At 42.5% G+C, this 67,135-nt stretch overlaps 3 protein-coding genes and 1 long non-coding RNA gene across 4 annotated transcripts; all 4 read right to left on the reverse strand.

Moving 5' to 3' along the window:
* Nucleotides 1-26,839: 26,839 nt before the first annotated feature.
* On the reverse strand, nucleotides 26,840-28,170 carry LOC127777861 (cysteine-rich receptor-like protein kinase 10). The gene is made up of 3 exons (XM_052304515.1): nucleotides 27,938-28,170; nucleotides 27,610-27,766; nucleotides 26,840-27,139 (listed from the first exon to the last, which is right to left on the reverse strand). The coding sequence occupies exons 1-3, from the start codon at nucleotides 28,024-28,026 to the stop codon at nucleotides 26,840-26,842; spliced, it is 546 nt and encodes a 181-aa protein (XP_052160475.1). The 5' UTR covers nucleotides 28,027-28,170.
* A 385-nt stretch (nucleotides 28,171-28,555) lies between these two features.
* On the reverse strand, nucleotides 28,556-30,029 carry LOC127760399 (uncharacterized). The gene is made up of 3 exons (XR_008015076.1): nucleotides 29,947-30,029; nucleotides 29,669-29,832; nucleotides 28,556-28,742 (listed from the first exon to the last, which is right to left on the reverse strand). It is a non-coding gene; the product is annotated as an uncharacterized LOC127760399 (long non-coding RNA).
* A 4,536-nt stretch (nucleotides 30,030-34,565) lies between these two features.
* On the reverse strand, nucleotides 34,566-35,223 carry LOC127777963 (cysteine-rich receptor-like protein kinase 10). The gene is made up of 2 exons (XM_052304620.1): nucleotides 35,132-35,223; nucleotides 34,566-34,923 (listed from the first exon to the last, which is right to left on the reverse strand). Exons 1-2 carry the CDS (start codon nucleotides 35,221-35,223, stop codon nucleotides 34,566-34,568), a joined length of 450 nt encoding a protein of 149 aa, XP_052160580.1.
* Nucleotides 35,224-36,864: 1,641 nt separating this feature from the next.
* LOC127760398 (cysteine-rich receptor-like protein kinase 10) lies at nucleotides 36,865-37,607 on the reverse strand. Its single transcript, XM_052284653.1, has one exon. The coding sequence runs from the start codon at nucleotides 37,585-37,587 to the stop codon at nucleotides 36,991-36,993; it is 597 nt and encodes a 198-aa protein (XP_052140613.1). The 5' UTR covers nucleotides 37,588-37,607; the 3' UTR covers nucleotides 36,865-36,990.
* Nucleotides 37,608-67,135: the final 29,528 nt, after the last annotated feature.

The raw sequence follows: 67,135 nt of genomic DNA on the forward strand, positions 1-67,135 counted from the left end.
CACAATATAAGAAGTTTTAGAGTTATATATGGTTATTAAGAAAACTAGAAAGGTAGCCCGCGCATTGGTGCGGACATGTAGAAGATGGTTTAAAAGAACATTGATTGGATATTTATTATAGATCTTAATTTAACTAAATATATATATTTGTGAAGTAATATATTTTACCTTTATATTGTAGAAAATCATATTTTAAATACCGTTGATTTTTATGAATGTATGCTTTTTCTGTCTTTTTTTATGTACATGTATATGTTTTTTTTCCAGCGAAGATTAGGAAAGTTTTGTTTTCAATCATGTACAACGTTTGTATATACGGAAAGAAAGCAGTGGCATTTGTAATGTACCAACTCATATGTGTACCTGAGGAAGTTATTATTTTTTAATAATAGATATAATCTAATGGTGTAAAATAACGGGTCGACCAATTTAAGTGAAAATCAACGGTGAGATTAAATAGTGCCATGTGGCGACTTTAGAGCGTTTGTAGGAGTGCCACGTGGCGGCATAAGAGCGTTTGTAGGAAGTTTAATGGACTTTTATTATATAATAGATAGATATGTAGAAGTGAATGGTGGAGGGTTGTGATTAAATGAGCAGTGGAGGTAGGTGGGAAAAATGAATGGTGGATGATTGTGATAGGTTGGGAAGAAAATGTTGGTGGAGAAGTTGTAACATTTTAAGATAAATTTTGATGGCTAAAAGTTATTATATTTTGGGACGGCGGGAGTAGCTAGCGAGGCAACGAAAGTTTGCTGGTCTATCGCGGCAGCTTTAGAAAAGGGCCTATCGTAGCAGCTTTCCAAACGATGTCAATGTCGGTTATCGTATTCGCCAGTATCGCTGTCGGTTCAGCTGAAACGGCCATGATACTCATTTACACGAAAAAGAATAATAAACGCACTCGCCACCATCACCTGCCATGTTTGTCATCTCCCTTCAGCTGCGCCTCCTACATTCCTCTCATCGATCTACTTCCACCTCCACCCTTAAGGATGATTGTGGTGGCATCGCTGGTGGTGTGGGTGGCGGACTGGCGGTAAGCGCCGCCAGGTAGATCAGTGAATTAATGAGAGGAAAGAGGGGTTAGAGAGGATCGAGGGAGAGTCCGGGATGCCATTCAGTGGGGATGGGTGGGGGCATTTAGTTTTTTTTTTTCAAAATTTGCTACAGGACATATAAAAAATTTGTGTAATTAGCTGTGGGATATGGTAATAAAATGTGTAATTTGCATCCTCCATTGCATGCAGGACGTCCCTGCTGCTGCCCTCCACCGCCTACATGCTCTCCCTACTGCTAGCCCACGCCTCCTCTGTACGCCCTCCACCATTGCCTTCCACACTCCTTCTCAGCTAGCTCCAACTCCATCCTCACCATCTTCCTCACGTGCTCCACGTACGCCTGGTGTGCCGACGCTTACTGCATCTGCATCAATAGTAATAGTAGCAGCACGGCGAGCGTCACTGGCCACTCCTCTATGTTCACGTACGCTTGACACGCTCTCCTCTGTAGGATCGAATCACAAGAACTAAGCCAACCAGAGAGGGGGTGAATGGTTGGTATACCAAAAAACCGAAAACTTTTAGCGGAAATAAAAGTTACCCTCGAAATCGACGGAGATCGGTCTGACTGAGATTGATCTGTCGGTCTGACCGAGATTGATCTGTCGGTCTGACCGAGTGGATGCTGCCGGTCTGACCGGTGTTGAATCTCCGGTCTGACCGCCGAAGTCGCCTGCCGCGCCTGTCGCCTCCACCGGTCTGACCGCCGTGCTCCCGCTGGTCTGACCGCCGCTTGCCGCCGGTCTGACCGCCGGTAGATCACCGGTTAAACCGCCGAAACCCGGTAAACATAAATCGAAGAACTCTTAAAGTAGATGACGACTTTATTGATTCTCTCTGTGTTTACAAAGTGCATCAACAGCACTCACAAAAATTTCGACTAGACTCGAAACCCTAACTCAAAACTCAACTCAATTGCTCTCTAAAGCGATACCGGGAAGCCTCACGCTCCCCCTCTATTTATACATGAGGTAGGCAGCCTAAAGCCACGAACCAAACTCATACTAGGAGTCCTAAACACCTTAGGAAATCCTCTAGTACAAGAAAGAAACTTTACATAACCAATCGTACCAAATTTGGACTCCTTCCAAATTCGACTCCGCATCCCATACGCACACAATAACTCCATCGTATGCCATATGGAATCTCCATCAACCACGTGCATCAACTCTAGCCTAAGTATCCCACATGATCTCTGACCACCACGGACGTCGTCTTATCCCCAAGCCGACTCCCGGTCCATCACCGCAAATACTCTCCCGAGACATCGAGTCACCTACACATGGAACAAACAAAGAAACCATATTCCGCGACCAAGCTATCTCCAACTTGACTCATTAGCAGCAAATAATAGTATTACATACGTATAATATCCATCTAGAAGCCATAATTATGAAATAATCACGGATATCCAAATAAACAACCCGAAACCGAAATCGACACAGCGTCGGCCGATCAGACTGCGGGCTGGCCGGTCTGACCGCGCGCATACCGCCGGTCTGACCGGCTACCAGAGCCCGATCTGACCGGTCACATAAAATAACGAATCCTGCGATCACCTGTGAATCCAATCATCTCCAAAACTACTTCGTGAATAAATTCCAAATATCAAAACCAATAATCTCCAATGCCCAATTGTACATCACAAAACAATAATCAAAAAACACCTTTGATTTTACATCCTCCTCCCCACCAGACCCGTACCATGCGGCCGACATCGCCTGGGCGCCCATCCGTGCCGCTGCTGTGCCGTTTGGCAAGAAGGGCAAGCTGGAGTTCTGCCCCGATGACGACCTCCACTCGCTCCACCACCGCATGCCCGACAGCCGCTTGCCCGCTTCCTCGTCGCGTCCTCCAGGTTCTATGCCGTCAAGGTTCTCCTCTTGCTTGAGTATCTGCACATGATGGCTAGGTCCAAGTCCAGCAGCAGGGATAACCTGTAGCGGTGGAGGCCGCGAACTGACCGAAAGAAGGGGGAAGAAGATAAGGGCAAAACTATCATTTTACATGGTTTTCTCTCATCAATTCAATGGATATTATCTCTATCTCTACCTCTACTATTATAAAAATTGTTGTAAATGTTTCCGCGGGGATTTCAATACGTCATCCATGTTTGAGTTGGTTTCTAATTTTATCTTTATCTATTTTCTCCATCTTCCCTTTTTTCGCTGGTTTTTTTCGGTTTGGTTTTTTCGTCTTTTTTCGCTTTTTTCATCTGGTTTTTTGTCGCTGCTTTTTTTCCATCCAGTTTTTTTATCTCATCCGATCTGTTGCAAACCACCGCCGCTTGACCAAACCCTAGCGCCATCTCACTTTGATATGTCTCCCCATGAATTTCCAATTGATTGCAAAAGTCGATTCCCCACTCCTCCCTTATCATTTTTTCTCACAGTTTTCCTTTCAATTCGGCTTTAGTTCACTGGATTTAGTCTTAGTCGCCGATTATAGCCAACCAACCTTTTTAACCCGAATTTTGTGGATATGTTCCGATTTCGGGTTAAACAAAAGGAGGAGATCGAGTGGATCAAAAGACCTCAACCAATTTTGGGATATAAAAAACATTCGGCTGGATTTGATGGGGAGGATTGACTCCGGCGTACGGGCACATGACTATCTAGAGGTTGAAGACGCTGGATGTGCGAGCTGGGCCTATAACTCCACTTGTGAGATGGATCGGAGAGAGTCAGGGTAGTCGACTGTGCGAGTTGGGCATGTAGCTCCACTTGTGGACTGGATCGGAGAGAGTCAGGTCAAGCAAAGGGAGGTAGCGAACTGGGTTGGGACTGAAAATGAAGGAAAGAATGGGCTTTCGGCCCAAACCAAGGAACAGTTTTTATTAACTTTTTCAATTATAATGTATATATATAGTGATCCTAACGATTCAACTCATTGCTCAGTTCCTAATTGCGGTTCTACCACTGAAAATCGTTTTTACCCGTTGCAATGCACGGACATTTTTTCTAGTATTTTAATACGTTCAGTGTCCTGCAACAATTTACCACACTTTTAAAGTGTTCTAGGGCAAATTCACGTCTTTACGGTGTTTTACAGCTAATTACGTATTTTTTTTGTTGTCCTATAGCAAATTTTGCCTAGATTTTTTGATGCCCCATGCTCACTTATTGGTCAAATGCCGTTTTTTTCCCTAATTTCCTATCTTGAGACTCTATTTTTAGTGAACCTGCAGTGATTAGCCGATAGTATTAGCTTTTTGTTTTGTAATATATATGCTCGTTTCTTGTGCATACGGGGAGTTAAAATCTGCATGTTTCTTTATTCTCCCCCACCATATTGTCACGATCGCCACCGAATTTGGAAGTTCTAGAGAGGGATCGTGAGGAAATCAGGAAGCACGAGAGGAAGAAGAAGGTAGTTGCGAGAGAATATTGAGCAGGAAGAGAGAAGATTTGAATTGAGTTTGAGATATTTTCTATTACAAGCCATCTCTCTCCACCGCCAACCTTATATAGCATATCACTATTAGATCTCACTCACTGAAATTGGGCCCAGCTGATAGCTACTGACCCACACTCCTCCCACATATCGTGGGCATCACTAGCGTCCTGTCAGCTGATGTATCCACCATGACACATATACTCACATTAAATAAAATATATGCTAGTTAAGTTTTTATTGGTCTTGGTGAAAAAAAAGTTACTATACCAAGAGACGAAATGGTTTGTTGACATTCGCGGCTTGCTTGGAATGCTATTAATTAGTTCTGAACCTGGTACAGCAAAAATACAACAATAGACTCGAATTTTCCTTTTCTAATAATTTTACGCCAAGTGGTATGTTTGAAAAAGAATCGGAATAGGTAAACTTTAAATATTACGAACCTTCTTTTCCTTGGAAATTAACATGTTGCGTTGGACAATGACGAACGGCAGCATCACTGTAATTGCTTTAGAGAAAAAAGGTTTATTCACCCTATGAGTCCATTGTAAGTCAACAATCGAAAAGGTTGTTTGCACTAGAATAGGGTTCCGGTTCTAACTAAGGTAATACTATCTCCGTAATAAATAACCATGCAAGAACGAAGAAATCTCCATAAAACAAACCCACTAAGCAAAAGGGCACTCCTCCAAAGGCTTAGAAATTTCTCATCCTAATCAAACAAGAATATACACCGGTCAATCATGATTGATTAAAAATATATGAGTTGAGATTAATTCGAACTCAATACATACGTTCTAGGAACTGACGAGGTGATAATACCATATCAAGATTCAGTTTTTCCTTTTGAGAAAATTGGAACTGTATTTGGGACCAATCCTGAAGAAACAAAAATAGGAACACTATGATCTACTCCCTCCATCCAGTATATCACTAATAATGATTATCTAATCCATATTCATAGTAAGAGCCAGAGGTTGTATCTGATCTAATATTATCGAGGCACTTTTGTAGCTTAGTCTGTCTGTAAGAACTATTATGGCTTTTTAATGAAAATTGGGCGCAAGCCTTTCCTCCAAAATATTATCGAGGCAACTACAAATCGCACTGCTAGCTCTGAACTGAGCCTATCACTGACCGCGTCCACTCCGTCGTGAAGCGGGGGCTGCTGATCCGCGACCAGTCGCACGCGGCCGCGCGCGCGCGATCAGCTGCCCCCTCTAGTCTGATCTCTTACCTATATAAACGTACTATATGTATATACGTATGTATATGCCATATATACATACGTATAAACTTTATATACGAATATACAAAGTTTATACGTGTATATATATACATACGTGTGTACATATACATAATTTTTTATATGCATGCACTTTTAATGTATAAAAAGATATACACATGTATATAAAGTTTGTGTGTATATACGTATGAAAAACCTAAAAAAATACATGTATACAAACTTTATATATGTGTATACAAACTTTGTAAACGTGTATATAAATTTGGTATACGTATGTATAAAAACCCAAAAAATACACATATACAAACTTTGTATACAAGTATATAGAAGTTTGCATACATATATACAAAGTTTATATACGTGTATATAAAATTTGTATTTATACGTATACAAAGTTTGCATACGTACGTATTAAAAAACGGACAAAGAGAAAAATATACGGGAGGAAAGAAAAGGAAAAAACGAAAACCGGAAAAGATACGGAAGGAAAAAAACAGAAAAAACAAACAAAAAAAAAGAACCGTACGCCCGTACGCGACGTCCGAAAGATACGGAAGGAAAAAAAACAGAAAAAACTAAAAAAAAAGGAACCGTACGCCCGTACGCAACGTCCGCCGCCTTCTCTATCGTGTCGCGCGCGGGAGGGCTATTAGCCCACAACACGAGGAAGCCAAAAAAAAAACAGAGGCCCGTGAGTTTATAGAATCAGTTTGGGCTAGAAATAGTAGGGGTGAACTCGCCGCGCGACTAATAGCGATTTCGTCGTGAAGCGGCACCTCGGTCGATCAATCACTTGCTCGGTGCTGTAAAATCCGCAACACCCGTGAATCATATCGCTGGAGCGCGCTGCTGCCGCGGCAAGCGATCGATGGTGTACGTGGTGACAGGTGAGAAATCACACGAGGGCTGCATGGACTCGATCGAGCACATGGAGGCAGATGGATCATATCTCGTCGGCCTGATTAACAGCAACCATAGACGGGACAGGCCAGCCCACCACTTGCAGGGGCAGATCTAGGGGTGGTGCTGGGTATGCACCGGCATACCAAAAAAATCACCAAAGATCCAGGATGTATAATTGTATTAGTATGCTGTATGCAGTGAGCCTAAACAATATATGGGTATCTTATTGAACAAAGAACAAGGACCAATAGATATGTGCGTTTGTGTTCCTGTTGGGGATTGGCCAGTGAAATTAGTAACTTTTGCGGAGTCACAGTAGGGCTTTCGCGTGCGGGCAACAACGAGCAAGCACGACGTACGGCCGCAAGAGCTAGAAGGTGTAGCGCGGCTACCTGCTGGCTGTGCTACAACGGCAGTAGCAAATTTACAAATTTGCAGGGCTAGCTGTTGCGGTGTCGCTGCTGCCTGCTGGCTAGTTAGTGGCTACGTACGCACGCTGGCGGAGGAGCCGCACAGACGGATCGGATCGGAGGAGGCGGTGCTAGCTGGTGCATGCATGGACGATCGATGGACGGCGGAAGACCTCACCGGCCTGTGCACGCCGCGCGCGCGCGCTCCACTGCTTGCTGTCGATCGAGTGGAAGAGGCGGGCGGGCCGGGACGGGGACGGCGCGGCCACGGACAACGCGACGCTCCGGCCGGCCTCCGAGAAGAGGTGTGGTTGGTGCGGCAATTAATTAACGGAGGAAACTCCAATCAGATACGCAGACGGACAAAAATCGGTAGAACATTGAGATCAACGTACGTACACCAATCTCCGATCCGGAACGACGCGCGCGACGTGCGATATGGAAGCTCGAACACGATATCGATTAGGATGCGATCGATGGATCGGAGAGAAGATATATTCAGAGAGAGATAGAGATCTATCGCATCGCATGTGTTTTTCGACCTAGCTAGGAAAAGACCAATCCCTCTCGTTTCTCGTCGCCCGCCTGGTGGATCCACTGCCAGCCACTAGCGAAAGTACCCATGGATCCAGGACCCATGCTGGCCGATCCAACACTTCTGGTGAGGGCGGATCAACGAGGACCACCCCACATGGTATTGGTGGACCGCTACGTTGCACTCGTGGACGACATACAAGAGGTGATCGACGAAATAGGAGGTGTGTCGTTCGATGTGAGCTTGAAGGAGCCCTCGACGCCCTCCCGGAGTGCAGCGACGGACAAGAGTGGGACGAACAACAACAGTCCGCCATCAGGGCAGAGATCACACGGCACCGGGCTGAGGTCCTGGAGCCGGCGTTCGCCATCTTCCGAGACCGTAAAGCCTGCCGCCCTGCAGCGCCTGGCACGATGCGTAAGGAGCCCATGGCCTCCCGGTGCAACTCCGGCTCCTACTATCGTGAGGTACTGGACGGCATCGACCCTCGCTTTTCTTACCTCACTGGCGGTGCCATCGTGAATTCTCTGACCATTGGGGTCTCCTGGCCACCCAGCCAGCCATGACCTATGGAATCACCCCTTGTCCGCCTCCATCTCCAGCTGCCATAACTGCTTGCTTGTGCTCTACTTTGGCAACTACCGTCCCGGGATCTCTTCGCCAGGGTGTTACCTCGTGCTCAACACCTGGGCCAACTCGGTCACTATCGTCCCGCCTCTGCGCGCCACCTGCGTCACCACCATGTTGCACTGCGGCATTGGGACCGGGGTCGCCATCCTACGCCATAACGACTACTACGACTATGTCCTCGTTGAGCTCTTCCCCCATCAGGACAGCCGGACCCACCTCGCCTCCAACAAAGCCACTCTTTTCTTGTGGTGGTCTCCTAGCTCTGGCCCGCTCGCCGATGGCCAGTGGATACGGAAAGAGGTGCTGCTCCCCATCCCTGCAACTTCCAATCAAGATAAGGACGACGCGACACGGCCGCCCACCTACTCCTTTCGTGAAAACATGGTGTTCGCTGTTTCGACCACCTCGCTTTGCTGGGTTGATCTTAGGACAGGAATCTTGGTTTGCGATCACATTGACAAGCTCAACACCAGCACTGACGACGAGGATGATCGCCTGTTGTTCCGCTTCATCCCATTGCCTGAGGAATGCGTGATGAAGCCTGGCCTTCTATCTCGGGAGAGGCCAGCGGAGGAGCACCGCACCATGATCTGTATGGACCCGGAGACCATCCTGTTCGTCTCCATGGACAGCTACATCCAAGGCCTCCCCATTGGCGATACAGTGCTCATGACATGGACTCTCAAGTTCCCCCTCACGAACCACTGGACCTGGGAGAAGCACTCTGCGCCATCCTTGTGCGTGGGAGACCTCCTAAATGATCTTCCAGTCTTAAAAGAATCCAAGAATGACGGGAAGACGCAGCACATTGCCAACTGCCCGGTTAGTAGCATTGACAGGCAAAACCATCTTATCACTAGCCTCACTATTACCTAGTATGAGAGGAAGCATGAGAACGGGCAATGGGGAGTCGTGGAATTGTACGAGGTCAGCATTGACATGGACCGTAGAACGGTCTTGGAGTTGTCTTCTCTCGAAAGTCGCCATTCAAATATATTTGCAGCTGACTTTAGTTGATGCTTACAACAGGTACCTCTCTTTGATATGTCCATTTAAAGTGTATATTATTTTGATACGGGCAACTCTTGGAAAGTAAATTTAGCCTTTAATTTCTCTTACATTGTATTGTTGGTTGGTAGAAAATCATCATTGTGGAAGCACTTTGAAAAAAAAAATGATAATGGTACTATGTAAGCATGCTTATAATTTGCTTACGAAGTTTACATTTTCAAACTGAACACGACTCGTAAAAGTGGACAGGCAGTGGACAAGTCCCGAATTTCTTGTACTGCTGTAGTTCACTAGTTACAAGTTTGATGTTTGATCTAAATTAGACAAATTTGTTGAACTACTTGCTAATGGGGAAAAACCAACCGGTGCAGTGAGCATAGAACTAGGAAAATTTGTCCTCGATTTGAAAATGTTGGTGATGGGAATGATGAAAGCATATCCACAGTTCATCTGCTTGGACGACCAATATTTTCGATTAGTAGTTCTTCTACTCAAAATTAATATTAGGAGTAATATTTTATCAATCTGATCTATTAGTTTGTGCGGGTATAGTAAATTTAAATTCCTATACATCAAATGAGAAGCCGAGCCTTAAAATTAAAGAGCACCACAGATTTGCTGGCACAATTAACAAGCAAACACCTCTTTTTTTGTGTTTTCTTTAGCATCAGGGTGATCTCCACATCGTCGACCGCATCAACAGTTTGATCTTCCCCTTTTTTCCCTTCTATTTCTGATATTGCCCTAACTTTTTCTCTTTTGTGAATTTTCTTTCTTCGAGACAATGTCGTGGGAAAGCTTACAGCGGAGTCGCTCAACATTGAAGTCGCCTAACGAGGAAGAAGTGGTTAATAAGGATGATGAATATTGGGAGTGGGTGTTCCCCGATGAAGTGGGTGAGGATGAATATCAACATGGCCCAGACCTGTCATGTTAATTTTGCGCCAAGACGGAATCAGAATATCAACTCTTTATGGTTAGAACTTGAAACTTCCAAAAGGTAGTGGGTTTGAAATGTGCGCCGGATTATCTTGAGATCTAGGTTTATTATATTAGTTATGTTACAAGGAAATCCCCTCTTTTGTGAGGAGGAAACTCTCTATCTCGAGAACTTTTCTTTTCCTTTTTTTACATAAAAATTTTGTACAGAAACAAGTCTGTCATCTCAGCTAATAAAAAAAAGATATTGAAAAGGAAGTGAGTTTCAAGTGGATTTTAATTGAAGAACGGTACTTTTCAAATAACCGCCAAAACATGTTTAGTCCCTGTATTAGTAGGTCAGATCAGTATTTCATAAATTATCCGTTAAAATCTACTATGTCAAAGCTCCAGCCATCTTTAAAAGTTTATGATTCAAGTTGTCAGCCTACCCCAGGTGGGTTGGAATTTAAAACCTGTTTGGTTAAAACCAGGTGGGGTTGGAATTTACTACGCTGAACAACATCTGCCTGACCGGATGCATGCCGGAGATACGCCTGCACCTGCCTGACCTGAGCTTGTTCGGCGACTTCATCATTAGCCTGGCTCAGATGCACGAAATGGGTGGCCGGAGCTAAGGCGTCTTGCTAATCACGATTACAGCAACAATCGCGCGCGATTACTCACCACGGGCACGAACCGCTGCACCAGTACGCGCGTGAGGCTCTAGCTCGTCGACCACCACCACCCAGTGTCCCAGTCCCAAGCAAGAGACCACAGATGATTTGAGGAATAGACCGAGGATTAGAAAAGGATTGCATTATGTTGATGGGGGATTAACGGAGTTAATCACTTCTTTACCTAAACACACGTCTTTTTTACTACTGATTTTGTCAGGCACGTTTAGTCCAGGCCTTCAACCGAACATAAGCAAACTCAGGATATGTCTCATCTGGCAAAAAGCATAAAAAAATCAGAAGTCTCAGGCACAACTTTTGCGCAGGCATATCAAACCAGAAAAGTCCACTTGGAATCCCTTAACTAGCGGCCAAATCTTATTAAGTTTCCTAAACCATAGTATCGGATATTTTGAACCAAAAAATAAAAAATAAAATAGACGGTTTTGAAGAACGGTTTCATTGACATAGAGCCTACATGGCAGTGTTTACCTGTTTTCATCCCACATAACGTTTATGTGATACTAGTAATAGTGCACGTGCAAGGCACGTTCCCATCCTGTATATCATGGTAAATATATAAACACAATCAAATTTATTAGCTTTTCCCATGACGTGTATCACGCTGGACATATAAATACAAAGTTTAATATTAGAGTAAATTTCACAAAACTACAGATACTATGACTAAATTATCACAAAACTACAGATTTAACTCAGTGTATCACAAAACTACACATTTAACACCAAATTTATCACAAAACTACATATTTAAGATGAAGTGTCACAGAACTACATGTTTAGTAACTAAATTATCATAAAACTATAGGTTTAGAACCAATTTAATTACAAAGTAATAATATTTATAGCCAAAAGTTGTCGTCTTGTGATAAGTTTAATATTAAATATGCATTTTTGTGATACTTAACCTAAAATCTGCAGTTTTATGATAAATTTGGTGCTAAATGTGTAGTTTTGTGATACAACTCCTTAAATATGTAGTTTTATGATAATTTAGTCAAAATACCGGTAGTTTTGTGAAATTTACTCTTAATATTAATATGCCACATATCTCTCCCTTTACACTAACTATGAAAATGAAGGACATCTAATGATACCAAAAATATACAATTTTTTCATAGCTTGATAAATATTTGGAAACCTCGAGCAAAAGATCTATGTCTATTTTGCATTCAAACAACTCTATCTAATGGTACAAAAAAGAAATTTCATGGCTTGATAAATGTTTGAAAACCTCGAGCAACAGATGTATGTCTATTTCGCATTCAAACAACTCCACTATGTAATAAAGTTTCTAATTGGAAAAAAAGCAAGGAGTTCACATTCTACAATATAGCTTCCTTGGTCATGTGCACATATGCCTAGGCACCTAGTCGTTTTTTGATTTTGCTGTCCAGTCTGAAAAACCCTGAAAAACGATAAATGGAATGAGAAAGAACAAAAAGAATTACCGACAAAAAGTATCATTAATCACTTATCAGTGTATTAAAAAAAACATTCTATTCTTTCTAGAGTGATGCTACTCATTTTTGGGAACACAAATTAAACTGAGAAAGAGCAATTAATAATGTAGCATCAAACCTATGAGATCAGTTGTTTTTCATAATCTATACCGCAAAATTTCAAAATTATCTTGCTACAGACATTTTGAATTTTGGTGCTAAATCCATGCCGATGCTAAAGAAACATAATAAACCACCATAGTTTACATGCACTTGGCTGCATATGTGACAATATAACATGTATGAAAATAATTGGCCGACAAGAACAAATGGATCACCTTCATTCACTAATTGAGCCCTAACATTTGTATTTGTTAACCGGGTATAGAAACAACCAATTGTTTGAGAAAGCCAGTAGGTAAGCACCTAAATATTAGAAGCATTAGAATCAAATTGATGGTTTCATGTGAATTAAACTAATTTAAGTAAATTTGACACAATTAGGAACAGCTGTGACTTTGTGAGACAGCAATTGCAGAGGTGAACGAACTGATTAACGGTGTCTCGGTCCAACCCAAGCAAATCCATCAAGAAACCACATTAGAATTATGAAAATAATAAAACCCAAGCAAAATAATAGTTTCAGACTTTTTTTTGCGGGGAACTAATAGTTTCAGACTTGGCTAAATATATATAGCTACTAAGTTCTAGATCACAAGAGATAAAAAAGAAACAACTTAAGTTGGCCTGAGAAGATTACACTCATTTAATCTGTTGTACTATTTAATCCATGACATAGTTAAGTTCAGTTATTCAGTTCAGTGCATATATGCTGCAGGACACATGAGTACTTTTTAGCAATAAGAGACGAGGCTCAAGTTTATATATAAATCTAGCAAAATAAGAGAATCGTCAACTACATATATAGTTCATTTTCTTCCCTACAGTCATTTTCTTCAAAAAAAAACATATATATTTCATATCCAAATTCTGTCCAAGTAAAATGACATGGAAAATCACCTTCACAGTGATCTTCAACTGCTGTGTGTGGGTGGACAACTAAAAATTAATAAATGCCTGTGTATAGATAGAACAAACTAATTATCAGTAAGGTGATTTGCTAAGAAAAAAAAATCATCTTCAATTAAAATGCACATCTAGGAAAAGAATATAAGTGATGTGTGGGCTTAATTACTTTTAACCTCTTTATGAGCTCTTTCACCTAGGTGTAACTAAGGGTTGCTGAGGTTGAATCACCGCATACATAAACAAATAAAGTTAGTAAGATCCTTAATGTAAAATCATTAACGTTTATCTAATAGTAAGATTTAGAAATATTGACACCAAACCTATTACTGCTGAACTTGTCTCATTTAGTTTTTTGGCCTCCTCCTTCCTTTATTTCTACTCACTGTTCCTTTGAAGACATACATCATTTTCCTCCGTTATCAAGGATCTATGCCTGTTGTTCTTCCATTTCCTCTGAAGCTCGGTGGTACTTGAATTTGTCACATCGCCAAGCGGATTCGGTGTAACTGGCAGATGTCATGAATAATAATTCAGAAATGTCTGAATGTAAATAAACATGATCCCTAAAATTTCTGAATCTAAAAAAAAAATAATGCCTATGTAATGGTTTCTTTGAGGCAGCAGCAATGGAAGCATAGCTTCCTTGTTATAAACAAACATGATGGCTAAGAGAGTATATTTCCATAATTTTTGGGAGCAAACATGGTACTTATCCTGGGTCCTGGACAGGTTTGTACAACTATGGAAGCATCATTCTCCTTGTCACGGGTTACATTTTCTTCAGCATGAGCAACCATTACATGAGTCGGAGTTACACATTGATAACATATTTAAGAAAAAAGGTGAAGTATTAGACTTGCTCATGAATTGAGGCCGTGGCAAAAAGAATTTTCATGTATGGTTTGTTATGGGTAAGAAAATGTGGAGTCGGCGAGAACGGCAATTGCAACGTTCAGACGGAGGAGTTATCTTGTCTGACGCTAGGACCTGATATGGTGTCATTCAAGGGCACCGGCCTCATTGGGCCGTCCGAACTGGCAGCGGCAGCAACTGGTGTGAGCAGCCTAGGGGCATTGAAAACAATATCATTCCTATTGTGAGAATAAAAATAAAATAAATAGCATAGGCTAGGTGAAGGCCTTCATAATTTTACATTGCCTAGGTGAAGCAGTCTCTGAAATTTGGTTGACTTGGTAAATTTAATTTGATCTCAGGCTACAAATCACAAAAACTATCATATGTATCAATGCACGACTGCCGGTTCCTCTCCCTACAAACTACAAACCACAAACCACAAAAACTTCCGGTTCCTCTCCTGTCACTCGGTTTGTTTGAGCTAAAGCAGTGCACAGCAGTAAGGTTGATCAACAGAAATTGAAAACAGAGAAGCCCGCGAATAGAAGCTCATGTATATGCACTAAAGTAAGCAATCTCGGGTTCTTGGTCTTTCATTGTATTACAACTACCAAAGAGTAAATAGCAGTAAACTGAATCATTTCATCTAGCAGTAGGGGAGCATGGGCAGAAATCAATGTACCTGTCTGTCGTCTTCCTCGACGCTGCCCCATGCTCCACCACCATCTTCCTGCTTCCAGTACTCCTCATTCCAAATCCCAATATACATAGAATAGACATCAAACTGATATCATACAATAAGGTGCAATGCATGATATTGGTTCACACTACCAAGCACAATCTGTTCAAGAGCAATATGAAAATTTTCACAATTCACAATATGTTCTAGAGAAATTCAAAAACAAAATCGAAGGTCAGACAATGAGACAGATAAAAGCAGATTGGGATAAATCTAGCATTCAAGCCATAACAATCAGAAATAGACAAGAAGCATTATCTCTTGCATTGTGAGTTGTTTTCATCAGTCAAGACTTATACTTTATATATCGTGTAGAGATCCTGCATTTTCCTCTGAATCTTCTTCCGTGTCATTTGCCTTGCTTTCATTCGATTCCAACTCCAAGACCTGTAGTAAGAAGATCAGAAGAAAACATATTTTAGTGGTGAAACAAGATATCTTTTTCACGGCAAATTGATTATATGTGCAAGATAAACGATCAGAACCTGACAGAGCAACTGCTTTTGGTATTGCAACTCTCTCCTTCAGTTCAGTGACATAAGCCCGGATGCTTATAACATTCTCCTCAGCTGCATTGTGAAACATCTTCTACATTTATTTCATGTTCACTGAGCTGGTATCACACGCTAAAACGAGAACAAAAATCTCATACCATGTACTAAATCACAACACAAACATGTCGTGAGCTAAGACCCGCTCATCTGCACAACAACACGTCCCCGCAACGGCGAAGTGACTCCGATTCCGTCGATCTCAAGCCAGCACAGTGCTCGGAAGGAACCAAACTTCCCAACGCCACCGCTGCCACCGCAGAGAGGAGCCCGAGGAGCTAGGAGCAGGAGGATGGGGAACATGGAGAGGACGAGGAGAACCTCCGCGTCGGATGTCGGTGCCCCTCACCCTGCGGAGAGGATCCCATCCTTCCAGCGCCGGAGAGTAGAGAAGGTCGACGACAGCGCGAGGCTGTCCCAACAGATCAAAGCCCCGCCTCCTGGAGTCATCGATGTTATAAAACCGGCTCCGAAATCACATCGGAAACCAAATACGGAAGAAACACCATAGGAGATCCAAACATGATGACGACATCGAGGCACGATATTCAATAACGGAGTTCAGCCGAGACCAACATCTCCGGTAGGGGTGGATAGAAAAAGACCGAACCGAAATGAACGAGACCCAGACCGAAAAATTCGGTCACAAATTCGGTCAGCACTTTCTACTAACCGAATTTAGTTCGGTCAATTCAGTTTTTGGGCTCGGTTAACCGAATTGACCGAAAAAACTGAAATATAGCTTTGGCCCATTAGAGCATTACCAACAGTCTACCTATACGATTCCCAAAACTAATTTTGAGGGATTTTAGTCTAAAAATCGGCTTCAACAGATCCCCTACTCTCCTATCCGAGTTTTGGAGTTCCCTTCCCCGGGTTCCTCGCTCCGTTTATATGCGGGCGCGAAAGTCGCTCCCAATCACGCAATCCCGCCTCTCCTTCGTTCCCGCGCGTGGGAGATAGCGATCTTTCTGCGCGTGAAAGAAAAAAAACGGAATTTTCTCTTGGTAGTTTAACAGAAGGACCCACTTTTAAGTTTTGGGAATTGAATTTAGGCTATCTGTTGGAGGGAAGAGTTTTTTCACTTCCTATTTTCAGTTTAGGAAACCCAACTACAAATTTTTAGGAGAAAATTATAGATAATCTGTTGGTGATGCTCTTAGGCCCAATACCTCCTTAGTAGTCAACACAAGCAAAACCTTATCCATATCCAACCCACCACCACCACCATCCTCTCCATCCACATCCACATCCCCTTACCACATCCCCTCCTCCCCCGTGCAGCGTGCTGGTGAGGGGTGCACCGACGGCGTCGGTGGAGCTCCCGTAGGCCGCCGCCGCCCTGCACGCCACCTCCACCTCCGCCCAGCGCCGGCGCCCTCCACCTCCGCCTCCACCTCCAATGCCGCGTCCTCCTCCAACGCCGGCACAGCCTCGGCGTCGCCTCCGTCTCCTCTCTCTAGCGGCTGTGAAAATATTCGGTCAGACTGAGACCGAGACCGAATTTATCGGTCCTGAGATTTTTGGATGAAATTCGGTCCTGAGTTTTCAAAGACCGAACTAACCGAAAAACCGAAGACCGAGACCAAATTTTTCGGTCTGACCAAACGCCCAACCGTAATCTTCGGTGCACTGATTATGGGCACACCTCCCCGATCCAGCGTATCTGACTATCCGAGTTACAACGACTCACGGCCAGACGCCACCGGCAACCGCTCCCTCTCGCTATGCTAAGTCTCCATGCGGTTACAACAGGTACGCCCCTCTATTTATGAGAGAGCCTAGGATAGAGTCCGACTCTTACTCTAGTCCTACACCTAGTACAACTCCAAGTCCTAAACTGTAACCGACTTTATACACATATTCGACACAAACTCTAACAAACTCCACCTTGGCAAATATGCCACACTAACCTGAATTCGTTACTTGCTCGAATCTCCGTGTACAAGACTTGAGTTGATCCTTTTTCGCCGCTCACGCCGAGCCGCCCCGACAAGCCTTCAATAGGCTTACCGTAAACAAGAGACTCCGCTATCCTTACAACTTCTTCCCTTGACTCCACCTAGAACATTGCTCCACCTTCTCTCATATGATCACAGTCGTCTTGCCAAGCGAATTGAATTTCTCCCTAGCTGTCACATCATAGACTCCCCGAAGACCATATTCACCTTCATCTTCCGTCTTTAATTTGAATTTATCTAATTCATGACCAGATAACCAATGTCATCACCAAATAGACAGAGCAAACTCACTAGACATGAAGAGAACCATTTCTTCCTTGTCGTCTAATGAACCGAGCTAATAGATCCAACATCCAAACTTTCTTGCATTCCTAGACTGAGTACCCGATAATTTGAGAAAATTCACCGTTGCTTGAATCACCCGAAGAAATTACCACCATAGTGCTCGCTCTTCCTCTTCAGTGACGCAGATTCCATATATTCCCATCATGCAAACCCCGTAGATCCTGAATATATCCTGTACTACCAAACAGACACGTTGACACCCTCAACGATTTTCCCCGCTGTTGCCCAGGACCCCACGCGCTGCTGTACACCTCTGCCTGAGCCTCCACCTTCTCCGATCAATCCATTGCGAACGCCTAAACCTAGTTCTCAATTACTGTTGTGAATTCACGATCCCCTTTTTCGGCTTAGCTAGATAACCTGAGTCTAAATTGACTCTGTCATCTCTTCTGCCACCCGGCCTCCAACGAGTTCATCGACTCCGAGTTGAGAACAACTCCTCAATCACACCGTAACCAGCGACAAACAAAAAACCGCACTGTTCCGTCTACCATCCGACCTCCTCGCCTTTGGCTCACGTACTGTGCCATGCCTCTACTTAGACGGACCAACACAGTTTCGACTACCAATTCTAGCGCTTGATTGGATTCGGTTTCCGTGCCTGCCCAGCCACCAGCCACCATGTAGTTGCCTCCAAGACAACAAAAATATTCAGATATCCCTGCTTTGCATTAATGGCCACCATGATTCTCATGCATATGCGCACACCACGTCCATGCATAGCTTCCTATGACAGCCCACAATCCAATGCTCAAGCAATCTCATATTTTTGTCTTCCTTACTGCTACGTGCCATTGGATGGTACTTGCACATCTTGCTCAGAACCCCTGTGTGCAGCCCTCCTGCGTGATGCGCATAACTGCTCCCTCGGACACCACCCTTGTACGAGCTACCGCCGCCTCCGTTGACCAGAGCCGGCCTGCGTCGAATTCCGCCGGCACCTACACAACGACCACACCAAGCCGTGTTCCTACCACTAGAGTTCGTCGAAAACAAAACCGTTCCGACCTCCAATTGACTGCCCGTCAATCTAGCTGTGAGCCGAAGCCGACAAATCACCATGCTGTCTTCTCAGCCGCCAAACGACCCGAATGCTATGTCTAGCCATCTCCATATCGAACGCAGGTCATTGAAAGGCCCGGGCCATCTCCATGTCGAACGCAGCTCATTGAAAGGCCCGGGCCATCTCCATGTCGAACGCAGCTCATTGAAAGGCCCGGGCCACCTCGCCTGGAGTGTTCGATTCCACCAACCTAGAACGCCGATCGCGTCCAGCTTTAATCAACCCCGAGCATGAGGCCTTACGTCTCCCTGTTGTAAGCAGCTCACCGGAAAGTTCGAGCCACCCGCCCGAAGTGTCCGATCCACCGATTGGATCGCCAATCGCTTCCACCGCCATCAACCCAAGCACCCTGTCTGGTCATCTCCCTGTTGAAAATAGCCATCGAACGGTTCAGACTGCCACTTAAAGTGTCCGATTCCACCGATCAAATTCCGTTGATCGCCGCCGTGCTCCACCTTGCGTCTATGTCTGTCCCTAGACACCTTGTGTAGTCGTCACGGCGTGGACCACCTCCCTTATACCTCTACCATGGATCTCTCACAGGCTCTGATACCACTTGTTATAAAACCGGCTCCGAAATCACATCGGAAACCAAATGTGGAAGAAACGCCATAGGAGATCCAAACACGATAACGACACCGAGGCATGATATTTGATAACAGAGTTCAGCCGAGGCCTTCATCTCCGGGGCACTGATTATGGGCGCTCCTCCCCGATCCAGCATATTACAGCATATCCGAGTTACAACGACTCACGGCCGGATGCCGTTGGCAGCCGCTCTCTCTCGCTATGCTAAGTCGCCGTGCGGTTACAAGAAGCACTCCCCTTTATTTATGAGAGATCCTAGGATAGAGTCCAACTCTTACTCTAGTCCTACACCTAGTACAACTCTAAGTCCTAAACTGTAACCGACTTTGTACACATATTCGAGACAAACTCTAACAATCGAGGCAGCGATCTTCAGTGGACACCGCCGCTAGGTGGCCACCCGACGGTGGTAGGGGGGCGGTTAGGTGCGAGGGGGAGGCGCGGACGCGGGGTAGCCCGACGCACAAGGAGGGGTGGCGAGCGGAGGCGCGGATGCCGTGTGGAGCACGGGGCAGGGGGCAGCGGGGAGAAGTTTTGCATCGACGGGGATTTTGTGAGGACAGGAAAGAGGCTGTAGCCATGGCGATGGAGGGAGATGGAGGCATATGGTCTCGACGGCGGCGGTGGATCATGATGGAGGCAAGACAATGGAGTGGTGGAGATGGAGGACGGCGCGGTGGAGGGAGACGCCGGCAGTGGGTCGCGTGGAGGCAGCGTCGGACGCGGTTGCCATGATTCGGCAATATCCGCCCGCATGAAGATGGTGAACGGTGATGCGGTGGCGAAGGGGAAGAGTGGAGAAGCGGCCAACGGCGACCCCACCTCTCTGGCATATCATGCCGGCGTCGCGAGCGCACGAGGAGGCGGCAACAAAGGGTAGGGCGAGCGGTGAAGAGGGAGAAGATGGCAGCGGTGGAGGCCGTCGACGGCGGCGGAGACGTAGTGGAGGTGTTGTTGGGAGCAGTCGGGGTTAGATGCACGTTCTTTTTGTTTTTTTTTTTGCATTCTTTTTTCCTTTTTTGGCGTTCTTTTTTTTTCCACGTTTCTTTTTTTCCGTGCGTGACATGCATGGTCCGCCGATGGTGTGGTTTCTTTGGGCCGGATGACAGGTGGATCCCACGTGATATGAGGATCCAAGATTAAAGGATTGAAGATGAAACTCGTATTTTTTATATTAGTACAGAAGAAATCAAAAGAATAGCATATTAATTCTAAAAAACAAGAATGACATAGAGATGATAAGGATGATGGGTGTAGACTAACTAGGAAGTCTCGAGTTCAAATCCTATACAACACACAGATGCATCTTTCGTGTAGAAAAAAGATGGTGTGGGGAGTTCAAATCCTATACAACACACGGATGCGTATTTCGTGCAAAAAAAAATGGTGTGGGTTGCAACCAGTGGCGGATCCAAAACAAAAATAATAGTTAGGGCTAAACAAACTAGGAGAACCTTCAGCCCCCATATCATTTGGATCTATGCAAATAATTTTTAGTGGGGGCTTAGAGCGATCTCCATGGTTCCAGTGGTCCCAGTGGCCGTAGTGGGGTCTCAAGACCCCCACGTTAAATCCACCATTGGTTGCAACTTGGATGTGTGAGTGTGTATAGATGCCCACTAAAATTCAAAATACTTTTTTGTTTTGTTTTGGAGCCTAATAAAATGAAAATATAGAAAACCATTTTCACAAGTAGATATTAAGGCATCCACCTTTGAGAATTTTTTAGGCAGGCGGCTTAAGTCGAATATATGTGAAAATCGAATTTTATATATGAACCAACCAACCTCCTATAAAAATTTTGGAGTTTAAACTTTCTAAGTTACCAGAAATTGTAAGAACCAAGAGCTTTAAATCACTACCACAGAAAATGTCATTGGTGCCGGTTGAGAACCCCACAAAGGTGCCGGTTTTTCCAACCAACACCATCAAGATGACACTGATTAGAACACTGCACCTTTGAGGTATACGATTTGCAAAAATCAAAGCAACCCAAAAAAACATCTAAAAATCTACCAAAAAGGACAACTACACATCAGCATCACACAATCAACAACTACACATGGGAGCCCGCCGGATCTGGCGGAGGGGAACCCGCTGCTTTCGCCACCTCCCGCCGTCGCCCATGGGAGCCCACTTCCACTGCCTCCCCTCTCGCCGGATCTGGCGGAGGGGAGCCCGTCGCTGCCGCTGCCTCCCCCACCGGATCTGGCGGAGGGGAGGGCACCGCCCGCCGCTGCCGCCTCTCCTCCCGTCGTCGCCCGCTACTACTGCCGCCGCCGCTGCCTCCCCTCGCGCCGAATCTAGCAGAGGGGAGGGCGCCGCCCACCACTGCCGCCTCTCCTCCCTCCGCTGCCTCCCTACCGCTGAGAGACCGCGGTGGAGAAGGAGAGAGAGGAGAGGGTGTGAGCCGAGAGAGAGAGACGCGTGAGAGGATGAGAGGGGGCGAGTGGATAAGGAAGCCCCCTCACCTCCCACTCAGCATTTTTTTCCTCTCCTCCCCGTGCGATGAAAGAAAAAAAAACGGTCGTCTCTCAGCTCGGCTCGGCTCGTTTGATAGGGTGTCGGTTTTATTAAAAAACCAGCACCTATTATAATATATATTATAGGTATCGGTTTTTAATTAATCGACATCTATAATATATTAAAGATACCTTTTTTTTTAAAAAAAAGGCACCTAGAAGAACCGACACCTATAGTGTATTAAAAGTGCCTTTCTTTTTCATATTTTGAAGGGAGAAAAGCACTATAGATACCGGTTTTAGCTATTCCGGCACCTATAATACCGACTTGTATGTGCCTTTTTTTAAGTAGTGAATAAATATTTAGGTACATAAACAATCTCAAATGTAAAACTTTCATCTACAAAGTTATAGGTCTCGTTGATCTCTACCGTTTTGATATAGATTGTATCTCCATCTAAGATCTTTTTTTTTAACTCTCCATCTAAGATCTTTTTTTTATCTCTCCATCTAAGATCTTTTGAAACTCACAACACTCGGTGAGGCCAGTGTTGAGCTGTGCCGTGCCCTGGCCACGCCGCTTCTCGGTCATCCGATCAGCCCTGGCCGATCCGGACCATCGATCCCCGCGGACTAGCCGTGTGGACCGCTGTGGTTTCCTTGGTCTAGGGTGGACCGACCCGCTACTATTCTAACACCAGCTAATTGCAGCTTCAAAAATATCTTACACTGCCGATTTTGTACACATGCTTTACACAAACTTCTAATAAGATTGATACATCCCACATGATTCATTACAAAAGGATACCAAACACAGATTTATTGAAACAAAAGCAAGTAAATCCTTGTCACCTTACACAAAAACTTAAGCAAACAACCAGCTGTAACATTGCTAGGAGATGTTAACAAACAAACAAGTGCTGTGCTGACGCACAAAAAGAGAGGACATATATATATATATATATATATATATATATATATATATATATATATATATATATATATATATATATATATATATACATGTGTATATATATGTATATATATATATGTACATGTGTATATATATACATATATACATGTACATATATACATATACATATATATATATATAGGACACCTATTTCCTACTACCGGGAGTAGTTACTCCATCCTCTTAATGGGTCAGGTTATGATCCAATAACCGGTCCTTAGCTTGGTTATTTTATTTAAACAATTAACTAAATTGTTTATTTGTTGAAATTATTTATTATTTGTTAGTTGCATGCAAACGAACTTAGTTAGTTGGCATTAACATGCTAGCAAAAGAAACATGCAAGCGATATACTAATTTTAGTTAGTTGATGGTGACATCTTCTGCTCGTTTTTAATTAGCTAGTTTAAGTAGCATGCATTCAAAAAGGTTTGTATCCCACGAAAATACCGGACGGCACCTAAACTCTGAATTAGTGAGCTGTATAAGGTGGGAGTAGTTACTCCCGATAGTAGCATATAATTTTCCTATATATATATATATACATATATATATAGGGTAAGACTATTCTACACCCGTATTCTATACCCCCTTCCTCCTGTTCCCCCTTCTCTCTCTCGCTTCCCCTCCCCCTCCCGATCTCTCTCTTTCCCTCCTCCCGACCTCTCTCCCGTCACTCCCCCTCCCTCCTCCCGATCTCTCTCTCTTTCTTTTTTCTGTTTTTTTCTCCCCGAAACATTTTTTCTCTTTTCGAGAAAAATAAATAATAAATTGCCAAATTCAAGACTTGAACCCATGACCTCATAGTTCAAAACACATTCTTCTAATCAATTCATCTAATGATGCTATTTGTTTCAAGAATTTTGTGAGAAAGTAATATGATTATTATTCTAATATCTTTCACTACCGAAACTCATAATATGTTACTATGCTCCAGTAGTAACATTGTTGTAAAAGTACAGTAACACGTGACGTTACTGTAGAATACATAGGACGTTACTGCACTTTTAGCAGTAATGTCGTAGTAAAATTGTAGTAGACCAGGAATCGAAACAAAAATATATGGGTTAAAGCCTCATATTCTAACCATATACTTGTTACTGCACAAAAGAAGAAGTGTTACTACATAATAGGTGCATGTTACCACTTCCAAGTAGTTATGTTACTGCACGATAATCGTAGTTTTACTATGTAAGTTTTACGAGATGAAGATCGAATAGGTGGGCTATAGGTAAAGTCTATAGGTGGCTTTGAGTGAGGTCTGATTGATGTACGAGTTGTTTGAACAATTTTATACATTTGGTAAAACCATGTTACTGCATGTATATACCCATATTACTGCAAATTACATATTTTGTTACTGCATATAGAGTGCTAAAGTTCAAAATGCCAATATTTGAAAAGCAATATCTCATAAGATATGTATTATTTTTAAAACCGTTCTCACAATGATGCTATATTGTTACTGCATGTGGAGGATATATGGGTTAATGTCTCACATGCTAAATATATTTGTTACTACACAAAAGTGGAGTGTTACTGCAAAGGCAGGTACACGTTACCACATGTTTATGCAGTAACACTTTCCAAAAAATGCAGTAAAACACAGTTACTGCAAAAACTTAAAATTTTTACTGCACTCTTACAGTAATGATGCGATGGGATTGTAGTAATGTGCAACTGACAGTAGTAACAAGTAATGCAATAGCATTACTACTTGTGGAGAGTCGAATTCTAAAAAAGCCAAGATTTAAAGAACAATATCTCTCACATGATGTACTATTTTTAAAAATCGTTTGCACCATGATGCTAGAAAAAAACGCTTATCAAAAGTAGATCCATCATGACTATATTTTAACAACATTTGAGCGTTGTTACTACACATAAGATGTAGTGTTACTGCACGTTGACTGTCGCGTTACTGCACCGTTCTGCGAGACAGAGCTGAGAAGAGGTGGGTGGTGGGAGGAGTTAGCAGGTTGTTTGACCGCGGTTTGACTGACGTGGGATGCTTTTGACCGACCTTTGACTGAGGTGGGAGGTGGGTTTGGCCCTTGGGAGAGAGGAGGGGTATAGAATATCTATTCTATACCCCAGGTGTACAATAGTTTTTCTATATATATATATATCTCTACTACTTAAAAAATAAGAGATGCTTGCTTCGTCCGTCAAAAAAAATAGCGAAAAAATAAAATAAAAAAGTCCGACTCCTATGTCCAATTCCCTTTCAGAAAAGAAATAAAAGTCTGATTCTACATTGGTGAAAAAAATTGATGTACCGAATTAAAGATCTGTTTGCAAAAACAAAACCTACATGTCGAGAGCATTCCATTTTTATATTATTTTAGTTATTGGGTTTATACTTTTGCATTTGAGTCACTGTAATTTTTATATTTATATCTGAGTCCCTATAATCTTGAAATAAAGTACTTGAGGTCGTTTTTGTTAAAAAGAATAATAAAAGAGAGAGAACAAAGGCAGAAAGGTGCATAAAAAGAAAAAGAAAAGCCGCACAAAAAAGAAAAACAACAACAACAAAAGTCTTTTTCCCCTAAGTGGTGAAAAAAATTATAGATCCGAATCCAAAAAAAATCCGATTCATATAAAAGGCAAAAAAAAAGTGGTGAAAAAAAAGGCTAGATCTGATTCCTTTAAAAAGGGGAAAAAAGTCTGATTCCTATAAAGACAAAAAGAATCCGAAAAAAGATCTAAAAAGGTTCGTCCGATTCCTTAAAAAAGTGGCGAAAAAAATGGTTCGTAAAAAAAAAGTTGGTTCGTACAAAATAAAAAATGCACGCGAGAAAAAAATGGAAAGGACGAAACAAAATCCGATTTCTAACCAGTATATATTTCTTCTCTATCTCTAATCTAATCTAACTATTTAAAAAGAGAAAATGCACGAGAAAATAAAAACGGCTCAAAAAATACGTGAGGCAAAAGTCAGAAAAAAAACGCAAAAAAACATGCTAAAAAGGTTTTCCATCTTCAATAAAAAAACACGCGAGAAAAATTATTTCCATTGTTGGTAAAAAATTTTAAACAACACGCGAGGAAAAAATTGTCAGAAAAAACGCGCCATTTCTAAAAAATGGTTTTAAAAAACCGCGCAAGAAAAAAAAACACCGTCTATTAAAAAATAAATCGCTCTGAAAAAACGGTCAGATAAAAGCTAAATTGATGGGCGCTTGAGTCGGATAGGATCCATCGATTTTTTGCTATCTACTACACGGCTTTTATTTCGTCATATATTCTCCTATATTGGAAAAAAGCAAAAAAAAACAAGCAAGAAAAACATGCGAGAAAACAAGCGAAAAACAAACGAGAAAAGAAAAGAAAAAAAATGAGAAAAATATGGTTTTCTTTGTCAGTAAAAAAGCCAAAAAAAACATGTTAGTAAAACCGTTAGAAAGAAATGTGCCATTTCTGAAAAATGGTTTGAGAAAATCACGCAAGAAAAAAACACTATTTATATAAAAAAACAAGCCGCTCATTAAAATAAAATATTGTCATTGACATGATTATGCATGAAAAAGTATATTATCATTACAATTTTTTACCCGTTGCAACGCACGGGCATTTTTTCTATGTGTGTGTGTGTATATATATATATGTATATATATATACTAGAAAAAATATCCATACGTTACAACGGGTAAATGTTATTTTGTTTTTGTTATTGTTATACGGTTTAGCTAGGGTAAAATTCACTGTGGGAATTAGATTGTATATTTTTTTCAGAAAATCATAAGCTGTAATTAGGAGTCCGTATTTTATCTGAAGTTAGCATGCGAGTTTTCTCAAAAGATTTCTTATACGACTCATTTTATACTTCCAATAGGAAACAAACTTAAAATCCAACTCAAACACGGTTCTGTATTTCCAAAAGCAAACGAACTTAAAAACCTACTCAAATACGGATGACGTACTAAAATTCTGGCAAAAACATCTTTAATTTTTATAATAGTAGAGATATATCAAGCACATAACACAATTATGTTGTCCATGCAAACCATATCGTAGAAGCTAGCTAGAAATACTAGTGTAGAACACCGTGGGGGTGACAGCGCCACTATGATTACTTGATGTGGGAACTTGTACGTTGTAATATGCCGGGGGTTCCTTAGGGACGTCCAGGGCCTCCGTGTTGCTCAGCATCGCGACGATCTTGTCTATGTTCGGCCGATGCTCGGGGTTGGCCTGCACGCAGAGAAGGGCCATCTGGACGTACCTGATTAACACAGCGTCCTCAATGTTTTCTCCTGCTGATATTAACGAGCGGTCCACAAGGTCCTTGTATCTTTGCGCATCCCACAGTTGCCATGCCTGCCAGTTTATCATCAGAATAGTGTTCAACTGTTTCTTTCTCTGTTTTGAAGGAACAGTTAATTGTTTCTTTCTTAAATATATGTAATGAAAATAATTAGATTTTTTATCAAAAGACAAGGACCATGCAGTGCGGATGCAGTGTTTTCAAATAAATAAATATGATGTGTTCTAATATTTTTAATGAAAATATATGCATATATATCTAATAGAAGAACTCTGTTATCCTTTAGGATTTCTTACAAAGCCGGATCAATAAACGATCTAAGCACTAAAAATGCAAGTATATGTCTAAAACTATATATTATCAAGTGTTTCTACAAATGTACTATTCATGTATACATGATGCAAATTCTTAAACCAGAAATGGCATGTACTTGCCTGCATATATAGATCTTTCTACAGAATAGAGAAGATGAGCACAGAGCACCATCCCGTATTTTATCAAACTAGAGATAATAATTACTTACACAGGTCAACAGGTTGTCTGATCTTCCTTGTTGAAAGAAGCAGGCAGAGTTCACCTTTGTCCCACTTATGATTTCCAAGATAAGCACGCCAAGGCTATACACATCAGACTTATCGGAGAAGGTGCCGGTAAGTAACACCTCAGGTGCAATGTAGCCACTGATAATATTTCAGGCAAAATTTAATCATTAGTAGCATATGTAGTGTAATTAAGGACGATTTGAGCAAGCTAGACAAAGGTAAAGCTAGGCCAGGATTAAATTAATTAATAGAAGGTGAGCTTCTTTGTTCTAAAATCAGTTATGTATGTATGCGCAATTAGTTTCTTACAATGATCCGCATCCTTTGGTTGTTGCTGACTCCATAAGATTTGGGCAGAATATCTTAGCGATTCCGAAATCTGAGATTTTTGCATTCATTGAAGCATCGAGCAGAATGTTGTTGGCCTTAATGTCTCTATGAACGATGCATGTATTCTGTTTTGCTAATCTGTGGAGGTAGAGAAGCCCCTGGGCTATGCTATCAATTACACGGAGGCGTGTAGACCAATCTAGCAGCCGGGATTTTCTTTCGGGATCTGCAAGTTTAATCTTTTCAAATAATATCTGAACATATAACTAATAAAATATCGGGAAAATATGGACAGATTTTAGAAATCACTCAGTTTAAGTGTTTTCAATAATTAAGATATATACACGCGCGCTGACAAATTAAAGGCAAAATAGTCATTTTAGAAAAAAAAATCAAACTATTAATTCACGGTTAACCAACAGAAAATGAATATATAAGTGATCAAAATGAATATATATGTAGGTAACAAGGCAAAATTTAGTGGAGTAGAAAGGATTGAGTGAAAACACATGATCTTGTAAGGATTTTTCTTTTCGTAATATAAGGGTTGGGAACTTGGGATATATATACCAGAAAACACATCATCCAAGCTTCCGTTCTCCATGTACTCATAGATGAGTATGTTTTCTTCGTTTTGGATGCAGAAACCTAGAAGCCTAACTAGGTTCCTGTGTTGAAGAGTTGCCATAAGTTTAATCTCGTTCATAAATTGGTCAAAACCTTGGCCAGATGAAGATACCGCGAGTCTTTTTACTGCTACATCAGTTCCGCTTGGTAGTTTACCCTAAAAATATATGATGGCAAAACACATAAATTTAGTACATCAGTCCAAATTTAAGTCTAAACAATAATAATCAGATCCTTGCGATTAGCACAGTTACTAGTCATCTGCGTCGTAAGCGTATTCTATTTACCCATACTAGCCAAATGCCCATGCTTTACTACGGATTAAAACAAATTAATAGGGGGGTTTTTGGACAATTTTGTACCTATAGATGTTATATTGTAAAGGTGAAATATGATAGAATCATATATATGTAGATGTGTTATTTTATAACATAAAAGTACATGGGTAGCTAGTAGAAAGCATGATGGGTAGATGGTAAATAAAAAAAATACTATACTTGGTGAGGCCACCACCATTGCCCTATTTTAAGGGTGTGTTTAGTTCACATCAAACTTTCCCCTAACTCCCAACTTTCCATCACATCACATCATATCCAAAACTTTCCTACACATATAAATTCTCAACTTTTTTTTTCAAACTACCAACTTTCCACAAACTTCTCCCCAATTTCACAAACTAAACACAACCTAAGAAGAGTATAGATGAGACTATATCCGGACAGTTTAGCATTTGACCACATGATAATTTGTACTCCCTGCTGTCATATAAATATATAACATTAATTTAACATAATTCTTTTCACACCTTCAAATTATACAACTTTGTTCACAAGTTATATACAGTAAGTATATAAAATATGGTAAGTTTATGATATTATGACAATATTTGATGCTGGGAGTACTAAATAAACTTAATGCCACCCAATGTCAAATATTGTTGAGTGGATTCGGGTAAAAAAGAACATATTGTCGAATGGAGGGATCAGTGCTAGCTATTTACTGCAAAAGATTCAGAAAAGGGAGTATATAATAGGTCAATTGGTGTTTATAGATAAGACATGTCGTTACATCTAATCAAATTACCTTGTAAACATGGCCAAAACCTCCTTTTCCGATTTCATTTGAGAAATCACGTGTAGCTTCTTTTATCTGTTGTAAAGTATAGCGTGAAAAGAGCGGTCCAATCTCGTCTATGATCTCAGTCTCAAGTTTTGCTAGTTTCTTTTGCCGTTCTGACTCTTGAATTACTACATGTACAGGTCGAAATCACAGGGAAATATTAATTAAGCGTAAAAAATCAGAACCTGCTTAAGAATTAGATCGGTATTATAATTAAGGCCATCGCAACAACTTAATCACACCTTCTCTTAGTCTTTTGAGCAATGCAAGTATAATCAAGGAGAAAATTAGAATAACGAAGGCTACTACTCCAAGGACGATTCCGACGATCTTCCCTGCGCTCAATGAACCTGCAAATGCAAGCAATGTGATAGAATTATAGCATGTAGGTGCAAATTAATCACCCTCTCTATTTTATATTACAAGCAATTTTAACTTTTTTCCCAGTCAAGTTTTCCAGTTTTATAAAATAAATATAGTAATATTTTCACTACAAAACAAATATATTATTTGTTGTAAATGTTTTTCTATTAATTTTTCTATAAATTTGTTCAAATCTAAAGAAATTTGACTAGAATAATAGTCAAAATGACCTATAATATAAAACGGGGGAAGTAATTTATTGTAAGATCAATGTGTGTTTTGGTTCTTATTCTGTGATGAATAATTGGCATCTGTGATTATTGGTTTTGATATTTAGAGATTACTGTCAAAGTGATTTTGGATATAATTTGAACAGGGTTTGTTGTTTTGTCGGGACCGGTCAGACCGGGCGGCGGTTGCTGGTCAGACCGGCTTGTGTTGAGCGGTCAGACAGGCCGGCCCGCGGTCTGACCGGCCAACGCTGTGTCGGTTTCGGTTTCAGGTTGTTTCTTTGGATATCCATGATTGTTTCATGGTTATGGCTTCTAGATGGATACTATACGTATGTAATACTGTTGTTTGCTAACAATGAGTCAAGTTGGGGATAGCTTGGTCTCGGAATATGGTTTCTTTGTTTGTTTCATGTGTAGGTGACTCGATGCCTTGAGAGAGTATTTGCGGTGATGGACCGGGAATCGGCTTGGTGGTAAGACGATGTCCGTGGTAGTCAGATATCATGCGGGATACTTAGGCTAGAGTTGATGCACGTGGTTGGTGAAGATTCCATATGGCATACGATGGAGGTATTGTGTGCGTATGGGATGCGGAGTCGAATTTGGAAGGAGTCCAAATATGGTATGATTGGTTATATAAAGTTTGTTTCTTGTACTAGAGGGTTTCCTATGGGGATTAGGACTTCTAGTATGAGTTTAGTTCGTGGCTTTAGGCTGCCTACCTCATGTATAAATAGAGGGGGAGCGTGAGGCTTCCTGGTATCACTTTTGAGAGCAATTGAGTTGCTAGTTTAGTTAGGGTTTCGAGTTTAGTCGAGATTTTGTAAGGAGTGCTGTTGTTGCACTTTGTAAACACAGAGAGAATCAATAAAGTTGTCATTTACTTTAAGAGTTCTTCGATTTGTGTTTCACCGGGTTTTGGCGGTCTAACCGACGACTCACTGGCGGTAAGATCGGCGGCATACGGGCGGTTAGACTGGCGGCGGCAACAGCGAGCGGCAGCTGATCTCGGCGGTCAGACCGGAGATTTAATCTCGGTCAGACCGATGGCAACCAGGCGATCAGACCGACAGGACAACTTCGGTTAGACCGCGATCCGTCGAATTTGAGGGTAACTTTTGTTTCCGCTAAAAGTTTTCGGTTTTTGGGTATACCAACCATTCACCCTCCTCTGGTTGGCTTAGTTCTTGTGTTTCGATCCTACATTTATATAGTATGTTATATTCATCCATGTACATTGAAACATTTTTTTGAGACGTGTTTTCACCCTTTTAGCTCTTACAAATTGTAGTTTTTATATGTAGATCACAAATTGAAGAACTCAAAGGATGAATATAATACCATAAGGTTTGTCAACGAAGATGGGGACATAGGGTCACCTGGAAGAAGGCCTCATATTGGTTTAAAATACTTGATCATTAACGGAATGAAAATAAGCCATTAATTCATTAGCGTGGATGAGCCTAATAGACCCCAACGGCCCAAATAAAGAAAAGTCTAATTAAAAGAGTAAAAGAGTTAAAAGTGTACGGATGGTACTTAAATTTATTCAACCACATTGCCCAATAATTTCGGAAATGCTCTTCGCCGGTCGCCCGGCGCATGGGGAGCCGGATCGGGCGCTCCCCCCGCGCCCCCTCCCCCACGTGCCTACTTGGGCCTACCCACTTCTGCTCCCCTTTTTTCTACAAAAGATGTTTCACCTAGTGTATTTATAATGTTTCACTATTTATAGATCTAATGTTGCAGTGAATTAAAATACTCTTTTGCAACAAAAAACCCACATATTTCGGAAACTCTTTATTAAGGGAATTTGGTTCATTTTTTGTTCCACCCAAAATGTTTCACCTATTGTACTCACAATGTTTCACTATATATAGATCTAATGTTGCTATGAACGAAACATTCCATTGCAAAAAAAACCCACATATTTTGGAAACCTCTATTAAGGGAATTTGGTTTATTTTTTCTTCTACCGAAAAATATTTCATCTAGTGTACTCACAATGTTTCACTATGTATAGATCTAATGTTGCAGTGAACTGAAACATTCTTTCGCTATTTGCTGAAACATTGTTTTTATATAAGGTAAAACAACACCCGATTTAAACGAGTGAAACATTTTTTATCTACTTAGTAAAACAATTCCGATATATCTGGTGGAACATCGTGCAACATTTAAAAATAAGTCAATAATAAGCTAAAATTTTTTTTGTCAGAATATATCCATGTGTGGTCTTGTTTTGAAGATTTAATTGCAACGAATTTAATGGTGCAATCAGATCATGATTTGGATAAATAATTTAAGAGATAAATCAGTTTAAAATAATTTTGCACGTAAATCGAACGCTGACGTCAGCGCCCGATTTTACCCCTTCCCGATCGGGCGCCCGACCGGGTGTCATCCCTAATAATTTGCCTAAATAATCAATCAGCCTAGATAGTACCGAGAACTATGTGGAACAATATTCGCTCAACCAACAATCTCTCAGGAACAAATGAGTTGATGTGGGTATTGATATTTCTTCTGTATGCTATAGATCTAACTTAGCTATCCATGTTCATGGATTTTGTGGGGAAATATATGTGATGGAATGATATATGTCGTCAAATACAACCTCGTTTCGAAATATTTGTTAGCATGGACTATTACTATTCAATTATTATAACTCAGTCATGTATATCTCTGAGGAAATATATGTATGATGGCATAATCTACAACTTGATTATATCTATTTGGACAATATATAAATTAAAGGGCTAGAATAAGATACTAAACATACTAGTATTTTCTAAATCAAAACATAGCAGTTGATATGATTTTAAGGGAAATTTGGCACTTTATTCAATCACATTATCACATTACTTGTATTAATTACAATCTACCACTTAAAAAATCTAATACTGCAGACTTAGTGGCGAGAACCACGTGAAAAAAGTATTTGCTCGAGCACTAATCCTTCAGACACATATGAGCTAATACATGTTGTGATATTTCTCTTGTATTAGTTATATTAGTTATAAATGTTTGTGGGGTAACGAATGATAGAATAACCTATGTTGTCAAATTTACTTTTTTTTTTTACTACTTATAAGACTATTTGGATGAGAATAACATGAAGAGGATACAATTTGGTTTCATGTGATATTTGTTTAATCAAAATATAATTAATATATCTATAAATTTTCTACGGGAAAGAGGAGTGCCAAGGTTCATAAATTAGTATAGTTACCACTATTAATTATTAAAAAAGAGAGAAAGACAGTATAATTATAAGATAGTTAATATAAATGTAGTTGTAATACTTGTCCTATATACAACTAATTTAGATAAGTTTATACTTTTATACGGTGGATGTTTTCTTGTACGTATAAAGATTTTAGGAGGGTAGGACGGTGTGTACTATTTACGTGCACGGGAGATTTTTTTTTTTGTTTTTTCTCAATTAGGTGAATAGTAGTACATATTTATATGTACACGTGAGATTCTTTTTCAGTTTTTTTTTTTTGAAGTGCGTATGAATATGTTTCTCTCGTAGCAATTAGGTGAAAGGACTAATACTTCTTTTTTTCAATCGTAATCATGTATTTTTTTTTGTTGTTTTTTCCGTGAGTAGTAAGTAGTTACGTATTTATACATACTATCACATGGGATTTTTTTTATTCCGGAGAGGTTAGGTGGGATGCATTTTTTTAATAAATGTAATCTAATGCTTTAAAATAATGGGTTCATTCATTTAAATAAAAATCAAGGGTTTTTCTTTTTTTTCTCGAAATTTATAAGGTTTTCTCTAATTTATTAGAGCGTCTACGCGACTTTTAGTATAGAATAAATGTTATAGATTGAGCCCTACATTTGAGAATTTTTTGGCTCCGTTATTGCATATGGATGTGTTTATAGGAGTGATTATGCGCGTGTTATGATCGAGCTTATGTGTTTGTACTACGTTTAAGAAAAAGAATTGCTAAAAAATTGTCGCAAGTATTTTTGGTAAAAAAACTTTCAAATGTAACTATATATATATATAGCATAGTTATAGTGTAACTATAATGTAATTACACTATAGTTATATTGTAATTAAAATATTGTTATTGTGCTGTAACCATATTGTGATCTATATATAAGTTAGATATAAAGTTAAATATATTATTTTAATACTTATATGCAAGTTATATTATAGGTATAGTGAAATTATATTACAATTATACTATAAATTAGATTAAAAAAAACTTGTGGCAGTTTTTTTTTTTAAAAAAAAGAGGCCATTAGACAAGCATAGAAAGGGCGGGCGCGCGTACGCGCGTAGTAGTACCTTTCGGTTTTGGCATATGAATCTTGATGGTCTCGTTGCTTTCTAGGAAGAAGCGATCGACCTCGTACCTCAGGTTGCACCGGACACCGAGAATCCTCCCGCCGAGGCGGTAACTGGTGTTGCTACTGAACCACCTGGGCATCTGCGAGGCGATGCCGGCCAGGCAGCTCCGGCAGTCGGCCGGCAAGAGGTCAGGCGTGCACTGCACCAGCGCGTACATGACGGGGCTACTGCTGCACTGCTGCTCCACCATGCCGACGCTGGTTTCACCCACGTCCAGCTCCCCAAAACCGGCCTCTCCCGTCGCGTACCTGTAGGAATTAATAGATGGCCTTTAGCCTACTCAAAAATTAAATCTTTGAAAAATCACAAAAGGCCACCTAATAAGATGTCATGCATGAGGAGTTACCACATTGCTTATTCTAGTAGAGGGGGACCTCCTTAAAGTGGATGATGCCCTCCTAGTCACTTGAAGCGTGTGAGGTAGAGAGAAGAGGGGGAACACGCGTGCTCGCTCACCTGGCATGGCGTGGCGGCGCGCGCACGACGTGAAACCATTGTCCGGTTGGCGTCCTGATATCTCTATAATACTGCACCCTCCTCTGCGCCATCCCTCAGGCGTCCTGATATCTCTATAATAACGTGCTGCACCGGGAGAAGGCGGTTTGCCTCCTCCTCTGCGCCGTTGTGGAGTCCGGTTGGCGTCTTGATATCTCTATAATAACATGTTGCACCCTCCTCTACGCCGTCACTCAGGCGTCCTGATATCTCTATAATAACATGCTGCATCGGGAGAAGGCGGTTTGCCTCCTCCTCTGCGCCGTCGTGGAGTTCGGTTGGCGTCCTGATATCTCTATAATAACGTGCTGCAGCGGGAGAAGGTGGTTTGCCTCCTCCTCTGTACTGCGTACCGGGAAAGGGTGGTTTGCCTCCTCCTCTGTACTGCGTCGTCGCTCGTAGTCTACTCCATCCAGCTCGCCAGCGTGTACCGGCGATCGGGAGAGCAGGTCTCCTCTCTATAATAACGTCCTGCACCGGGAGAAGGCGGTTTGCCTCTGCGGCGTCGTGTAGTCCGGTTGGCGTCCTGATATCTCTATAATAACGTGCTGCACCGTCCTGATATCTCTATAATAACGTGCTGCACCGGGAGAAGGTGGTTTGCCTCCTCCTCTGTACTATACCGTTGCTCGTAGTCTACTCCATCCAGCTCGCCGGCGTGCACCGGCGATCAGGAGAGCAGGTCTTCTCTCTATAATAACGTCCTGCACCGGGAGAAGACGGTTTGCCTCCTCCTCTGCACCGTCACTCAAGGCGGTTTGCCTCCTCCTCTGCGCCGTCGTGGAGTCCGGTTTGCATCCTGATATCTCTATAATAGCGTGTTGCACCGGGAGAAGGTGGTTTGCCTCCTCCTCTATACTACGCCGTCGCTCGTAGTCTACTCCATCCAGCTTGCTGGCATGCACCGGTGATCGGGAGAGTAGGTCTCCTCTCTATAATAACTCCTGCACCGGGAGAAGGCGGTTTGCCTCCTCCTCTGTACTACGCCGTCGCTCGTAGTCTACTCCATCCAGCTCGCCGGCGTGCACCGGCGATCGGGAGAGCAGGCCTCTCTATAATAACGTCCTGCACCGGGAGAACGCGGTTGGCCTCCTCCTCTATACTGTGTCGTCGCTCGTAGTCTACTCCATCCAGCTTAATAACATCCTGCACTGGGAGAAGGCGGTTTGCCTCCTCTGTACTGCGCCGTCGATCGGGAGAAGGTGGTTTGCCTCCTCCTCTGCACTGCGCTGTTTCTTGTAGTCTACTCCATCCAGCTCGCCGGCGTGCACCGGCAATCGGGAGAGCTTCGACGTCCTCATCCTATGTGTCGCGCCGTCGCTCGTAGTCTACTCCATCCCGCTTACTGGCGTGCATTGGCGATCGGGAGAGCTTCGATGTCCTCCGCTGGGAGAAGGCGGAAATAAGGTTTTTGGGAAGCGCTTCGCGCAACTGTTCCTTATTCGTTCACGACGGCTCGTCTTTCTTTTTGCTCGCGTGCTGCGCGCCGAGACCCTCTGCCTTCGACATCCTGCACAAGGAGAAGGCGGTTTTGGGAAGCGCTTCGCACGAATGCTCCCTGTTCGTTCACGACGACTCATCTTCCTCTTCGCTCGCGTGCTACGCGCCGTCGTCAACGCCCGCAACCGTGAGTAATTCCTGCTGAGCAACTGGTCTTCCGGTACCCTCGATACGTGTTCAATATATTACGCATATTTGATCTGTTCATGCTTTACTGCCTAGTATACATATGTAGATCTAATGATGGGTTTATACTAGTTTACATCTACAATATCATGATTTATTTATGAAATAAATTAAATCATTATATACTTATAAATTCAACAGTACCCGCGCTGCAGGGAGGAGTGCCACGCCGCGTAGTCAGCGGTCTTGTTGATCAGCTCCATGACGCGGCCGCCGAACTTGGCGGCGCCACCGGCGCCGGTCACGTTGTTCATGTTCCACGCGACCCACGCCGGCGCGTTCGTTAGGTTGGCCCGGAAGTCCTCGCCGGAGAACCGGAGCATGTACTGGTCGTAGTAGATCGTGGCGTCCCTGAACCTGTCGCAGAAGAGGCGGTTCTCGACGGCGTTCTCGAACGCCTTGCGGAGGCCGTTGGCGCACTCGTCGCCGGTGTAGTCGCCGCGGCAGAGCGCGATGCCGTACGCCGCGTCCGGCGCGCTGCCGACGGTGTGCGAGGCGAAGTTGGAGACCCTGGCCACACCGACGAGCCGCGCGGCCAGCGCCTTGAGGTTGTCCTCGTACGCCGTGTTTTGACCGTAGCGTCCACCGGACAGGCTGCAGTTGTAGTACAGCGGGTTCACCTCCGGCGAGGCCACTGCCACGGCCGCCTCATCTTCACCACGGGCCGTCCATGTCGACGACGACGAGAGGAGGACGACCACCGGAGAGAGGAAGAGGAGGAGGGGTTGCATTTTGATATGGATCGATAGAATACTACGTACGTCTTCGGACTAGTGGTTAATTTGATAGCTATTATGCATCAGTGCTATGCTGTTGCTAGCTAGTGTTTTGGTTTGATCGCTTTGCTGGGCCATATATATATAGGCACAGTAGCATGCAAGTTTTGAGAAGTGGCGTGCCAATGTCAATTTCTTCTATGTTACAAGACAACGCGTTTGTTCTCGGTCGAGGACCTAAAATAACTAGAGTAAACGATTCGCGCAAGAAATTTCATGCCCCTCGGCTGATCGATCGGTGCCCTATGGCTTTTACAAAAATATTATCGGCTTCTCATACAGGGGGCATGCAGCAAGTTAATTACAGTAATACGGAGTATATATGTAAAAATTATGGGTCGAGTCTTGCTTGTTGTTTTCATGACATCGAGTCGTTTGACTTGGGAAGATCATCTTTGAGGATAAGATCGATATGTTTGCGTAATCGAATAACCTCTCTGTGCGGCCGTGCGGCCGTGGCTGGGTTCGCAAGGAGATATATTCTGAATCCTTGTTTTACATGTTCAAAAACTCTGGCTAGCTACATCAACTTTGTAATTGATGACTTCTTTACTCAAGATTATTTAGGTGACTAAATAAGCACAATAAAATTTTGAGATATGAAGTTAAAATAATAGCATCTTAATTCTAAACAATAAGTATTTAAAACACAGCTCCTCTGACTTAAAATCCGAGGGATAGAAGTCCCTAACCGGTGGGACCAACCTCATGGACCCATACATCAGAAACGTATGTCCCTCTATGGTACGTATGTCCCTCTATGGTACGTTAGAGGAGCCTCATCACAAGTATCTGATAGTAGTTGATAGTGATGATGTGTGTAGACTAAGAAGTCTCAAGTTCAAATCTTATACACACCACATGCGTGCGTATTTCATGAAAAAAATAGTTTGGCTTGCAACTTGGGTGCGTAGAGTGTATAGATGCTTATTAAAATTCAGAATACTTTTTGGTTTTTTTTGGCAACTAAAAAATTAAAAAATTGATAGATCTTGATTACTATAGTTAACAACTTATTTTATTTGATATTTTTTAGAAGGCAATTTTTGCTACAGGACACTGCTTATGTGTGGTTTTAGTCCTACGACACTGCCCAAACTCACTTTTGGGGGAAAACACTCTATAAACGTGGTAATTTACCAGTGGACACCGCGTCAATTAAAATAATAATTTCTGGTTGAAGATGAGAGAGAAATCGCGTGAACTATCAAAAATGCCCTTGGACACATATATCAGCTCTATCTCCTGTCTCTCTTCTCCTCTCTCTCTCTCTATATATTCTCTCTCAGAGGCGCATGGGGCGGCGTCGGTCGCCGGGGCTTGAGCTCATCACAGCGGAGGAGATGGCAAGGATGGCGGCCGGCGGAGTAGAGCAGGGCGTCGGCTATGGCGGAGCGGAGCTGGCGGCTAAAGCAGGCGGAGCGGCGATGTCAGCCGAGTGTGTGGCAGGCGAAGTAGAGCGCCGGCGGCGGCGGGTGATCGCACGGTAGGAGGGACCGTTGTCGCCACAATCCTGTGCCGCCCAGCATCTGCCATGGATGCGACGGTGCGGTTGGGGCCGAACGGCGGGGGAGAAGCGGCGCACGGGTGGCGGGGGCAGAAGCTGCGCATGAGCTGCGCGCGTCCTCCTCCTCCTCGAACTCGTCACCGTCGTCGTCATCATCCGCCACCGCCCTGCTCCGCGCCACCGGATCTGCGAGCCATCGCCTCGCCGGCCTGCATGCTGCGCCAGCCACCGCCCCGCAGCGGTGTTGTGATTCGGTGATTGGGATGAGAGAAGGGCGGCGGCGGCTACGGCGGTGGCAATGAGTGGCTCGGCGTAGACGTTGGGGATGCGGTGTGGGAGCTACGGCTCGCTCGCGTCGGCCGACGGTGGGAGGAAGTGCAGGGGCAGGGGGTGGGGGTGGCGAGGCAGCGGGGAGAAGGAGCGGCTGCAGCTGCTCCACCGCGCACTGCAGCTGGTAGGCCGTCGGAGGGCTGGGGTGCTGCTGCTGCTTGCTGCTGCCTCCGCCGCCGTCTGTGCGGGCATGGCCGGCGGCCAGCGGGGAGCGACATGTGGGCAGGAAGAGGAGAAGAGATATAGGAGATAGAGCTGAAATGTGAGCCCAAGGGGCATTTTTGACATTTCACACGATTTCTCTCTCCTCTTTAACCGGAAATTATTATTTTAATCGGCGCGGTATCCACTGGCAAATTATCACATTTATAGAGTGTTTCCCTCCAAAAGTGAGTTTGGGCAGTGTCCTAAGGCTAAAACCACACATAAGCAGTGTCCTATACCAAAATTTGCCTTTTTAGAATAGGGGTGAAAACGGTCGTGAAATGTCTTAACCATCTCCATAACTATATTTTTTTTTGGAAAATGGTAAAGCTGGAGATGGAAACAATATTGAAAATATCAATCCTTTCAAAAAAATATTGAAAATATCGGATACCCGGAAACGAATTATACGGACATAAACGTGTCGATATCGATCGAAAGCCGACAAAAAATATCAAAAGCATTGATCTTTAAAAGCAGACATTTAATTTTGCATAATTATATTATATAATATGATAAAATATATTCAAGGTTACACAATGTAAATTCCAAATTGTGTACTCTAGCTAGGGTGTGGTTGAGAAGTTGATGTGCCTCTAAACTATAGATCTAATTAAAAAAAAGAGTTCATTCCACTTTGGGCTATGTTTTATTGCCAAAATTTCACTTTGAACCATCCTTTATATCCATTTTTTTCACCAAAAGGAGCCACAGCTTCTAGCAACCTGGGGTATCACATTGCCATAATAAGATAACCAGATCAAGTTGACCCAAGGAATGTTTGCTCTGTTATAAAATTTATGCAGATGCTTCATAAGAAGAGCCCTATTTTTGAACTTTGAGGTCAATAACTTCTAGACCACCTTTGTCTTTTGGCCTACAAACTTTGGACCAAGCAGCAAGAGATTTCTTGGATGAATTAAGGTCATTTCCCCTCCAAATACAATGACGTCTAGCTCTATCTATGGAATCAATGACCGAGACTGGCAATGACAGAGAACACATGTAATAAGTTGGGAGCAATGAGAGGACCGAATTCACCAATGTGAGTCTATCACCATAAGATAGAAAAGCTGAACTAGCAGTCAGTCTTCTCTCAATTCTATCTGTAAGTGGAGCAAAGTTTATAACTTTTGGCTTGGTGGTTCCAAGAGGCAGCCCCAAGTAAGTAAATGGCAGAGTTCCAATAGAACATCCAAAAGTTTAAGCAAACATCTGAGCTTTATCCTCTGTGAGTTTCAATGGAATCATGCAAGACTTGGAATAATTAACCTTCAAGCCTGAAGAGAAAGCAAAAGAGTTCAACAAGGCTTTAAGAGCATGAAGTTGAGGGGCCGAGGCCTGCATAAAGATGAGGGTGTCATCTGCATACTGAATCACGGGGAAGTTATCATCACCAGGGATCGGGATAGGCATGGACAAGATCCCCCTTTGATGTGCCTTGTTGATTATGGATTGCAATAGATTTGCTCCCAAAGCAAGCAAGAGGGGAGATAAGGGATCCCCCTGCCTGACTCCACGTTTGCATTTAAAAACTTGCCAGGAACACCATTAAGAAGAACAGCCGAAGAAGCTAAGGAGAAGATCACTTTCATCCAGGCATTCCATTGGGATGGGAAACCCATTGCAGCCATCACATTGAGGATTTCCTCATGCTCAACTGTGTCAAAGGCCTTTTCAAAATCAAGCTTCAACAGCACTATTTCCCTTTTTGAATGCTTACTTTGATGAATGTATTCAAAGGCCCAAGCCAAACAGTCCTAGATCGATTTGCCTTTTATGAAACCATACTGGTTCTAATGCACCAATCTTAACATCAACAGCTGCAACCTATCAGCGAAAATTTTGCAAAGAATTTTCACCGAAAAGTTCATCAAAGAGATAGGCCTATAATCATTAGGAGTTTGAGGAGCAGACATCTTTGGAACCAGGGTGATGTAAGAATAGTTGATGGTAGCAAGATCAACATAGCCACCCCAAAAGTCAGCACAAAGTCTGTAGAAATCTTGTGCAATAATCTCCCAACAAGATTTATAAAAACATCCATTGAAACCATCTGGCCCTGGGCCTTATCCACAAGCATTTTCTTGAGCACATCATCTATCTCCTTTGTAGAAATCTGAGCACAGAGGGAGGACAGGTCACCTTTATCTTGAATCTGTTCACTAAGATCAAACACCATTTTAGGCTTATCAGAAACTCCCATTCTATCCGTGAACACACTCCAGAAGATAGCAGCTTTCCCCTCATGATCAAAAACTTGGTTACCATCTAAATCTTGGAGGCAGGAAATGGTATTGCATCTAAATCTTTCAGTGGCCATTGCATGGAAAAACTTAGTGTTTTCACCTCCAAAGAGTACCAGCTTTTGCTTGAATCTATGCTTCCAATACTATTCTTGCCAGTTCAACAAATGAGTTGTGTGGGCCTTAACAATTATTCTGAATCTTAATTCTGGAACATTGAGGAGACGAAATTCCTCCAATCTATCCAAGAACAAAATTGCTTTATTACACCTTTCAATTGTTCTAGAGAGCTTGGCAAAGGTAGAACTCCATTTTTTGAGAGAGCAGCGAAGCCTCTTGAATTTCGCAACATGTTTTGAAGAGATGGAATCAAAAAAATAGCATATTAATTATAAACAACAAGAATGACGGTTATATGATAAGGATGATGGGTGTACACTAGGAAGTCGCGACTTCAAATCCTATACACCGCACGCATGCATATTTCGTGCCAAAAAAAAAAGATGGTGTGGATTGCAATTTGGGTGTGCAGGTGTGTATAGATGCCTACTAAATTCAAATACTCTTATGGTTTTGTTTTGGTGCCTAAAAAGTTGGAAATATAGAAATCCATTTTCACATGTAGTCATCTTAAGATACCCCACCTTTGAGATATTTATAGGTGGGCGGCTTAGGTTGGATGATTTTCACATATAAACCAACCAGCCTCCTATGAAAATTTTTATTTTTCACGTACACTTGCTCATAAGCAGTTGGTTTGGTGTCACGCCCTGAAAAATGAATTTTAGCCGTATAGAAAAATTGTTTGTGTAGTAGTGTTGGTATCCTATTTACATTGTAAGGTATGTAAAAAATCAACAATTTTGTACCGGCGGATTCTATCGTAAAAATGGCTTTCTAGTTTTCAATTTTTTGCAGGCGTACGTAAAAAGACTGAAAAATAAATACCTTACATTTTAGTAATCATCCATGCACGGTCTCATGTTGCAAGTCACAAGTCACACGAATTTTCACGCACATGTGGTGTATAGGAATCGAACCAGGAACTCTCACTCTACATGTAACCTCCTTAACCTTCTATCAACGAAACATTTGATTACTTTAGGATGGATTCTATGTGACTTTACCTTTCTACAACTTGTAACACATATTGATACGCTAAATAACATCAAATAAAAAAGTCGTCAAGTAGACTCCATCCGAGGTTATTTGAAAAACTCAATATTTTGTTCCTTGTAAAATAGATCCAAGAGTTCATAACCGATATTTGGGCCCCTAAACGGTCTCAAATAAAAAAAGTTCAACCATATAGTTGTAGATCTCATCAAAGGTTATAACTTTGATATAATGTTTGTCATCATCCAACTTCATATATAAAATTTTGATTTTTTTTTTGCAAATATGGGTTTTTTATTTTTAGAGGTGGGTCATTAGGAGAACTAACTGCACTAATTAGAGGCAGTGCTTCTTTAAGAAGTCCGCCTGTGAAAGAGATTTCTTTATTCTTCAAAGATTACTAAACTCGAACATTTATAGAAATTTTATCTTAAGTTCAATTGAGTTGATCTATGATCGATACAATATCTTATTAAATATGGCACGTACGTCCATATTTTTCATAAAATATTTCTTGATATATGATTATTTAGTTATGTCAATTTGTCTGTGTAAGAGTTGGTATGTTATGCAACTTGAAGACTGTGACTACATTAATGAAAATATTCTTGACCATGGCACAGTAACGGAATATTACTCCCTCTGTTTCGAAATGTTTGACGCCGTTGACTTTTTAACACATGTTTGACCGTTCGTCTTATTCAAAAAATTTAAGTAATTATTAATTCTTTTTCTATCATTTGATTCATTGTTAAATATATTTTTATGTAGGCATATAATTTTATATATTTCACAAAAGTTTTTGAATAAGATGAACGGTCAAATATATACTAAAAAGTCAACGGTGTCAAACATTTCGAAACGGAGGGAGTATAAGGGTCTCGGATAACTTTGGTTAATCTCAATGGGACATAAATTTAATTTTCTTTATATAAAATTTTAGAGTTTGAACTTTCTACTTTACCAAATAAAAAAATATTTTAAGAGCTGAGAGCTTGAAATGAATATTTGGGGACATACACAATCTCAAATGTAAAACTTTCTTCTACAAAGTAATAGGTCTCGTTGAGCTCTACTGTTTTGATAAAGAGTACGTGTATCTCCATCTGAGATTTTCGAAAACTCATAAATCTATTTATAAAAATATACTCCCTCCGTATTTTAATGTATGACGTCGTTGACTTTTTAACAAACGTTTAACCTTTCGTTTTATTCAAAAAATTTATGTAATTATAATTTATTTTATTGTGACTTGATTTATCATCAAATGTTATTTAAGCATGACATAAGTATTTTTCATATTTGCATAAAAATTTTGAATAAGACGAGTGGTCAAACGTTGGTTAAAAAGTCAACGGCGTCATACATTAAAATACGGAGGGAGAATATCATAGCTTGTAATAAATATTTGAGCCTCTAAACTGCCTTAATGAAAAAAAATCCTCTACAAAGTTGTAGGTATCTACTATTGCTATAATTTATCATCATCCGGATTTATATGATAGAATTACGATTTTTTTTCTAGAAATGTGTTGAAAATTGATTTTTATAATCTTTTCCTTGAAAGAACTCTGTAAAGTTATGCATTTTACAGACGTTTTTATTACGAAACCATCTTTTGAAAATTATAAATTACGATTTTCACAGTTAATTTCTTAGAAGAACCTCATGTGAAGATAAATCTATAATATTTCCTTTAACAAACCACATAAGTTTTCATATACCGTCTTTAAACAGGTTGCCGGCCTTAGTCAACATTACAGGCGACTAAAAATTTGGGCTGCCTATAAACAAAACGCTTAAGGCCAAATCGTTTTTTTGGGGGGGGCAAAGTGTACGCATATTTCTTCCCTAATTAAATAGATGCTCTGAAGTTTCCGGGTGCTCGGATGCCTGCTAGGTCAAGGGCGAACAACATTAATATTGCCTTTTCTTAAGGTCGGCTTCTAGAGCTATAAGTAAATTTGTGGTATCTATCTATGCTAATTATTGATGGAAGACAGCTCACAATTCAAGTTATTCGATCGCGATCGATTGGCTTAGAGAGACGACTTTTGTGCTGGGGGCCATATATATCAGGAAATTCATGTCAGTGCAAAGTCAAAAGTTTGCCGAGGCTTAGGTTAATCAGTTTCATGTCACCTGCTTCCGAGATCAGATTTATTAGGGGCGCCGGAGACAGGAGTAGGGCCGTTAATTAGGGCTGCAGCCCTACTCCTCATTCTAATTATACATTAGAATTGTATTATAAAACTTCAAAAATAGAAGATTAATTAAAGGTAAAGTTATGTAAATTACATTAGTTGAGTATTAGGCTTAGAAGAATTTGATTCCGCCACTCTACGTAGCCATAATGCAGTTAAACAACGAACTGATCTGAACGTCGATCGACTGAGGTTGTGGACTTGTGGACGTACGGAGCAAGCAATCAAGTGTTCAAATATTTATTAATGCATATGCGTGCTTGTTATATATATACTTATATAACAATGCAAGTGCAGTATTTATATATAGGCACTAAGAGGCATGCAAGATCAAAAACCATGTACTGTGTAAACTACTGTACGAATTACCTGTCATGCACGCCAATTCACTGTGATCCATAATCCCATCCCCAATTAGTATAAGAGCTAAGCTCTTAGTTAATTAGTCAATATATCGACAATTTAATATTTGGAAGTCGCGGCATCGATCGATCATGGGCGTGGTCAGAAGGAAAATGTCGGAAATGCTCGCCATCAGATGTCCGACGCAGCAAAGAAAAATTGGACGGGCAAACTACTATCTCCCTATCAACTCCTACACATTCCTACATGCTATAATGATCTTCAAAATGATTTTTCTTCTGAACTATTTATCTAATCTATGATATGATCACACTATTATATTTGCTATAATTAAATCTTTATAATAAGATATTACATCATTACATTTCGATGAAAGAAAAATATATGTTTCAATCCGTTAAATTTGATGACACTACTACAGAAACCATTTTTCTATACAAGGTCATTTGGTTCCATGCGGGCGACTTGTGGCTGCGCCTGCAAAAATCCCCCCGCCACACCAGGGGGTGGGCAGGTCGATGAACCACATGCGAAGATGCATTATCGCATGCGGCTACTTAAGAGAGCCGCATGCAAAAATAGGCCTATTTTCGCATGCGGCTGTCTTAAGGGGCTGCATGTATTATTGCATGCGGCTGCTTAAGATGGCCACATGCGAAAATAGGCCTATTATTGCATGCCGCTCTCTTAAGCAGCCGCATGCGATAATGCATCTTCGCATGCGGTTGCCTTAAGGGACCGCATGCGGTTGCCTTAAGGGACCGCATGCGATGATTAGCCCATATATGTTGTTCCAGCACCGACCATGAGCAATTGAAAACGAGGTTTTCTCTCTCCTTAAGCTAGCAACAAATAGGTGGAGGTTTTCAACTCGAAATCTTTGCTTGGAGTTCATATGAAAGGTAAAGAACTCTCTCTCCTCCTTCATTTGGCTCCATTCTTATTAAATTTCGTTGGTAGAAATTGGAGTTTTTTTTCAAATTTTGACAAGGTTTGTTTTGGCTAGTTTTTCAAAATCTAGCTTGAAATCGGCCGCATGCGAAGATCGATTTTCGCATGTCGCTGTCTTAAGAGACCTTATGCGAAGATCGATTTTCGCATGTGGCTGGGCCGGCCGCATGCGCTAATGGTGATCTTCGCAGACGATTTCACGCATGCGGGCCGGCCAACCGCATGCGAAGATCGATTCCAGCCGTCTGCAAAAACCGTTTCTGTAGTAGTGTGTTTCAGACGCGGTAGCAATATATTTCAACGTGTGTTTTCATCAAGTTTTATAAAAAAAATTAAATGTTTTAATAACTGAATTTACTATTTCACCACGTATAACTCAATGTTTCCCAAAGGCCGAAAAATTACAAGATGCTCATGCCCCTACTCTCTCTACTGCCATTCTATTGGTTTTCTCCCCACAGTATGCATGCATGTAAGTATTTAGTGGTCTTAAGAATCTTTTTTCTTTTAAACTACTTATCCAGTGAACCATCCGATCACACTGTTGAATTCGTTATAATTAAATATTTACAACAAGATATCACATTATTATATTCTGATGAAAGAAAAACATATGTTTCAAACAATAAAAACTTAATGTTTCATACATGATAGTAATATGTTTCACCATGTATTTTTATTATGTTTTACAAAATTTCTATATGTTTTTTAGGCTGAATTTTCTCTTTCACCATGTATAACTTAACGTTGCACAAACGGTTAACTGAAACATTTGACCGTCCTTTTTTATAACATCGGACGTCCTATTTGTAGCTCTCCCCGGAAAATATTGGTTGATTTATATCGGCTAAGTTTGGTAAGTTAAAACAGGATTGGCCCACAGTCCGATTCTAACAAGAAAATAAAGAAAGAGATAATTAAGTTGGTTTTGTCATAGGTTAAAACCAATTTTGAATCCTAATAGGAGATAAACTCACAAGCCCCACGTGTTATATCTCTACTATTATAAAAATTGAAGATGTTTCCGCGGTCCGTTTATCCGTGTTTTAGTCGGTTTTAATGTATTGATGTGTCAAGATGTTTCCGTGGTCCGTCATCCGTGTTTGATCGGTTTTAATGCATATATACCTACTCATCCGTGTTTGAGTCGGTTTTAATGTATATATACCTACTAGGATTTTTTTCGTCGCCGTTTTCTTTACGTGGTTTTTTTTCAAACAGTTTTTTAATGGTCCGTCCAGTTTATTTTGTTGCTGTTTTCTTCCTCCCGGGTTTTTTGCATTATGGTTTTTTTCTTACATGCAGTAAAGGGTTTCCGGTTTTTCTTTTTTTTTTCATTCGTCACCATGTTTTTCCTTCGCTAGGCCGAACCCTAGCTCCGTCGCCACGTCGAATCTGTCTATCCATGCGTTTCCTCCTCCAATGGATTACAAGAATCGATTCCCCACTCATCGCTCATCATTTTTCCTATGATTTTCTCCTTCAGTTCAGCTTGGCCGGATTTAATCACCATTTAACCGTCGCCGATGATGGCCAGCCAGCAAGCTTCCTTGATCATTTTTATTCGAATTTTGTTCGCTCCAATTTTGAAAAAACGGAATGAGAAGATCAAGTGGATCAAAAGCACTAAACCAATTTTAGGAGATCGAGAAAGATTCGGCCAAATTTGATGGGGAGAATCAGCTCAAGCATCGTACGGGCACGGCACCATCTTCTGCAGGTTGAAGATGGAGACCCACAACTCCACATGTGAGTTGGGCCAAAGAAAGGATTAAAAACATCTACGCACGGGCATTTATTTTCTAGTATATAGAAAAAAGAAGAGGAGAGAGGATGCTCTATTCTATGTGTTAAAACCCTAAACCCTAAACACCTCCGATCGGTTTAACGCACTATAAGGGGTTCATGTAGCTGTCTCAGGTAGTGCCGATGAAGACCCGAAGGACATTGTGATCAAGAGAGAAGCCGACGACAAGAAATTGATCGAGTCGCCATCCTAGAGCATTTGCCGATGCAAGAATCAAAAGAAGAAGAAGAGAAGGGAAAAGGAAAACGAAAAATATTGACATCGATGGCTTCACAAGCAGGTCAGTAGTTTAAATTGTTTTGCAATTAGAGAAGTCGATTGTTTATAGGCTGGAGTAATAAGATCTTGTAATTTAGATTCCAACATTGTGGTATCAGATAAGCTGATCTTTAGCCTACTCAATCCCTTATTCACATCATCCCTATTATTAGCAGCCATATGTGCCACTTACAAGTTTTAAGATTGATTCAGCTTGTCTTAGATTAGATTAAATTAGGGTTTAAATCTATACTGTCTTTGCATGTTTTAAATTCAATTTTCAAGTTCCATTACTTGCTTAGCAGTAGAATTGAGAAAGATAAGGGAAGAGAGGATAAGCCTGATTGAATCCACCCTGAAATCCCCAAAATTGAAAAGAACCCTTATTTTTTTATGAAATCCTAGAATCCCAAATCAAATCCAAATCAGAAATTAAGTTATTAGTTCGGATTCTTACCATACTAGAAGCGCTATTCTCACTGGAAAACCGCACAACATCGTGCAAACTTCTCTGGGACGTGGCATCGCCACCATCATTGCACGGGTGTGTTGGTATTTCTTACGACCACAGATAAATCCGCAAGCGCACGGAATACCGCTGTAGCACTTCACCTTCAGGTGACCCCCAAAAGGATATCGAACTCAGGGAACGTGTGTAATCTACCTAAGGCTAAGACTATCCAAGGACAACAACTGATGATAGGTAGGCTAGGCTAGAGAGGACTTTCTATGTATTTTAATTATCTACGCTAAGTAAGGTAATTCCCTATCTGTTGCTTCGGGCACCGACCCCTGCTGGTCTGCCAGCGTGGTTCCGGCTATAGCTCTATGATGTATCCGAACATGGAGGATTACTAGGATGGGATTCAGGGCTATCACCACCTGCCGCCTACCTCTGACAAATCCGGTGGATACACAACAAACAAGGGTAACCTCTAACCTAGACACCACGTCTAAGTTATTAATTACTACTCTAATACTTGTACATGAACTTCCTTCTTTATCCAGAGTCCTAGTACTAGAGCACTTAGTATAAATACTAAACAATGAACCCGCAAAGATGGAAATATATCTTACTTAAACAAAGTAATTAAATAACATAAGAAAGGAACACGAATGCTTACTTTATAGAAGAAGTTCTCCGAACCCGGAGCAAAGTGTACCGACAGCTCTGGTACTCATCCCGAATTCCTCCTAGGAAGCTACACTCGTCGAGGGAGAAGTCGGATGAGCGCCAAACTTTCGGGCACTCCTCTAGAGCTTCCCCTCACTCTCTACCTTATTCTAATGTACAAAAGATACAATAGAGCCTCTTATAATTTAGCTCAAAGTTGTGTGTCTTGGAAATGAGAAGGTGACCTCCTTATATAGGCTCCAAATGACGGTTAGGGGTATGGGAAATGACCAAAACACCCTGCAAACGCCTTAGGGGAGAAATCCGAGCCGTCTAGGTGAAAGCAAATGGCGGGAAGCGTCAGGATTGGTTCGGCTAAACTGGTGGGTTCGGCCGAACCCAAAAACTCTCCTCTCGGCCTCTCCTTCGGCCGGGAGGTTGCTTATTAGGTCCCCAACAACCTGGGCTATGTTTTGGCCCAATTCTAAATGGTTTTTATTGATTTATTAGGCCTCTAATCCGTGTAAACGTGCCCTGGATGTGCAGAGGTGCATTTTGTCGCATGACGGATGTGTTTTCTCCTCAAATTACCTGCATACACATATTTCACCAACACTAGTGGAAATGATTAGTAATAATACCTACCACTAAGTTGGATACCTTGTTTTATTTCATTATACGCAGGTATTGACGGTCAGATATTATGATTTAAGGACCGTCAACAACACCCCCACACTTAACCTTTGCTCGTCCCGAGTGAAGGCTATGGACTCTACAATAGAGTTATGACTTCCTTACTAATAATCATGCAAGCAAATTATTCAAAGTCATACCTGCACTTGTGGATCTTTGTAGTGTCTACCATGCAATCCTGGGCAATTGAGAAATGGAACAATCTTAACTCAAGAAGTCACCCTAACTTTTCATGAAGAACAACTTGGGGGTTTTTCCAATAACACCAAATTATAACTTTGCTTTGCTCCTCCATTGATTCTCTCGATCACTCAAGGTGTATGATTCCTCACAAAGGCATATGATTGTGCATTTTCTTTTTCTACCATCTAATAAGGCTTATGTGGAGCTCAGGGTATAGAAAAGAGTAGAGCCTTACTTGCATCACATATATTGCAAAGTCAAATAATGGATCCACGAAAATACAAGACATACTTTCTGGTCAAGAATGTGCATGTGCATGTGTATGGTAAATTTGTGGGTGGTAAAAGGAAAATAAAAATAACTCCTTTTGTATACCTCCTCCTCCATTTATTTTCTCTTTTGAAATTTGGGAGAGTGCATGGCTATTTCTTTTTTTCTTTTCTTTTTTTCTTTTTGTTTCATCACCATGCTCCATACTTGTATGAGCACTTTTTTTCTTTCTTTTTGCATAGCCATGCCTCTCTCTCTCTTTTTTTTCTTTTGAAAGAACTTTGGAGGAAGAGGCATAAATGACATGGAGTATGTATTTTGTGGACTATGGATGAAATGAATGACAAATGAGGAATGCGAACTTCCAGTGTAGAAGTAAAGCATTAGTGGGTGTATGTGGAATGTGTGTGATCTTGACCATGAAAGTATGAAAAGCATTTCACTAGGGTCACAAAACTTGACAACGCTCAATGTGATGACAAGTAGCGTATGTAGCAAGCTAATCATGAATGATCAACCGATGGCTCTAGTGGGAATGAAAATATCAATGAGGAGTTTAGCATCGTTATATATATTTTTTCTTTTTATAAAATTACCAAGTGTGCAACATGAAGAGCAGGATTTCTATCATCAGACTATAACTAATTCATCAATTACCTAGATAGCATGGGGTCCCTATTGGATATATCACCACAAGCAACAAGTAATGAGCAAAGAATAATAGGCATGCATGTCATTTTCAGGGAGACCATAGACTCTAATTGTACCATCCCTAGCTTGGGTTCAATTATCTTCGATATTTTAGAATTGATAGTCAAATTAAACTCAAGATAGAATGGATGTCCAAAGGAAAAATTGTGCAAACCTACGCTCTGTATAAAACAGAGGACGATTCATGGTAGAGGTGGTTCAGTCAAACTGGAGGTTCGACTAACCCCTCATTGGGTCTAGCTGCATCAATTTTCCTTGTGTGGTTCGTCATGGCTCATCACTTCTGGGTGATCTTGCTTTGGTTATGGCGTTGATGTGCAAGATCACCCCCACACTTGTCTTTGTATCTGGGAGGCTTTATTGGACACAAAAAGAAAAATAAAGACAAAAGTGAAGCAAAAAGAACTCACTTGGTTGGAAGACCAAGGAGCCAACTTTATTTTATTTTATTTTATTGAATCTTTTTTCTTTTTATTTTATGGCAACAATGGATATGGTGGGTATCCTGGCAGGATGGAGACATAAGATGAGGATGCACATGGTGTATGAGATTCTTACCAGATAGATCTTACCAGGCTTAGAACTAGATCGAATGTAACAAAGTTTTGCATTTGTTCTACTTGGTTCCTTGTGCATCTCTTTCCCATGGACCAAGGAGCATGATATAAGTGTTTGAAGTTATTGTACACTGCTCCTTGATTGTCTTTTTATTTCCTGCAAAAGGTTAGTGGACAACAAATACCCAAGGGACTATAAAGATTTGAAAAGATTTTATCGTAGCCTCGAAATTAGTTGTTCACATCCACGCCAAAATGAAATTGGATTCAAAACATGAGAAGCGTGGATCCCATAAGTTTGCTAATATTTTATTTTATTTTTCGAGAGACAGTCCTTTTATTCTGAAACATTTTTTTCAAATTTTTATTATTCACCAGATTTTCGTTTAAGCACAACTTATACAGTGCTGAGGTAAATTTGCATGAACATGCTAAAGGAGCAATTAGTAATATACGCACTGTGCACCTTGATAGGTGATATGTTTCTCCTTTGCATGTTAGCAATTGATTTGTTCCCGGCCCTGACCTACCTCCATTGTGAATTGAACTTGAGGACTCACCCGTCAATTTGAAAATTTTCCTGCAAGGGTTAGTCCAGATAAGATATATATCCAATGTCTATGAACATATTAACTCTGAAATTCATTAATCAAACTAAACTCCATGTCCAATTTGATTAAAGTAGACTATTTTAACCTAAGCACCATGCTTAATTTAAAAAGCCTATAGATGTCTTGCGCGAACACCCAAAACAAAGCATATGCAAATAGACACAAGAAACATAACCATGTAAGATCAAGTCTCATTCAAATGAAGATAAGTATGAGTAAAAGGAATGGTGAACCTTGTTTTATCTTTCGCATACCTGAGTGTACTTACCGCCAGCATGATGTATATTTTGAAATCTCTGGGGCAGTGGCATTGTCACATATGGTTGTCGATTTCTCCTCCATCTTTATGCAGATTGTACCGGAGGAAGGCGCTTTGACCATGCTAACTCAGGCAAGCAAGTTGGTCATGCACACACCTCAGGTGCAAGATCCTTGTGCCTTGAAGGCGTGATCCATTGGCACAATACGTAGGAAGCATCTCTTTTCGAGCAAATGTGCAAGTGTCAACTAGAGTGGAGCAGCCAACACCTAGAAATGAAGAGGGCAACTCCTCTTGCTTGTATGCGCGTAGGTGCTACGGGAGCGATAAGTTGTGCATAGCTAGAGGTAGATAAAGGCTGAGCCAAGGCGGCACATGAGCTCGAGAGAGGCACTAGGTGTAGCCAGGCAGCATGATTGCTACTAGCGAGGTGTATAGCCACATTTCAAAGACACGCACATAATGCAGTCTTTGATCTAAATGTAGCTCGTCAGCTCTCTTGCTCTTTTCTTCTCCCATTTTTTTCTCCTTTTCTTCTATCTCTCTTTTCTCCTCTTTTTTTATCTTCTTTTTTTTCTTTTTTTAGCAAGCTAGGACTAACACCAACTTCAACCCAAGATGGCCTTGGTTGATGGAACTCATCATGAAAAGCTCGTCGACCTTCCCCCCACACTTGGACTTTTGTGTCGCAAGACATCAAAAACCAAGTGTGTGATGTCGGATTCTCCTATAAAGTGTGTTCCAATTCCAAGGATCACCAAAGTGTACAGTTGATGTAGCTAGTGTTCTTAGACATCGCATGACCCTCGTTCTTAATCTCAACCTGCAATGGTTAGTGACCAAGAATACCCGAAGGTGCATATTATCCTAAAAACCGGTTCTTGCTTTTATTGGAAAGAAAGTGTAACGCTCTGCTTTTCGTGAGACGTTAAAAACTAATTCGGCAAAATCTTATATGCGAAAATTTCGTTCTTTGTGTGCGAGTCTAAGTTGTGCCATGGATCTCAATTCAATCTCCCGTTGTTCCATCTCGTTGATATCAAAATCCTCCACCTCAAGATTTCAATTCCGATTCAAGTCTCCGAAACTTAATCGTCTCCTTTGAATCCTCGCCAAATACTTGTCCCGATTCCAAAATTATCCAAGTCCACTTTGAATCCATTCCTTGACTCCTCCCTGTTTTCCTAAGACCATGTATCAAGTTCGAAACCCAAATTAAAATTCCAAATCTCCTTTCCCTCCAAACCGATTTCCTAGACAAGAGTCTACTTTGCCTCCCTCAAATCCTTGTGGACCGATTCTCTCTCAGGCGATCTTCTCTCCCGGTCGTTTCTCTCCTCACGTGCGTCGCCCGTGCGCTGAGCGAGAGACGCTCCCTCCGTTTCCTTTCTCTCTCTCCTCTCGCCGCGCTATGCGCCGTCGCCGTGATTCGATTTTCGCCACCGCCTTTGAAATCCCGCCGCCACCATCAAAACCTCCGTCGCTGTTCGATTTTGGCCCACGACCGCGCGTCGTGGTGGCCGACCGGCCGGTCGCCGCCGCCGTCAGCCCTGTCGCTCCTATGCCGCGCAGCCGCCTGGCCCCGCTGCCCTGCCGCGCTGCGCCACGCAGCCGCTCGGCCCCGCGCGCGTGCCCAAGCCGCTCCACGCGCGTCCTGCCAAAACCATGAGGCCGAGCTCCCACTCCCATCCCTCTCCCTCCCCAAATCGGCAAAGAAGCGAGCTCCTTTTTCCCCCTTCTTTTTCTCTTTTTCCCAACCTCAGCCACCGCACCTCCTCTGCCGCCGCTTGGCCGCTTGGGCCGATGCCAGCCGAGCTAGCGCGACCGCCAGCTCACTCCCCTTGACCGCCCCAATTTCGGTTCCTTCCCCTCGAAGCCCCATCCGCCTATAAAACCCAAGCCGAGCTCCTCCTCCTCTCTATCCCTCTCGTTTTCGCCTGCCGCGCATTGTCGCCCTGCTCTGCTTGCACCGTCGTCGTTCGTCGTCAAGCACCGGGGAGGCCGGTGCGTGCGTGGATGTGCGACGAGGAGCTCCAGGCACCTCTTCTTCCCCTTCCCCGGCCGCTCCTGGAGAGCTTGCTCCCGCGCCGCCACCGCTCGTCACGGCGCCCTGTCCCGACGCGGTGAAGCATCTAGGCCCCCGTTGTTAATTTTGGTAATTAATGACAAGCACTAATTGTGGACTAACTATTGTCTTTGAGCTATATATTTTAAGTTAGGACCAAGTCATATGTGCGCATGGATGATTATCGATGGATTAAAATTGACAGCGCAAAGCAAAGAGAAAGAAGACGGGAAACTAGTGCTTTAATTTAGAACTGATCGAGGTGTAGGGCGATCAAATTTGCTAGTTTATTTGTTAGTTTCACCGTACTATCAAGGGGGGTAATGACCTAGCAAAGAGATGATTAAATTGCCACATTAGGTCATTGCATTTTCACTTTGCTCTCTTTTTCATCACACACACACAATCATTTGCCCTTTTACTGGGCTCGGCCTGACTAGGGGCGGTCAGACCAGCCACATTGTGGCGGTCTGACCGGCGCGACATGGCCAGTCTGACCGGCACCACAACTGCGGTCTGACCGGTGCATAAGGCCGGTCTGACCGGCGGCACATGCGCGGTCAGACCGGCCCCCTGAAGGCCGGGATGGTGCTGCTCGGGGTGGCCAATACAAAGCCGACGGAGCCGTATTCGGTCAGACCGAGCCGAGGCCGGTCTAACCGCCCACTCAACACTGGTCTGACCGGCCAGGCCGATGGGGCCCTCTGACAGCGCTACAACGGCTAGAAAACTAGCCGTTGTAGAGTAGCACGGTCTGACCAGCCGCATACCTCCGGTCAGACCGGCAGAGCACAAAGTTTGGGGATTTCGCCCCCAACGGCTAGTTTTGGTTGGTGGGAGTATAAATACTCCCCCTCCAGCAGCAAGGGGGCTCTCTTGGCACTCAATTCAATTGCATACACCCCTTGCACCTCTCTCACACCCACTTGAGCTTTGTGTTCATCCATTTAGTGTGTTAAGAGGTTTGATCTAGCCAAGAGTCAAGTGCATTGCTTCCATTGTAGAGCTAGTGTGGCACTTGATTGATCATCTCCACGCCGGGTCATTGCTTGTTACTCTTGGAGGTTGCCGCCTCCTAGACGGCTTGTGGAGGAGTTTCCCGGTGACCTCTCTGAGAAGATTGTGGAGGCCCGGCACCGAGTTGTGAGTGGTTTGGAGTTCACCACCTTCGGAGTGAAGGAAGAACTACCCTAGTGATCGAGGCTTGGGTAGTCCTCTCCGTGGGCCGGCTCCCACCTTGCCCACCCCTTGACGAAGGGGACGTGCGGTGGCTTCGTGGTTGAGCGGTGGAGTTGGGCTCGCCTCAACGGGGAGTAGGAAACCGGAGAGTTTCCGAACCTCAGTGCAAAATCTCTTGTCTCCATGTCTCATTTGATTGTCGCATTTACATTTGTGCAATTTACATTTCTAGAGACAAACTTGAGATCATATCACCCTAGGATTGCTAAACATTGACATAGGAGTGTGATTTACTTTCCTAGAGATATAATTGAGCCACTATCACCCTAGGTTTGCAAAACATAACTTAGTTGCTTAGTTAGAGTTGACCCTCACCAAGCCTAGCAACTTAGGTTAGTTTTGATTAGGTGTCATTTAGTTTTAAATCGCCTATTCACGTCCCCTCTAGTCGACATCTCGATCCTACACGCGGTAGTCCTCCGTTCCTCTTCCTCACTTGCTCTCCCCCTCCTTTAACTCGCTTGGTAGCTCGGTTAGCCTTCCGGTGGTTCTTAGGCGCCGCCCCAAGCCCCGCCGCCGCTCGCCATAGCCTTGCTGCCGTCGGCGCTCGCTCCCGGAGGCCGCCTCTAGTCGCCGGACCTCCACGGCGCCTCCCCATCCCATCCGACACCAGAAACGGGTCCCCTGAGTCCTAGAGATGCTCCCACTCCGCCGAATCGAACTCCCATTGCTCCAGTGGATTTTCCCCTTTTGCTCGCCGCCAGCCGCCGCCGTCACAATCTGTCGCCCTTGACCTCTCCCGAAGAAATCCAAGCCGTTGGCTCACTCTCTCTTGTCTTCCTCGTCATTCCGGTGTGCTCCCTATAGCCTCTCACCGTCGCAAGGTGTCCCGGTGAAACCGCCGCCGTCCGCCGTCCATCTCGGCATCCCCCTTCTTCCTCCTCGAGCCGGCCCGCGTGGCTGCCACGAAGGCACCACGTCGGTGCCAGCTCGGCCGGACCGGGTCAAGCTGACCCCAGTCAGCCGCTCCCTCCGTCTCCCGCTCGCGCGCGCGGTCCACCGCGAACCGTGAGGCTACGCGTGGGCCCGACGCGTCTCGGTCCATCCAGCGCACCGCCCGTGCGCCATCCCCACCAAACCCTAGCACCACCCTCGCGTGCGCCCATCCCACCGTGGGCCGTGTCACCAACAAGCGGGCCCCACCTGGGACCCCGCTCGGTGCACTCGGTCCACCGGACCCCCCCCCCCCCCTCTCTCTCCCGTGCCCTAATGGGCCGACCCCCGCTCTCGCCTGGCCCAATAAGGCTCGATCGAGCCGCGCAAGCCATCGGGCCACGCCCTAAGCCACCCAAGGAAGTCTGATTCACGTCTCTTCTTTATTTCTTTTCAGAAGGATTTAATAAATCCTTTTTCCTTTAGACAGAAAATCCTTTAATCTTCCAAAAATCATATCTTCCAATCCGTAGCTCCGATTGACTCCATTCCACTTCCAATAATTCCATAAAATTGAGATATATTTAATTGCACTAATTATTAGTCTAAATAGGATCTTTATTTGGTCTTTTGTTTAGGTTTTGATTGTTTGCGCTTAGTCGCGGTTGCCGGATTATCATCAGTCTTGGGCCTCTCAAAGATTCGTGAAGCTTCGTGAAGACCTTGAGCAAGGCAAGTCACCCTTTGATCAATTGCTCCTATAATTGGAAAATCATTATTATTTTGTTTGCAATTTGCATTATTAGAATCACACACTTAACTTGCTTGGCCTCGGTTTGTGTGCCAAACCGACGGACCTACCTAGTAGTTGCACAAATTCATGTAGGCTGTACTACCCTGATTCCTTGTCGTTCCACCCTTATGGTACTTCGGTATCCGTGCTCTCTGAGCGCGTATACCAAATATCCCACATACACCGTTGTTTGTCGAAAACTTGGGAAATGGGTTTGTGAAGCCTTGAAAACCCGACATGTGGTGTCGATGTGTTTGAAAATAAAATGAATTGTGAAAACTCACGATGTGGGAGCCGTGTCTACGTGGCGCTGTCCCGTATTCGCATATAAGGACCGATTCCTGTGGAAAACTCATCGAGCATAATCACAGTGCAACCACAAGGTGGAATGGGACACCCTGGCTAAGTAACTAGTCGGTTCAGGGAAACCTCGCATGCCAATAGTTGGGAACACCGGGGCAGGGTCGGTTGGAGCCAAACCGGGTTCCTGGTAAGCAAGAAAGAGAAGCTTGCAGAATTACCGATCAAAGTGGTTGGAGTTTGATTTGTGAAAACTAAAATGGCCTATATTTATGTGAGGATTTGATTCTTCTATGTGGCATGAGGTGACCCTAAGCCGGCTTGAGAAAGGCTTTGTCACGAACCTCTGACACCGGCCAGTGTCTGGAGTAAGTTCGTGTCTTGTGGGTAAAGTGTACCCCTCTGCAGAGGTTAACTAACTGTTCGAACAGCCGTGCCCACGGTCGTGGGCGGATGTGAGGTGGTTCCCGTTGCGTAGATTTGATTGCCTATGCTTTGCGAAAAGTTGTTGTGGAATGGGAATCGTAACCAGAATCAGCCTATGTGGCAGATGGATGACCTAAGTGGTCAGAAACGAATCTGTGTGATTCGGGATGTCTGTGGGCATCATAGACTAGGCTTCCCGACTGGAAGCGGATTGCTTGCTGCTGGGCAGCTGGACTTTGGGAGTCCGCAAAAATGAAAAAGGCTCTGGGAGCCGCCTAATCAAGTGAAATGGCTCTGGGAGCCGATAAGTAATGATCTGACCCAGGAGGTCGGTACATTACCATTTGAGTTGTTGAAAAGCATCTCTTAAAGTCGAATCAAGACTCAAGTCTCTTTTCGGCCCAAACTTAGAAAGAAATAAATAACTTAGTGATTTCATAATGATTTCAGACAAAAGATTTGCAAAACAATCTTGCCACTCTTCCAAGCTTGCATTAAACACCTAAATTTCCGTGACTTGCTGAGTACGGAAGTACTCACCCTTGCTCTATATAAATATATATAGTTCCTCCGCCCTGAAGTTGAAGTGAAGTGAAGATTAGGGTTTCGTCCTGGTTCCCAGCCGTCACCTGTGGTGTTGGGTGTTAGACCATTGGTTCCTCTGCTGCTGCTGTTGTTGGTGTTCCCTCGTCCGGGTCGTCAGTTGCATTATCGGGCTGTTTTGAGCTGCAACCTAAGTTAAGGTAAATAAGTCCTCTGTTTATTTTAAGGATTGCAATGATTCATATTTGTCACCGTGGGTACCAGCGCTATGTCCTGGGACTGGTACTGAGATCGCGGTTTCGTAGGAAGCGGTTCGTGCCGTTTTTCCTACGACACGCTCCAGTCAGGTGCCGTTGTACGGCGGTGCCGGATTAGGGTGTGACAGAAAGCTTACTATGATAATCCGGGGTATCTCCTAGCAGTGCTTTGTTTATTGTCACAAGCTCGACCTTGGGGACATTGCTCTGCAAGATTAGTGCCACAAACAAATACGAGATTTGCAGTATTTATGATAAATATAAGCGTCCACAACAACACCTCTATACATGTTAGAAATGAGGACCGAAAGGTGGTTGTGGTCCTCACATAGGGAAGTGGTACTAATCGAACAGGACTCTGGGGATTTCTTATGTGAGCATGAATCCTGGGGAATTTTGAAGGAAAAACTTTTATGCTCATCTGCGGAATGCTTTCTCTCGTCCTCTAGAGTCGATGTCTCAAGCTTGTCCGTGGCCTGAAGGATTTCCTTCTCAAGAGATACATCATGCAAGAATCGGGTTGTTTCTTGATGATAAACAAAAACAACGTTCTGAGGACCAGAGGGACAAGGCTTAGGCTTGATCGAGGGTGATGAGGGTCGTTCAGTTTCATGATGATGGGAAATAGATTCAGAAGAAACGAACGTAGATACAAAAATCACCTCCTCGAACGGCTCATGCGTGGGATGAGCCTTCGTTTTGCTGAAATGATTCAGGGTGTTTCCATAATCTTCATAAAGATCATCCCTGAATTGGAATGGAATTTCCGGAGGATGAATTTCTTCTTCTTCCGGCTTCAGCAATTGGAATGAGGATTCGGCAGTTGAGTCGGGTTCCGACTCCACGTGCAGAGGTTCCTCATGGATAATCTCGATCTCTGGGATGGCTTCGCTTTGGCCAAAAGAATCGTTCTCTAAGATCAGATCTAAGAGTTCTCTTCCTTTGGCGGTTGTCTTGTGTGCAAACGATCCTCCGGCGGAAATATCGAGATTTTCAGCAAACTCCTTGTCTAACCCATACCGAAAATGTCGTAACAACAATGGTTGGGTAAAGACAAGTCTGGGCCAGACTGAGTTAACAATGAGAATCTGGCCCAGGCTGCACCGAGAGATTCCTTCTCATTCTATCGGAAAGAGAGGATGTCTAATCGAATATTAATTACACGGGTTAATGGAAAGAAAGCAAGGCAGAATTTGCACTTGAGCTCCTCCCATTCACCGTGGAATTTCTTGACAGACATAGTGTACCATTGCTTCGCTCCATCTCAAAGAGAAAAAGGAAACAACTTCCACTTTATAGTTTCATGTGTCATGCCTACGATGGATAAACATGAACACACTAGCTCAAAGTCCCGAAGATGGCGGTATGGATTTTCACCAATACCACCAGAGAAGGTTTGCTCTCGAATCATGGCTATAAAGCTAGGACCGATTTCGTAGCCATCGGAAAGGATTGGTTGTGAAGAACAGGATGGCTCATAAAGATCAGCCAGAGGAGCAGAAAGTTTTTGAATTGTGGGTTCCTCCATCAAGGAAAGGAATAAAAGAAGAAGGAATAAAAATAAAGATACGAGGATGACCTAGACTCGGATAAATTAGCAACCGTTCCCCGGCAACGGCGCCAGAAATGCTTGTTGGTATTTCTTACGACCACAGATAAATCCGCAAGCGCACGGAATACCGCTGTAGCACTTCACCTTCGGATGACCCTAAAAGGATATCAAACTCAGAGAACGTGTGTAATCTACCTAAGGCTAAGACTATCCAAGGACAACAACTGAACATAGGTAGGCTAGGCTAGAGAGGACTTTCTATGTGTTTTAATTATCTACGCTAAGTAAGGTAATTCCCTATCTGTTGCTTCGGGCACCGACCCCTGCTGGTCTGCCAGCGTGGTTCCGGCTATAGCTCTATGATGTATCCGAACATGGAGGATTACTAGGACGGGATTCAGGGCTGTCACCACTTGCCGCCTACCTCTGACAAATCCGATGGATACACAACAAACAAGGGTATCCTCTAACCTAGACACCATGTCTAAGTTATTAATTACTACTTTAATATTTGTACAGGAACTTCCTTCTTTATCCAGAGTCCTAGTATTAGAGCACTTAGTATAAATACTAAACAATGAACCTGCAAAGATGGAAATATATCTTACTTAAACAAAGTAATTAAATAACATAAGAAAGGAACACGAATGCTTACTTTATAGAAGAAGTTCTCCGAACCCGGAGCAGAGTGTACCGACAGCTCTGATACTCCTCCCGAATTCCTCCTAGGAAGCTACACTCGTCGAGGGAGAAGTCGGATGAGCGCCAAACTTCCGGGCACTCCTCCAGAGCTTCCCCTCACTCTCTACCTTATTCTAATGTACAAAAGATACAATAGAGCCTCTTATAATTCAGCTCAAAGTTGTGTGTCTCGGAAATGAGAAGGTGACCTCCTTATATAGGCTCCAAATGACGGCTAGGGGTATGGGAAATGACCAAAACACCCTGCAACCGCCTTAGGGGAGAAATCCGAGCCGTCCAGGTGAAAGCAGATGGCGGGAAGCGCCAGGATTGGTTCGGCCGAACTGGTGGGTTCGGTCAAACTGGTGGGTTCGGCCGAACCCAAAAACTCTCCTCCCGGCCTCTCCTACGGCCGGGAGGTTGCTTATTGGGTCCCCAACAACCTGGGCTATGTTTTGGCCCAATTCTAAATGGTTTTTATTGATTTATTGGGCCTCTAATCCATTTAAACGTGTCCTAGATGTGCAGAGATGCATTTTGTCGCATGACGCATGTGTTTTCTCCTCAAATTATCTGCATACACATATTTCACCAACACTAGTGGAAATGATTAGTAATAATACCTACCACTAAGTTGAATACCATGTTTTATTTCATTATATGCAGGTATTGACGGTCAGATATTATGATTTAAGGACCGTCAACAGGGTGATGAGGACACAACTAGCTCGGATATAACCATGACTACCTTATGTATTAATCAACTAAAGGTGAATATGTTCTATATTAGATTTACTTATTATATATTTGAACAAACGTTGCTACACAATGAGTTTCATGTGTTTTTGTTTGCAGAGGTACTTGCTTGGGCGAAAGAAAAGAGACTGAGTGTAAGGAATACATGGATAATTGAAGAAGTTGATTGGGGACCAAACTAAGACCTTCTCCAAGTCTTCTTTCATCTCACCACATCACTTTTGGTCCATAGAAGACAAGAGATAAAGTTCTACACGTTTTGGATTCAGATTCGGGCCTCTAGACAGCATCAACTTCAAATGGACCTAGCCGCTGATCTAGAAGGAATTTCGGGGCCCATGAGTACTTGTTGGAAAGCTTATGGAGTCTACTTTCAAATGGTTTTGGTCCCATGTCCAAATTCCTACGAGCTGCCAGAAATCTGCAAAACAAGCCACGTACCTCATCCAGTCCGAATGTGATTTGGGTTTTGGGCCTTGTAATTGTGTCATGAGCTTAGCCCATGGGGGTGTCCGCCCTAGGGCAACCCTAGGACGTCCCTAATTATACTTAATCCGTTGCCGTCATCGTTTAGAGTTGGGTTTTGCTTAAATTATTCTATTAAGAACAGTTTCGCCGCTAGATCGGTTAGTGGAACCCCAAATTCGTATACTTAATCATTCATATGCAATTTGGTTGCAATCTATCTTGTTCTTGCTTGTGTTATTCGATTCGCATGCAGGGATTAGCCTTCTCGGCAAGGTCAACCGGGTTTCGGCACGTTTGATAACCAGAGGAGACGTGGTGCTGCGATTGCGGGGCTCAGTAGCGTGTTTGTTCAGAAGCCGGATCGAGTTGTGTCACGACTCCGTCCAAATCGACTGTTTATCATTACCTATTGGAAGATCGGGACCTAACTCCCTCATTAACGGGCTTGCCTACGCGTGCGCTTGCCTTCTCCTTCTCATGGTCACGCCGGTTCCTCCGTGCCCGCGCCATCATGGAGCTTCCCCATCATCACTACTTCACCGGGACGGGAAGGTTCGGCTTGGCTCCATCCCCTAGCCGACAAACTCCAGAGTTGCACGGTGCATGACTGTCGCTTGTGCGCTCCCACTTCTTCAGGCTGTCGATGCCACCTAAGCTACACAGCTCAGCGCCGCCCTTGAACTGTGGCCCCCAGCCACGAAGATGGAGCACCACAGCGGAATCAACTCCGCTAGCGTGCGCACTGCTTGCCGGACCACCGTTGCCGCTATCGCCGTCGTTCCGCTCGCTTGCCGGTTCTTTGGATGGGAGGAGAGAGAGGGGATCAAGAGAGTGATTAGGGTTAGGATTTCTCACGCACCTCGTTGGTCACTTCATTGGCGCGGAGCAAATCCAAGACATCCATCAGATCAGCCCCGCATTGGGCTGCCACCACCGATGGGCCACAGAAGATCACTGGGCCACGCTCGCCACCGCACTCGGCTCGCGCTTAAACTGGCCGGCCCGATTTTTGGGCCAGTTTTTAGAAGTAATGGGCTGAATTGAATTTTTTTTATTTTAACCCGCCGATTAAATGTTTAATATTTCAAGAATTTTAGTTATATCCCTCTTAGCTAATTTAAACTGCTAAAAATTATTTTGATTAGTAAGTAAACTATTTCTAGTTAAATGAAACCATGAGAGAAGTTTAGCTACAAAGGAATAATGATATGAAATTATTTTTTGACCAAAGTAATTATAGTTTTATGTCAATTATATTTGTTGTTCTATTCCTTAGTTATTTTCTGCCCAACGGTGTTTTGACAATGAAAATTCTAAGGGTGTGTTCGGCACTGCTGGTTCCCAACTTTCTCCTCTCGTTTTTCACATGCACGCTTTTCAAACTGCTAAACGGTGTGTTTTTTTGCAAAAAGTTTCTATATAAAAGTTGCTTAAAAAATCATATTGATCCATTTTTGAAAAAAAAACTAATACTTAATTAGTCACGCGCTAATGGACCGCTCCGTTTTCTGCCCGCACTGTTCCTGGTTGGGCCTCCAGTAGCGAACACACCATAAGTTTATTTTATATGTAATTGATTAAGCCAACATAAATTAGTTATATGCATTATTTTCAGCAATGGGACAACTTAAGAATGGAAGAACAATATTGTCAATTCCCTTGATGGATCTACAGTCTCAAAACATGTTTTGGCTTATGCTTATGAGCCAAAATTTGAATATTCAACCTTAAACTTAGAATTGAATTTAGGTTTTTTTAATCGTAGTTTATTGTTCGGCCTCTTTTAGATCGCTAAGAACACGTATATATAAATTTTATTTATATATTACTTTTCGTTTGCAAAAATTTCATTTCGCTTATTCCGTCGATAAGTGAAACCATAGAGTCCCTAATTTCACTGAATGGAAGAACAATACGGTTTTGAATTTAGCCATGTTAGATTTTGACCAGCGAGAGCTACAGTGCCGCGCTGCACTGTGCTGCTGCTCGCTGCATTGCGGCGCTGCTGCTGCTTGCTCACATGGGCCGGCCAAGGCCCAAGGCCTGCTGCTGCTGTTGGGCTGCTAGCTAGCTTGTTCTCTGGGCTGGGCTGCAGCTGCAGCTTTGCTCTTTTTCTTTTTCTCTTTTGTTTTTTCTCCCTCATTCTCTTTTTCTTCTAATTATTTGTGGGGCATCACACTTGGCCCTAAGAGAGGATCCTCCTGAGGAACTCAATAGAGCTGAGGAAGAATATGAACATCTCAAGTGGACTTACAATGAAAAGTTAGCTACTTGGGGAAAGTTCAACATGATGTCTTTGATGTACATTAAGAGCCACATCGCTCAAGAAATTATTGGAGGAATCATTGATTCTAACAACGCAAAGACATACTTAGCTAATATTGTAGAGAATTTCAAATTCTCATATAAGATTTATGCTAGTACAATCATTAGCAAGACGATTACTGGCAACTATAATAACAAAGGAAGCATCAGAAAACACATCCTTGAGGTGACTCATATGGCACATAAATTTAAATCTATTGATATGGATCTATATGAAGGTTTCTTAGTGCATTTCATCATGAGCTCTTTTGGTTCTAAATTTGGTCCATTTAAGATCAATTAGAACACTCAGAAAGAAAATGGATTATACAGAGCTAATTTCATACTCGGTGGAATAGGAAGAGCATCATAGAGCTGAAAAACAAAAGCTTAAAAACCAACCTAACCTCGCTAATGCCAACCATAAAGGTGAAAGAAAGATGTATCAAGGAGAACGCTCTAACAGCAACAAGAACAAGTCAAACAACTCTCAGAAGCCAAGTCGGAGTAAGCAAGATAGTTCAGGCTTTCAAACTACCGATGCCCCTTTTAAGACTCCACACTGCCCTTTCTGCGTGGTAGATGGATATTGGCAAAGGAATTGCTCATGTTTCAAAGTGTGGTTAGCTAAGAAAGGTAACCATAATTTTGAAGAAATATCTAATGTTAATGAATTCCTTTATGTTGAATTTTCCCTTAATACTTGGTGGGTTGACTCATGTGATATTGTGCATGTTTCTAACTTATTACAGGGATTCAATACCGTCTAGAAAGTAGCAAAAGAGGAGCAAAGCCTAACAGAGTGGCTGACAAACTAGCCAAGGAAGCTATAATGCCTAGAAGTGTTCATCCAATGTGTGCTTGTCAAAACCGCATCTTGCTTACCCTAACAGAGAAAGCTTTGTAAGTTCTCTGAAAATCACTTCAGATCGGAAAATTGTATGATCGAACATGTCTATATTTCTAGTTGAAATAAAATCCTGGTTTAAAAAAAGACCAGTACTGGACATGTCTGGAAATAATAATGGTCTATATTGGAATTAATTACATAGCATTCATTGATCCTTCAGTTTCAGCACAAGTAATGTATTGTCAGTTGTCACCAATGAAGTTAGTCCTGTTGTGCTACTATGTGCATAAATGCCTTTGTGTCTCTAAATATCGTCAACTAGTTGAGATGGTCATTATCTGCGCAAAACGTTCTAATCTTTCGAATAGACAGCTGGAAATGTTTGTTGATACATTCATCTGCTCATTAGAGATTAGTTGAGATTAGCTGGCTATCAATGTTTTGTATCGACAATAATAAAAGGGGTAGTGTATGAGGTCTAAATTGGATGGATGCGGAGATAAAGATTTAGATAAGTTCAAGTCCTCTTGATGAGAGATAGTTCCCTATTTTAGTTTGAGGATTGTATCCTCTAGAGTTGTATTGATTTAACGATCTTGTTTGTGACTTATACCCTTGTAGGCTCCTCGCCCTCCTTTATAGGTTGAGGGGCAAAGGTACAGATAGGAAACCTAGCCGGATTCGACATCGGTTACCTTTAGTACTTCAAGAGGAAAGACCTAGTCGGGGCTTAGGGCACTACCTTAACTGGTAAAGAAACTCTAGCGACTTAGTTTTCTACAATTATAATTATCTTATAATTATCTTAGCTATGGTCCACCTCCTAATACCAGTCAGGTATTTAGGTCGTGTGGGTATTTGGTACTTATAATCTCCACACCGGCTAACCACAACACAAGTTATCCGTGGATCGCTTCGATTCTTGTATCATGTTTTTTCATCCATCGATCTCAGTTCTTGCGCTTGAATAAGTTCAGTCCATGTGAAAAACTTGAATAAGTTAAGTCGATGT

The sequence above is a fragment of the Oryza glaberrima genome, chromosome 1, assembly GCF_000147395.1.
Source record: "Oryza glaberrima chromosome 1, OglaRS2, whole genome shotgun sequence".
Taxonomy (NCBI): domain Eukaryota; kingdom Viridiplantae; phylum Streptophyta; class Magnoliopsida; order Poales; family Poaceae; genus Oryza; species Oryza glaberrima.

Coding starts and splice junctions, on each gene's coding strand:
- LOC127777861 (XM_052304515.1), bottom strand. CDS start 28,026: ATGAATGCAAAAATCTCAGATTTCGGAATCGCTAAGATATTCTGCCCA. Junction 27,767..27,937: donor ACCAAAGGATGCGGATCATT/GTAAGAAACTAA, acceptor AAATATTATCAG/TGGCTACATTGCACCTGAGG. Junction 27,140..27,609: donor CAGACAACCTGTTGACCTGT/GTAAGTAATTAT, acceptor ATAAACTGGCAG/GCATGGCAACTGTGGGATGC.
- LOC127777963 (XM_052304620.1), bottom strand. CDS start 35,223: ATGGCGCAGAGGAGGGTGCAGTATTATAGAGATATCAGGACGCCAACC. Junction 34,924..35,131: donor GCGCCGCCACGCCATGCCAG/GTGAGCGAGCAC, acceptor TAATTCCTACAG/GTACGCGACGGGAGAGGCCG.
- LOC127760398 (XM_052284653.1), bottom strand. CDS start 37,587: ATGCAACCCCTCCTCCTCTTCCTCTCTCCGGTGGTCGTCCTCCTCTCG.